Below are 72,089 nucleotides of genomic sequence, written 5' to 3' on the forward strand. Positions count from 1 at the left end.
GGCTGTTGTTGACAGAGGCTGTCTGACAACTAAAACAACAGGGTCAGGGTTCAGTCTGATAAGAGCCGTGTGAAGGCCTCTCTCTCTTTTATCATGTATAATAATATTTGTAGCTCAGCCTAGTTTTTGTCATCCTGCCAAGTCCACAGTGCCATGAAGTGCGTGTCTTGGAGAAGATAGATATGCGGGGATGGGGAAGGAAAGGGGAGGACCTTCATGGCAGGTCTGTTCTGTCCAACCTTCACAGTTCCCAACCTTTCCCTGACGGAACAAAGTCAGCAGGCATGTCTCCCAGAGGTCCTCTGCTCTCCTGGCAGCATCCCAAATGGCATCCTATCCCCTACACACAGTAGTGCACTACAGGGCCCTGGTCAAATGTAGGGGACAATATAGGGAATAGGGTGCCATTTGGGACTCATACTTTGTCCAAGCGGCAGTGCGGTGGGTGGGACACACCCATCCCAGTGTTAATGGTCAACCCAATCAAGCTGGCCGGCGGGAGGGAAGAAGGAAGGGCGCAGCCAGTCTGGAGGTCTAGGTATAGAACAAGGGAACAGCAGAGGGGAGAGACAGAGACCCTTTCACACCAAGCTGCCTGACAGAAACAACAATAAAGTTCACAGAGTGATTCATACGAGGACTCCGCCAGGGCGCCACTGCGTTCCGCGCTGCCCCGTCAGGAAGAGGTAATACCCTCCATCCTCTCCACCCTCTGTCCGAGTATGACGTCCTCTTCCACCTTGCCGGCTTCCTCTCTGGACCGTCCGGAAGAAAGATTCCTTCCTGCTGCCCTTTTCTAGCGTTCCTCCATCTGGACTGATGGATGCTGGGGCTTTGAGGGGATAATGGACATACTCATTTACTATGGAAGTATCTGACAGTGTGTATGTGGGTGTCTGCATGCGTCCATCTGTGCTTGTGTGCGTGGGTCCGCGTGCGTGTCCGGTACGTGCGTGTCCGGTGTGTGCATGTCCGGTACGTGTGTGTCCGGTGTGTGCGTGTGTGGACCCGAGCCAATTCCGAAATTTGGAGGCATTCTTCCAGTCTCGGGCTCCTTAATCTGGAGCTGGAAGCTAAATCTGCTATGACATCATCTCTGCATCACAATACATTCCTGCAGGTCTGCCCAGTCACATGGATTATTTAATCCTGACACAGAGGGACAAATAATGCTTCTTTTTTTTTTACAGTCACTTTATTTGCACGTTAGAAATAAATCCTTTTTCATTTGCGCTTTAGAAATCCTTTTTCATTTGCACCTTTAAAATACATAATTTTTCATTTGCGCCTTAGAAATAAAACCTTTTTCATTTTCACGGTAGAAATAAATCATTTTTCATTTGCGCCTTAGAAGTATAAACACTTCTGTAAAGATGCACTTGTTAAAACATGTTACTCTCTTAACCTTGCCAGACAATTATCAGACCCATTGTAACAGAGAGTTGTGTGACCAAGAGCTCAGGGAAACGGAGACCTCTGCTTATGTGTTGATTTGCGATATCGGGATCGACGGACAACATCTGTACCCAATGTCATTAAATTCACCATTTATTCATATTGAATATCACATGGAAGAGATCCAGAATATTTTATCTGGAGATTTTCCTTTGAAAGAATTTGAAGTAACTGTAAACTTTGACAACTGTCTGTGCTGTGCCAATGTATCTTCTTTCAGCTCACCAACCATCCACCCATTCTGATGACTAAATTAGACTAGATGATTTCAGACCCCGTACCGTCCACCCATTCTGATGACTAATTAGACTAGATGATTTCAGACCCCGTACCGTCCACAGCCATTCGTGACTTAATTAGACTAGATGATTTCAGACCCCGTACCGCCACCCATTCCGATGACTAATTAGACTAGATGATTTCAGACCCCGTACCGTCCACCCATTCCGATGACTAATTAGACTAGATGATTTCAGACCCCGTACCGTCCACCCATTCGATGACTAATTAGACTAGATGATTTAGACCCGTACCGTCCACCCATTCTGATGACTAATTAGACTAGATGATTTCAGACCCCGTACCGTCCATCCATTCTGATGACTAATTAGACTAGATGATTTCAGACCCGTACCGTCCACCCATTCTGATGACTAATTAGACTAGATGATTTCAGACCCCGTACCGTCCACCCATTCTGATGACTAATTAGACTAGATGATTTCAGACCCCGTACCGTCCACCATTCTGATGACTAATTAGACTAGATGATTTCAGACCCGTACCGTCCACCCATTCTGATGACTAATTAGACTAGATGATTTCAGACCCCGTACCGTCCACCCATTCTGATGATAATTAGACTAGATGATTTCAGACCCCGTACCGTCCACCCATTCGATGACTAATTAGAAGATGATATCAGACCCGTACCGTCCACCATTCTGATGACTAATTAGACTAGATGATTTCAGACCCGTACCGTCCACCCATTCTGATGACTAATTAGACTAGATGATTTCAGACCCGTACCGTCACCCATTCTGATGACTAATTAGACTAGATGATTTCAGACCCCGTACCGTCCACCTTCTGATGACTAATTAGACTAGATAATTTCAGACCCCGTACCGTCCACCCATTCTGATGACTAATTAGACTAGATGATTTCAGACCCGTACCGTCACCCATTCTGATGACTAATTAACTAGATGATTTCAGACCCGTACCGTCCACCCATTCTGATGACTAATTAGACTAGATGATTTCAGACTTGATTGAATTCCATATCATATACAGATCCAGACAGACTCAGGTTGCCTCCAAATGGCACCCTATTCCCGAGACAGCGCACTACTACCCATAGGGCTCTGATCAAACGTAGTGCACTACTACCCAAAGGGCTCTGATCAAACGTAGTGCACTACTACCCATAGGGCTCTGATCAAACGTAGTGCACTACTACCCATAGGACTCTGATCAAACGTAGTGCACTACTACGCAAAGGGCTCTGATCAAACGTAGTGCACTACTACCCATAGGACTCTGATCAAACTAGTGCACTACTACCCATGGACTCTGATCAAACGTAGTGCACTACTACCCAAAGGCTTCTGATCAAACGTAGTGCACTACTACCCATAGGGCTCTGATCAACGTAGTGCACTCCTACCCATAGGATCTGATAAACGTAGTGCACTACTACCCATAGGACTCTGATCAAACGTAGTGCACTACTACCCATAGGACTCTGATCAAACGTAGTGCACTACTACCCATAGGATCTGATCAAACGTAGTGCACTACTCCCCATAGGACTCTGATCAAACGTAGTGCCTACTAACATAGGGCTTGATCAAACGTGTGGACTACTACCCAAATAAGGACTTCTGATCAAACGTAGTGCACTATGATGTGAATAGGGTGCCGTTTTTTGATGAAGCAACCTCAGTCCATCATCATAGAGTATGAAGGCCTAAATGAGGCCAATGACAGAATTAAGGCTAAGACTCTTACTAGTATCCATCTCAGAGACTCCCTTCAAGTCCACGTTACCGCCACATACCATACCACCTGCTGCTGTAGATAGCAGACAGTCCTATCAGGCTGCCGTGCCTACGTCGGCATTGCATACTGATATGCTAGGTGTGTTTGTGGACATACCACCCCAGACACCCTGGTATACCAGAAGAGAATAATCCTCAACATGTAGAGGATAAAAGGCCACTCAAAGAGATACTGGTCACCTCAGGTGTGACAAACTCTAAACCCAGATTGTCCCTYAACAACCCTACGGAGGCTTGGGTTTGTTTCATCAACTGTCATTTTCACTAAACCACTTAGTACTGTCGTAAACGGTAAATGTGTCGGATGTGTGTTTTTGCATTTAGTTGCACTATTTCCCCTCATGCTATTTAATCATTTTATTGATATGCCACACCTGTCAGGTGGATGGATTATCTTGGGAAAGGAGAAATGCTCACTAACAGGGATGTAAACATATTTGTGCACAAAATTWGAGAAATAAGCTTTTTGTGCTTATGAAACATTTCTGGGATCTTTTATTTCAGCTCAAGAAACATGGTACCAACACTTTACATGTTGCGTTTATATTTTTGTTCAGTGTACATATTATCCATGGCATTTTGAATGCACAGTGATACCGTGACGAGATCCTGAGGCCCATTGTCATACCATTCATCCACCGTTATCACCTCATGTTTCAGCATGATAATACACAGCCCCATGTCACAAGGATCTGTACACAATTCCTGGATGCTGAAAATGTCCCAGTTCTTCCATGGCCTGCATACTCACCAGACATGTCACCCATTGAGCATGTTTGGGATGCTCTGGATCAATGTTTACGACAGCGTGTTCTAGTTCCCGCCAATATCCAACAACTTCGCACAGCCATTGAAGAGGAGTGGGACAACATTCGACAATCAACAGCCTGATCAACTCTATGTGAAGGAGATGTGTCGCGCTGCATAAGGCAAATGGTGGTCACACCAGATACTGACTGGTTTTCTGATCCACGCCCCTACTTTTTTTTTTAATGGTACTGTATATCTGTGACCAACAGATGCATACCTGTATTCCCAGTCATGTGAAATCCATAAATTAGGACCTAATTTATTTATTACAATTGACTGATTTCTTTATATGAACTATAACAGTGAAATCATTGAAATTTTTGCATGTTGTGTTTGTATTTTTATTCAGTATAGTAAGACAAAAATAATGGGGTTCCAAAAAATGTTCAGTTGCCAGGACAACAATTTCTATCTAGACACCGTTGCCTTAGAGCACACAAAGAGCTATACCCACGTTGGTCTTAACATCAGCACCACAGAAACCTTACAATCTGAGAGGCAAGACGTTTCTTCTACACTATCAAAAGGAACATAACATTTGACATCCCAATTAGGATCTGGCTAAAAAAATACTTCAAATCAGTTATATAACCAATTGCCGCTATGGTTGTGAGGTCTGGGGTCCACTCACCAACCAATAATTCACAAAATGGGACAAACACCAAATTGAGACTAATTTATGCAGAACTCTGCAAAAACATCCCCTGTGTACAATGTAAAACTMAAAATAATGCATGCAAAGTAGAATTAGGGTGAAACACGCTAATGATCAAAATCCAGAAAAGAGACGTTAAATTCTACTGCCACCTAAAAGGAAGCGACTCCCAATCATTCCATAATAAAGCCATCACCTACAGACAGATGAACCTGGAGAGGAGTCCCCCTTCGCCAGCTGGTACTGAGGCTCTGTTTACAAACACAAACAGACCCCACAGAGCCCCAGGACAGTAATACAATTAGACCCAGCCAAATCATGAGAAAACAAGAAAATAGTTGAGATTTGAGCACTAAATGCATCAGGGCATCACATGCATAGGCTTAGGCATCCACTGTGTGATATTAATATATATATATACATACACACACATACAGTTCACGTCGGAAGTTTACATACACTTAGGTTGGAATCATTAAAACTCGTTTTTCAACCACTCCACAAATTTCTTGTTAACAAACTAAAGTTTTGGCAAGACAGTTAGGACATCTACTTTGTGCATGACACAGATTATTTCACTTATGTTTCACTGTATCACAATTCCAGTGGATCAGACGTTTACATACACTAAGTTGACTGTGCCTTTAAACGGCTTGGAAAATTCCAGAAAATGATGTCATGGCTTTAGAAGCTTCTGATAGGCTAATTGACATCATTTAAGTCAATTGGAGGTGTACCTGTGGATGTATTTCAAGGCCTACCTTCAAACTCAGTGCCTCTTTCCTTGACATCATGGGAAAATCAAAAGAAATCAGCCAAGAAATTCTGGTTCATCCTGGGGCCTTTCAAATGCTTGAAGGTACACGTTCATCTGTACAAAAATAGTAGCAAGTATAAACACTAAGGACCGCAGCCGCAGCTTCACACCACTCAGGAAGACGCGCTCTGTTCCTAGAGATGAACGTACTTTGGTGCGAAAAGTGCAAATCAATCCAGAACACATCAAAGGACCTTGTGAAATGCTGGAGGAAACAGGTTAAAAGTATCTATACCACAATAAAACGAGTCCCATATCTACATAACCTGAAAGGCGCTCAGGAAGGAAAGCCACTGCTCCAAAACCTCCATTAAAAAGCCAGACTACGGTTAGCAACTGTAAATACTTTTTGAGATATGTCCTCTGGTTTGATGAAAACAAAATAGAACTGTTTGGGCCAAAGTGACCATCGTTATGTTTGGAGGAAAAAGGGGGATGCTTGCAAGCCGAAGACACACTCCCAACGTGAAGCACGGGGGTGGCAGCATCATGTTGTGGGGGTGTTTTGCTGCAGGAGGGACTGGTGACATCACAAAATAGATGGCATCATGACGGAGGAAAAGTATGTGGATATCTTGGAAACATCTCAAGACACCAGTCAGGAAGTTAAAGCTTGGCCGCAAATGGGTCTTCCAAATGGAACCTGACCCCAAGCATACTTCCAAAGTTGGGGCAAAATGGCTTAAGGACAACAACGTCAGGTATTGGAGTGGCATCACAAAGCCCTGACCTCAATCCCATAGAAAATTTGTGGGCAGAACTGAAAGCGTGTGCGAGCTGGAGGCATACAAACCTGACTCAGTTACACCAGTTCTGTCAGGAGGAATGGGCCAAAATTCACCCAACTTATTGTGGGAAGCTTGTGGAGGGCTACCCGAAATGTTTGACCCAAGTTAACAATTTAAAAGGCAATGTCACAAATACTAATTGAGTGTATGTAAACTTCTGACCCTGGGAATGTGATGAAATAAATAAAGCTCAATAAATAATTATCTTTATTCTGACATTTCACATTCTTAAAATAAAGTGGTGATCCTAACTGACCTAAAACAGGGAATGTTTACTAGGATTAAATGTCAGGAATTGTGAAAAACTGAGTTTAAATGTATTTGGCTAATGTGTATGTAAACTTCGACTTCAACTGTGTATACACACACACACACAACACACACACACACACACACACACACACACACACACACACAGTACAGTCAAAAGTTTGGACACACCTATCCATTCAAGTTTTGTTTTTCTTTTTACCATTTTCTACATTGTAGAATAGTGAAGACATCAAAACTATAATAACACATTTGAAATCATGTAGTAACCATAAAAAAGTGTTAAAATCAAAATATATTATATATTTGAGATTCTTCAAAGTAGCCACCTTTGCCTTGATGACAAACTTGAAAATGTTCGCTGCTCTGGCACCCCAATGGTGGAACAAACCTCTCACGACGCAGGTCAGCGGAGTCAATACCACCTTCGGAGACCCTGAAACCCCACCTCTTAAGGAATACCTAGGATAGGATAAAGTAATCCTTCTAACCCCTTAAAAGAGTTAGATGCACTATTGTAAAGTGGTTGTTCCACTGGATATCATAAGGTGAATGCACCAATGTTGTAAGTCGCTCTGGATAAGAGCGCCTGCTAAATGATAAATGTAATGTATATGACAGCTTTAACCAGCTTGGCATTCTCTCAACGCTTCACGAGGTAGTCACTGGAATAATTTCAATTTAACAGCATGCCTTCTTAAAAAGTTCATTTGTGGAATTTCTTTCCTTCTTAATGCGTTTGAGCCAATCAGTTGCGTTGTGACGTACATATACGGTTCCTTCGGAAAGTATTCACTTTTACCACATATTGTTTGTTACAGCCTTATTCTAAAATGTATCAAATAGTTGTTTCCCTCAATCTACACACAAAGCAAAACTGAAATATCACATTTACTTTAGTATTCAGACCTTTTACTCAGTTGTTGTTAAAGACCCTTTGGTAGCGATTACAGCAGAGTCTTCTTGGGTATGACGCTACAAGCTCAGCACACCTGTATTTGTGGAGTTTCTCCCATTCTTCTCTGCAGATTCTCTCAAGCTGTTAGGTTGGATGGGGAGCATTGCTGCACAGTTATTTTCAGGTCTTTCCAGAGATGTTTGATCGGGTTCAAGTCAGGGCTCTGGCTGGGCCACTTAAGAACATTTAGAGACTTATCCCGAAGCCATTCCTGCGTTGTCTTGGCTGTGTGCTTAGGGTCATTGTCCTGAAGGAAGGTGAACCTTAGGACCTCAGACTGGGGCTGAGCGCTCTGGAGCAGGTTTTCATCAAGGATCTCTCTCTGTACTTTGCTACGATAATCTTTGCCTCGATCCTGACTAGTCTCCCAGTCCCTGCCGCTGAAAAACATCCCCAGAGCATGATGCTGCCATCACCATGCTTCACCGTAGGGATGGTGCCAGGTTTCCTCCAGAGGTGACGCTTGGTATTCAGGCCAAAGAGTTCAATCTTGGTTTCATCAGAYGAGAGAATCTTGTTTTTCATGGTCTGAGAATCTTCAGGTGTCATTTGGCAAACTCCAAGCGGGCTGTCATGTGCATTTTACTGAGGAGTGGCTTCTATCTGGCCACTCTACCATAAAGGCCTGATTGGTGGAGTGCTGCAGAGATGGTTGTCCTTCTGGAAGGTTCTCCCATCTCCACAGAGGAACTCTCAAGCTCGGTCAGAGTGACCATTGGGTTCTTGGTCACCTCCCTGACCAAGGCTCTTCTCCCCCAGTTGATCAGTTTGGCCGGGCAGCCAGCTCTAGGAAGAGTCTTGGTGGTTCCAAACTTCTTCCATTGAAGAATGATGGAGGTCACTGTGTTCTTGGAGACCTGCAATGCTGCAGAAATGTTTTGGTACCCTTCCCCAGATCTGAGCTCTACGGACAATTCCTTTGACCTCATGGCTTGGTTTTTGCTCTGACATGCACTGTCAACTGTGGGACCTTATATAGACAGGTGTGTGCCTTTCCTGTCCAATCAATTGAATTTCCCACAGATGGACTCCAATCAAGTTGTAGAATCATCTCAAGGATGATCAATGGAAACAGGATGCACCTGAGCTCAATTTCAAGTCTCATAGCAAAGGTTCTGAATACATATGTAAATAAAGTATTTCTGTTTTTATTTTTAATACATTTGCAAATTGCTTTGTCATTATGGGGTATTGTGTGTAGATTGCTGATTATATTTTTTGAATCAATTTTCTTGAATAAGGCTGTAACGCAACAAAATGTGGAAAAAGTCAAAGGGGTCTGAATACTTTCTGAATGCACAGTTTATGTGTATGTATGTATATACACAAAGAGAAGTTTAGGCCTAGCGAGAGAGAGAGAAACACGGAGACATGCGGGCGGCATGCTACCACTCTGACATGCATTTCTTTATCCTTCCCCGATAGGCTACTGAGTACAGATATAGGYGTCTGGGATGCTAACTCATACATTTTTCTATCGTAATATTTTGTATTATATTGTCAGATTATAGGAGTAACTCTGGTAGGCCTAAAACATGCTTCCTCACCTCAAGTTACACCCCCCCCCCCCATCTTCCCACGGTTACGCCTGACCACTGTGACTGACCCCAAATTAAGAAAAGCTTCGACTATGTACAGACTCAGTGACCATAGTCTTGCTTTTGAGCGAGGCCACCATAGGCTGTCGAGGGAAGACAGGCTGTGCGCCCACTGCCCACAAAATGAGGTAGAAACTGAGCTGTACTTCCTAAGCTCCTGCCAAATGTGACCCCATTACAGACACATRTTTCTGTTAATTTATTTTCCCTTTCATACTTAAACTATTTGTACATTGTTACAACACTAGACAATATTATAACAATAGAAATGCCTATTCTTTTGAAACTGTTAATTTCTTGTTATTTMATTTGGTTTTTTTTCCCTCTCCCTCTCATAGACTCAATGAGAGAATGTTAGAGGTTAGTTTCTCCACCTCGCACTGCTGCCACCTTGTGGCTTAACTTGTTTATTACTAATACAGGACAGTGCGTGAAAGGATAGGGCAGGACAATTCTGATTCATGTTATGGCTCGGACCATGCAGCTACAAAATGTATTTAAAATGAGGACTGGTGAACTGCATGGCACACAGTTTGTTCTTCCAATGTTCAGCCGTCGTCTAGAGACTGGGTGAGCGTGCACACTCCCAAATTCTCTCTGGTCAGGTCACATGACCCTAATGACACCGATTGTCAACGTCCACATTTTGACAGACCGTCATGAAATGTTGCTTTAAGTAGATAGTATGTGATGCATAGGATGTGATGGTCTTGGAGGGCTGCTACATTATCTCTACGTAAACGTTTAGAATTGCACGAAATTAAGTAAAACGGGAAAGGGGGGGGGGGGCAGACCCGTTTATCAACTGCAGCCCCTCATGACGAGTTCAGATTTTTTGTGGCTCTTACCGGCATCAAAATTGCCCATCCCTGATGTAGGCTATACCCTCACTCTATCTGCGAGCTGCTAGAGCTCACATACGTACCAGTACCAGAGTGGGCACACTTACTATATAACGCAACATTTGTGGTGACATTACCAGCAGTCGAGTAGGAAACCCATTTAACTTGTAGTTTTTAATTCGGCACACTGGAATTAAATCACAAAAGTAATTTTTATACGCACCGTTTCATCACACATAGCCTTTAATCCGCAATAAATCAATTTGTTGGAAACATCCTCTGGTGGGAAAACCTGCAGATTGTTTTTATGCAGATTTTTGAATATTCGCATGAAAATCTGTGGCCAATTGGAAGGAAAGCTACAGACTAAACATTCCTACTAACCGTTTAGATTAAAAAGGGCTCCATCAGTGGTTTCTGAATAATCTCGTAGTGGGAGGGAGGAGGTGCTTTGAAAACAAGAACATCCTCACATTACTACCATAGTAAAATAATTTAACACAAATGAAGAACAGAACGTTCTGTGTTTGTTCTGTCCGCTGAAGCCTGGGTGGTGTTCAGTGGGCATAACATGTAATAAAGCCTGAAACGGAATACAGAGAGGTACAATCTTAGTCCAATAATATATATTTTTTCCCATTGCAAAAACGTTTTGCTACGATGTGCACTAATAAACACGACCACGTTTCCAGGTCATGTTTTTACATGTAGCCTACTGTATGTGGCAAAAGACAAAAAGTCAAAACTCAATGTACAATAAATCTTTAATAAATACTTTGCCATTAGATTCCCATGTTTACATGCTATTATTATGATGATCATCCTCCACCGGTCCAGTCACAGAGGGGAGGCTCAGCTCAGGCCACATCGGACTACAAAACAGGAGCGGCCCACAGAACCAAGGTCAGTATGAGAAATATATACTGAACAAAAATGTATAACGCAACATGTAAAGTGTTGGTCCCATGTTCCATGAGCTGAAATAAAAGATCCCAGAAATATTCCATACGCACAAAAAACKAATTTCTCTCAAATGTGTTTCCATCCCTGTTAGTGAGCATTTCTCCTTTGCCAAGTTATCCATCCAACTGAGGGGTCAACATTGTGAACAGAGTGCCCCATGGTGGCGGTGGGGTTATGGTATGAGCGGGCATAAACTACAGACAACGAACACAATTGCATTTTTTCGATGGCAATTTTAATGCACAGAGATACCGCGACGAGATCCTGAGGGCCATTGTTCTGCCATTCATCCACCACCATCACCTCCATGTTTCAGCATGATAAGGTATCTGTGACAAACAGATGCATATATCTGTATTCCCAGTCATTTGAAATCCATAAATTAGGGCATCATTTATTTATTTCAATTGACTGATTTCCTTAAATGATCTGTAACTCAGTAAAATCTTTGAAACTGTTGCGTTTATATTTTTGTTCAGTATAGTTGCTCCACACTACTGTAGCAAATCAGACCGGTAGGATCCCATCTCCTTTTAAGTTAACATASGCACTGAGTTTACAAAACATTAGGAACACCTCTTTCCTTGACAGAAGGACCAGGTGAAAACTATGATCCCTTATTGATGTCACTTGTTAAATCCACTTCAATCAGTGTAGATGAAGGGGAGGAGACAGGTTAAAGAAGGATTTTTAAGCCTCGAGATCATTGAGACATGGATCGTGTCTGTGTGCCATTCAGAGGGTGAATGGGCAAGACAAAAGATTTAAGCGTCTTAGAACAGGGTATGGTAGTAGGTGCCAGGCGCACCGGTTTGTGTCAAGAACTGCAACACTGCTGTTTTTTTTTAATACTCAGTCTCCCGTGTGTATCAGAATGGTCCAACACCCAAGGACATCCAGCCAACTTGACAACTGTAGGAAGCATTGGAGTCAATATGGGTCAGTATCCCTGTGAAACGCTCTCAACACCTTGTAGAGTCCACGCCCTGATCAAATGAGGCTGTTCTAAGGGCAAAAAGGGGACCAACTCAATATTAGGAAGGTTTTCCTAATGTTTTGCGCACACACACGTCAAGTAAACAAATGTTTGTACATTTACTGAAATACATGTTTGAACTGTAAATGTGTTGTGGCTGGTGAAGAATCAATTGTAATAATTCATGTAGGATCTTAGTCATTGGCTTTACTGTCCTTAAGTGTGTTGTTGGTCCAATTCAATATTTTCTGAGCATTGGCATATCTATTCCCTATGTGGTGTACTACTTTTGACCAGGGCCCATAGTGTGTCAGTTAGGACACACAGGTAGAACAGAAAATCAGAGTTAATGGCCTCACTGCTAACCCAGTTGAAATTACAAATAGTATGTTTGGTTGGCATAACAACATGTATTGCTTAGAACATTAAATTATGCTAGTGATGTCATCTATTGATAACATTTAAACAAAATTAACAGCTTATTGTTAAATTGAACTGACCATTGAGAAATTCGTTTTTTAAATGCAAAGCTGAACATTCAATAAATCCCCAAAATGTTGAAGAAATCCACAACTAAAAACATTGGAACATCTAAGTGTTAAAAGCTTTAAAAAAAAATTAAGTAGTCAAACAAATTAACAAAAACAAACAAGATTGTGATCATGAAAAAAAAGGAAACTATGACATATATATTATATTACTATCATGCACACGCACCCTCACACATAAGGAGGGCTCTGTTGCGGAAAGACTGATACATGTTTGATAGTGTCTTGATGCTGTATTGTTTGTCCTTCATGTTCTAATACTTTAATGTTACCCCTTCCTTGTGTTTTTTGTCATAAATAATAATAACATTTTTTTTTAAATGGCACAAAAAAAGTTAATTTGACTAAAAAGAAATTCTGAAAATGTCCAACATTTTGACACCAATCAGTTCTATTTGGTTATTTCAATGCACTTGAGGCTCATTTACAAAACAAAAAAATATTGTTTCAAAAGTACAACAGCAAAGATTTACAGTAGTATCTGCAACACCTTTGCAGTCAGACATGGGAGCTAAAACCACATTTGCAGTCTTGTCTAATGCCACACAACATTTAACCTTTACTATCCTACCGCAGAACAACAAATGATATGAATTTTTACTGAACCTAATAATATTACCACAGACCGTTTTATTAACAATATCAGTGCTCACATTGATACCAACATTACAGATAAGGAAACTTATTCACTAAGTATCTTAGAGTAGGAGTGGCTGATCTTGGATCAGGTTGTCCCCCGACCATATAATCATATTCACTATGATCGAACAGGCAACACTGATCCTAGATCAGCACTCAAGACACTTTGTTAATAAAGAACCAGAAACCGTCTATGGTAAAGTTGTTAACAGAACTACAGTCATGCCAGTCTGTGTGTTAACTACGGTTGTTAACAGAACTAAAGTCATGCCAGTCTGTGTGTTAACTACGGTTGTTAACAGAACTAAAGTCATGCCAGTCTGTGTTTACTTATGTTAACAACTGTAGTTAAGTCATGCCAGTCTGTGTTAACTACAGTTGTTAACAGAACTAAAGTCATGCCAGTCTGTGTTAACTACGGTTGTTAACAGAACTACAGTCATGCCAGTCTGTGTGTTAACTACGGTTGTGCCTAGATTCACATGGAAGAGGGTTGTGAGGAGTAGAATTAGAAAACAAGACTAAAATGACTTAAGGCTCCAATAGCAGCGAAAGCAACAATTACAGACCCACCTCAGACAACAGTCTTCATACAGGTTGTTGTAATATATTAAATATGAAGACAACATCACTTCCAAGGCAACCCTAGCCTTAAGTGATGAACACAGGAAACATACCCAAACCAAAAGGTCCTGTACTGTCTGTCTGCTAGTCTAATGGAACAAGACGACAGGAAGGTAAACATCGGAAAACTAAAGTGGTTTACACACAACTCAGCTAAATGTGATATTCAAATGGAATGGAGGTTGGTCAGTCAAATGCTAGGTTCAACTCCCTCTGGAAAAATCGTTAAAGGTTGATGTCTATTGTGCTGTCCCCATCTGGATGGGTAGTGGTTCTTAGATGGATCTTCAGAGGCTCTGAAGTTCTACAGTGTTTGCCTCCCAAATGGCACCCCCTTCCCTTTATAGTGCACCAGAGGCTGGTCAAAAGTAGTGCACTATAAAGGGAATGGGGGCCATTTTGGAGGCATACAGTAACTTCTCTCCCAGCGTTGGACACACACACACAGAGGAAGACCTGCTTTCTCGTCTGCCACATTAAGACAATAAAATCAGTCACAACAGAAGTTTGGTAGCTTGTAAACTGGCCAGCGGAACTGACTCTCTAAGGGAAAGAACAGTTGTTGTCAGAGTGGGTTGCTTGGCTACATTGGTTGCATCACAAACGGTACCCTATTCCCTAGTGGTCCCTGGTCAAAAGAAGTGCACTATATAGGGACTAGGGTGCCATTTTGGACGAATAATTCACACAGAGCTTAGTAACAGTTCAGATAACCTTGGACCTTCACGCCAACCAGATCCCGCCCATGTGGGACGGATGGGTGTGCTGCATAGCTCTCTGGGCAGGAACTCTACATCCACCTCCTTTATCCTCTTCCTGCTTCTCAAGACTCTCAGGGCAGAGATCAGCTCAACCAAGAGAGTCTCTCTCACTCGCACACACAACTCAGCTGCTTCAGATAAACCACAGCMCACGAGGTGTTCAGACAGACACACATCTTCCCTGCCCGAAGAAGAGGCCACTCATCTGGGTACATGTGTGAAAGTAATGGTTCACTTGTTTGGGCTCAGGGGGAGCAAGTGTGGAGTTTGTGCCCCCAGGCTGGCGTTATACACAGCTGCCACCCAGTAGCAGCTCCTTGCCCTCAGCCCCACTACTGGGAGGGCTGTGTGAGTGGCTCTGGGCCCCGTTGTTGTGTTTCTTGTAGCCTCCCGGCCGGACCCCCGGGCCACTGTGCTCTGGGATGAACAGGGCTACTAACAGAGAGAGCAGTACGGAGCACGCCCCGAACAGGAAGGGAGGGCCGGGGATGATGGAACTCTGGAGGAAGAGAGAGGGGGGGGCAGAGAAACTGATGATTAAATGGGGAGGGTCTTTGTGAAAAGGGGGATGTGTGTGTTTCAGCAAAGTGCCCACCAGCAGTTCCTTCAGTCAGATGTACAGTAGGTAGGAGATTATGAATGGAGAGTCTGAAGGCGGAGACCTCCATGTTCTTATAGGCGAGTGACGCCATGATATCAAAACGGTTGGATCTAAACAGTGTCTGAATATATACTCCTATACCGTTGTCTCTCAGTCCTGTCCCATACACTCCACCACGGTCTCACCTCGTCAGTGGGGTTGGCCGTGTGTGTGTGTGTGTGTGTGTGTGTGTCCTCTATCCTCAATGGTCTCACCTCATCAGCAGGGTTGGCCATGTTAGGTTTGGGTTCTTTCCCAGGGCTGTCTACAGCATCCAGATCAGTCAGCTCCACATGGAACAGGTAGAATATAAAGCCATAGAAGGCCGGGCCGAGTCCGTTACACAGACCACGGATACCTGTTATCACCCCCTGGACAACACCTAGGAGACGGATACAAAGCCATTCAATCAAGATGCACTTTCAGTTAGGGCTGGGTGGTCGACCCCATTTTACTAAATACCAGTATTGATGCATGGATCAGTTTGGGTTTTTACTTTGCATACCGCTATTTCAATGTTTGGTTGTTACATGTAAAATAAATGTAATAACTGAGTAAACAAACTCAAATGGTAATCGTCTGTTCCTACCAGCAGTAAGAGGGCGCTGACAGTCGTCTGTTCCTACCAGCAGTAAGAGGGCGCTGACAGTCGTCTGTTCCTACCAGCAGTAAGAGGGGCGCTGACAGTCGTTCTGTTCCACCAGAGTTAAGAGGGCGCTGACAGTCGTCTGTTCCTACCAGCAGTAAGAGGGCGCTGACAGTCGTCTGTTCCTACCAGCAGTAAGAGGGCGCTGACAGTAGACAACCGCTAATCAGCTAGCAAGAGCTTTGGGTGCACATTAACCTTTTCCATTAACAATGCCTGTGAACAGAACATCCCTGGTCATCCCTACTGCCTCTGATCTGGTAGACTCACTAAACGCACATGCTTCGTTTGTAAATGATGTCTCAACGTTGGAGTGCCATCTGGTTTGCTTAATATAAGGAATTTGAAATTAATTTCTAAATTTACTTTTGATACTTCAGTATATTTTAAACCAAATACTTTTACTCATGTAGAATTTTACTGGGTGACTTTTACTTGAGTCATTTTCCATTAAGGTATCTTTACTTTTACGCAAGTATGATTGTTGGGTACTTTTTCCACCACTGCCTGTGAGTTGTAACTAGTGGCATAGCACCCCAAAACATATACAGACATTAATTTGTGTTACGGTATTGAAAATCATACCATTGGTATTTCGAAATACCCTCGTATACGGTATAAACGGTACATCTTCCAAGCCGAGGAAGGACCACACAACATAGTGTCCCTCCAAGTTGACTTCGATATAATGGTTATCAACATGTGTGCGTAAAGGTGTTTCCACCTCTCATAATACCTTTTACACACACAAAAAAAGATACCATTTTGTCTAGCGTGTTTTGTTTTGTCAGCATTTGGAAAGTTAACAGACAAATTTGCTGTTTCCATCAGGCCTGTCGTGACATTTCTTTATCCGACATGTACTTTACCCGCATAAAAAAAAGTTGGATAGAAACATGTTTAGAGGAAAATAATAATTATGATAATGGAAAATTTGGTTGAAGTTTTATATTGAACAGTATAAAACAAAATCAGAAGAGAGCAAGCCTCATTGAAATCACTTATAATTTATGTGTTTCCACGAACTACTCAGAAAACATAGAACTTTTATTATTAGAAAAGAGAAAAAAAAAATATATATATATATATATATATATATATATATATATATATATATAGTCAAATACTGTCAAAAATGTTGCAATATGATATTTGGGGCATATCGCCCAGCCCAACTTTCCGCTACTGCGTTTCCCTATATAACTTTGACATTCACTACAATGGTCTTGAATATGTAATGTTGCAATCTTGAGAGCAAGTTTGAGACTAAACATTGTACATGATCTGGAATAAAACTTCAGATCTGAGAAAGAGGGGGTCAATTTATGATTGGGCAGTCTCATATTGAGGCTAATACCGTTTTTGGTAGCATTAGCTTACCCTGCTGGTCGGGGTCTGCGTTGCGGGACACGATGGCACTGACGGCTGGGAACGTGATGCTAGACATGGCTGCTACCGCTCCTGCTGCCCACATCATCCTGATGGGAGAGAGACAACACACACACACATCGTTACACACACACACACCTCGTCACACACTAGAGCCCTGCATAAGAGTTGAATTTTAAAGGCTGAGCCCTACCCATGCCCCGTGACATTCAGGCTCTACCATACCCAGGCCTGATTGTTTCTGCTAAATTTAAAGCCCGGCCCGAAACCACTTCCTCTGTTAGTAAATCCAGTAGGTGCCCTCTAGGTCTGTCACTCGCTCCCTGTGCGCAGGCAGCTCGCCCTGCATGCACTCTGCTAATGGCGGCTCTGGGTCTGTGAGTAGCCATAGCAACGGCTCCACTTGGCCTGCTCAATGAAGAGACATTGTTAGCTATTTTTAAAATCACTCATAACTGACAAAACTCAAGGAGCATTATTTTCTGCGAAATAATTTCTGCTGTTTTATATCTGACGAGGTTGAAGGACTTCTGACACCATGTTGTGATCTTAGTCAGATATGACTGTACTGTGCAGCAGAGCACGAGCAAATGGCTCCGCTTCAAAATGTTAGTGATCAATTTAGTGATAGAGTCCTGCCCGTAACCTAGATATTGATGAAAAACAGGCCCTACCCGTAACCCAGTTATTGATGAAAAACAGGCCCTACCCGTAACCCAGTTATTGATGAAAAACAGGCCCTACCCAGCCCTAATCACGATGTATAATGTTGGCGTCCGTCGGGCTTGGGTCAGGTAGCAGTCATCACACACACACGGTGGGAAATTAACTTTAGTCCACCAGGTACATTTAAAAGAAATCGTCCAGCCACTGATTGTTTTTAAATCAGCCAAAATATTTTCTGCCATTATTACACCCCAAAAAATATAGCGAATGAGCATGTATTACTAGTGTGAAGTAAATGGGGTATATTGCTTAATTTAAGGACCTGCTTAATTTAGGGACCTGGGTCTTTTAACCAATGCATGTTAAAATAAATAATTTAGATACAATAGTAAAACCAGATGAACAGTTCTACAACTGAACATCACTAATCAACAAAGTCCCTTCCCTGCCACAAAATGAGTGATAGGGCTAATGTATTACCCTAGTTCAGAGCTCTAAGCTGACAACGAGAAGATTTATCTTCTACCCCTTTTTCGCATTTTTTTTAACCAATTTTACCAATTGGTAGTTACAGTCTTCTCTCATCCCTGCAACTCCCGTACGGACTCGGGAGAGGCGAAAGTCGAGAGCCGTGCGTCCTCCGAAACACAACCCAACCAGCCACACTGCGTCTTTACACAATGCCCACTTAACCCGGAAGCCAGCCGCTCCAATGTGTCGGAGGAAACACTGTGCTCCTGGCGACCGTGTCAGGGAGCACTGCGCCCGGCCCGCCACAGGAGTTGCTAGTGTGCGATGGGACAAGGACGTCCCTGCCGGCCAAACCCTGGACGACGCTGGGACAATTGTGGGCCGCCCCATGGGTCTCCTGCTCGCGGCCAGCTGCGACAGAGCCTGGACTCAAACCCAGAAACTCGTGTGATGCAGTGCCTTAGACCACTGCGCCACTCAGGAGGCCCCTAGATGATGTGTTCTTAAGTAGAAATCTAGAAGCATTAAAGTATGAGTGTTTTAATGATAAGAAATTACTAAAGGTTAATGAATAAAAGTTATGCGCGATCCATGCTCAATCATTAGGTGAGACAAAAATGTTCAGATGCCCATTTAAAAGGAAAAATACTAAATCGTATCATTTACAGTGTATATTTTTCGTGAATACATTTTTAAATTTGTCGTTATCACAAGGTTGGTAGCAACATATGGATATCGTTTGTGGATATCTGTTGCAGCTCAAGTCTACTACAAAACCCCCAATGCAATGCTCTCTATGTGCTGGGTAGCTAGTTAGCAAACGTAGCTACACACTAGGGATGTGAAACATTTTGCTTGACATTTAAAAAAAACAGCCATTTATCAGTTCACAATGCAGAATAATGGTCCTATTACATATGTATGACCGCTAGGGCTGGGCAATTAAGTTGTATACAACTAGTGGGTCTAATCCTGGATGGTGATTGGTTAAAACCGCATTCCAGCCGGTGTCTATTCCACAAGTTACCACCGGCTAAAGATATGACTTCGAAATGCCTATTTACTCTGTTCTATCTCACTGCGCAATCCACTGTCATCAGCCCAGCCAGGCAATGTATAAACTTGATCTCCACTATAAAAAGCATCTAGACATTATCTCCCATTGCTTTTAGAGTAGCATTTGGTTTTCAACAGCGGAGATTTGTAGAAACCTTGCGGTCTGCCTCTGACATTTGCAACATCGTTTTAATATTCAAATTCAATCTCCAGCTGTCCAATAGTAATGAAAGTGTCAGGAGTTGGGAAGAAAGACAGGCAGGCAGCGTTTCTTAGCCAGTCGAAATCATGAATCAGCCGGCATAATTTTTTTGGATATATACAAAGAAATGTCAATAGAAAACAGGTCAAATTAAACTAAAACGTCATTGCAGCTTCAGTTTGAAATTACTGTGTTAGCTGTGTTGTTGCCTAGTTCCTCAGAACAACAGAGTCATAAGAGAGTACATTTTCTATGCCAAGTAAAATCGCGCTTCATTAGCTCATTGTTATGAATGTATCCAAATGAATGTCACTAGAAACTGCTTAAAAAAACACAAATGTAGCTACTTTGTTGTTATTCTGGCTGCACTGGCTGACGTGAATAAGTTAGCCGTAGTTGGCTAGCTAGCAAGCAAGGAATTAGAACTTAAGGCAATGTGAGCCAGTATGACAATGGAACATTTAGAATGAAMGCCTGGGTTGTGTCCATAAATACAGAACAAAAAAAACTGAACGACTGCGTCACGTCTGGCAACCGAACCAATAGAACGAACGACCAGCCGGCTTGGATAGCAACCTAAAATGTGCGTCGGGACAATATCTCGCTGAAGGATGAAATCGTATAAATAAATCCATCAAAATAATGTTTATGAAAATATTATGTCAATGTAATGTCAAACATTATTTGAATACGTTGGTAACCTGTTATAGAAGTGATAATGCCCTCGAAACCGATGTTTGGAGGATATATTGGCATGGTTTTGCGGCCCGAGACGAATCCTCCAAACACCGGCTTCGAGGGCATTTTAACTTAAACTTCTACCGCAACCCTTTACAGACATAGAACACAGCTACAGTAACATGTCCAGAGAGACAATTGAGAACTTTACAATTTAAAAAAAGTGCTGCATCAGTTCTGTACCTTTTCAGACAGTAGAACAAATGACCGTCATCAGCACCATCCCTCCTGTGTTCCAATGGCACGTTGTGTTAGCGAATCCAAGTTGATCATTTTAAAAAGGCTAATTGATCAGTAGAAACCCTTTTGCAATTAAGTTAGCGCAGCTGAAAACTGTTGTGCTGATTAAAGAAGCAATACAACTGGCCTTCTTTAGACTAGTTGAGTATCTGGAGCATGAGTATCTGTAGGTTCGATTACAGGCTCAAAATGGCCAGAAACAAACTACTTTCTTCTGAAACTCATCAGTCTATTCTTGATCTGAGAAATGAAGGCTATTCCATGCAAGAAATTGCCAAGAAACTTAAGATCTGATAAAACGCTGTGTACTACTCCGTTCACAGAACAGCGCAAACTGGCTCTAACCAGAATAGAAAGAGTGGGAAGCACCGGTGCACAACTGAGCAAGAGGACATGTACATTAAAGTGTCTAGTTTGAGAAACAGACGCCTCACAAGTCCTCAACTGGCAGCTTCATTAAATAGTACCCGCAAAACACCAGTCTCAACGTCAACAGTGAAGAGGCGACTCCAGGACGCTGGCCTTCTAGGCAGAGTTGCAAAGAAAAAGCCATATCTCAGACTGGCCAATAAAAATTAAACATTAAGATGGGCAAAAGAACACAGACACTGGACAGAAGATCTCTGCCTAGAAGGCCAGCATCCTGGAGTCGCCTCTTCACTGTTGACGTTGAGACTGGTGTTTTGCGGGTTCTATTTAATGAAGCTTGAGGACTTGTGAGGCATCCGTTTCTCAAACTAGACACTAATGTACTTGTTCAACCTGCAGATCGATGTGCCTCACAGAGTGGGGTCTGACATTTACAACGGTTACCATGCAATGCACCCTGGACTGAAGAGGCAGACAAATAGGAGAAATGTGTTAAGACCCTCTGTTAAATAAAAACACTTCGAGGTAGAAATATACAAAAAAAATATGATCAATGTCTCATTGGAGAGAAGACAACCTCTAGCATTATGACTTGGCCAGTATTGAAATCTGACATGTATGATCCTTCTTCTGCGTTCTTAAAGTCGTATTCCTATTAACTTCCAGTGTAGTGAGAGCGGCGTTATCGCAATGCTACGTCATACCAGACACATTTCTTCCTGCTGGAACAGCAATAGCTCAGATACACATAAAAACATGAAATGACCCCAGGAAGAAGAAAAAATAAATAAAATGTATTTTTATTTATTTATATTACAGTATGTTAGGGTCAGGGTGGAGGTCAGGGTTAGTTGTGACCAGTATGTTAGGGTCAGGGTGAAGGTCAGGGTTAGTTGTGACCAGTATGTCAGGGTTAGTGATAGTATATTAAAGGTAGTTAGTAATGACCATGGTTGTGATCTGAAGCCGTACCAGGGTTAGTATATTCGATAGTAGGTAGTTGGTACTGACCATGGTTGTGATCCGAAGCCATACCAGGGTTAGTATATTCGATAGTAGGTAGTTGTACTGACACTGGTTGTGATCCGAAGCCGTACCAGGGTTATATATTTCGATAGTAAGGTAGTTGGTACTGCCATGAGTTGTGATCCGAAGCCGTACCAGGGTTAGTATATTCGATGTAAGGTAGTTGGTACTGACCATGTGTTGTGATCGAAGCCGTACCAGGGTTAGTATATTCGATAGTAGGTAGTTGGTACTGACCATGGTTGTGATCTGAGCCATACCAGGGTTGTATATTCAATAGTAGGTAGTTGGTACTGACCATGGTTTGTGATCCGAAGCCATACCAGGGTTAGTATATTCAGATAGTAGGTAGTTGGTACTGACCATGGTTGTGATCGAAGCCATACCAGGGTTAGTATATTCGATAGTAGGTAGTTTGGTACTGACCATGGTTTGTGATCCGAAGCCATACCAGGGTTAGTATATTCGATAGTAGGTAGTTGGTACTGACCATGGTTTTGTGATCCGAAGCCGTACCACAGGCCAGCTGTAGAATCTGGAAGCCGGCCCAGTAGGATAGTGTTTCTTATTCCCTATGGAGCGCATCAGAATCCCCAGAACCATCGTCTGACAAAGGAACATAGCAGGTAGTCCAACAAAAATCAGCCAATCAGTACAGATATGTCACTCTGTCTTCTGGGACCTATTGCGAGGCAGAAATATCGATACTAAAAGTATTTTTAAAAAACACACGAGTGTCAAAAGTCACCAACCTGAGCAACAATGGAGAGGAAATGCCCACCACAGCTATGAAGGCAGCTACTGTCTCTGAACTGAACCTTTGTACCTGGGGGTGGGGAGATACAGGTTAGAGAGACCATGGGGGGGGTATTCATACAACCTGTTTGAAATAGGTCCACAGGGTTATTTTTACAGCTGGAAATTCACACAATACCATAAATGACAAAGTGAAAAACATGCTTTAGGGCATTTATTGAAAATCGAAATACAAAAAATTCAAATCGGACAATTAATTTCAACAACCTGAGTCAACATTGTTAGAATCACCTGTTGGCAGCAGTTACACTGAGTCTATCCTGCGGAACGTCTAAAGGGTTTTTTAATTGCGTCTTTTAAACACCTCTAGTACCTCTTTAAAAAAGAACGCCGATCTCAGTCCTCTTTAAAGCATACTCTGGGGTAAAAGCAAAATAACTTAGAGAACTCTGTTCTCTTTGTATTCACACTGCCCTTTCAAATGAGGACTATACTCTTTTGCCAGTTCMCTTCACCTATTTTGTGGCCTCAGTCCACTTTGCAATCACATTGCTACTTTTGGAACATTCACTCAATGCACTCTGGGTTTTAATAAAGTGAAGACAAACAATTCCATCAGAACGTGTTATCGTACAGCTAGATACAGTGTACTTACATTTCGGAAGCTAATAGATTGCATTTAGTTAAATCTGCAATGCGTAACGTTTTGGGTGACCTGACCAAATACACAGAAATGTGAGTTACAGATCAGTCACTCACTGAAAGCARGTCTAAGAAGCAGTAGATCTGTTCTATGTGCGCCATTTCTATGCTTCCGTTTCTGCATCTTTTACATTTGGTTTTGTACACCAGCTTCAAAACAGCTGAAAACACAATATTTTTGGTTATGGAAAATATATTTCACAGCGGTTTAAATGGTACAATGATTCTCTACACTATATTGCCTTGAAACTATGCGAAACATTAGATGTTTTGCAACCAGGAAATGACGGAGCGATTTCTGCAKAATGCACCTTGGAAAGATGACAATTAAAATCAGAATATAATATTAACATGTAAATATTAATTGGTAATAGAATAAATAGCAGAAGAATACTGAAGATTAAATAATGCTGTAATCCCCCCCCCCCCAAACATTATAGGCTACTGCCCCTTTAAGAGCTGAYGTTGATTTTGTACCCTGTGTTGTGACTAAATCTACACTATACAAACCCCACAATCAATAAACAGCTTATGAAGCGCTTTGCCTATAGATCACATATGGCAAACAAATAAATCTGAACATTGTGTCAGTACAAAACTCTACACACATTTTGTAATGGCATCCTTTGACAAACGCTAATCAATGTTCAAAAACAACACGTTTCTCTGCAAACATGCACATCATCTCTGTTTTGTGGCACCAATGTGAGGGGTATTGGCAGGGGAAAACGGTGTTGCAGTAGTCTAGTGTGTGGTGAAGAAAAAAAATGACAAGCGAACACTGGGAGCTTTGTGTTCACATTGTCCTAAAAAARGGAACCGGGTCCCGGAATCAAGCGAACTGAACTCGGACCAGCTCTCGGCCTCAGTTCGGTTTGATTCAGGGGCTCTTTTGAGGGGTCCGAGTTCCTTTGGAGTGTTCACACTGCACAAAGACTTAAGCGAACCGCACTGGGTTCACAACATTGTCTGAAAGTGACCAAGTGTGAAAACACTAAGAGCCTTGCACACCTGGATTGTACAATATTTGCATATTATTCTTTTAAAAATTCTTCAAGCTGTCAAGTTGGTTGTTGATCATTGCTAGACAGCCATTTAAGTCTTGCCATAGATTTTTCAAGMCGATTTAAGTCAAAACTATAACTAGGCCACTCAAGAACATTCAATGTCGTCTTGGTAAGCAACATCAGTGTGTGATATATATATGGTCTTGTGTTTAGGGTTATTTTCCTTCTGAAAGGTGAATTAATCTCGCAGTGTCTGGTGGAAAGCAGACTGAACCAGGTTTTCCTCTAGGATTTTGCTTAATACGGCGGCCAGGAGCAAAAACTCCCTATTAGTCGGGCCCAATGGAGAAAACCTGGGAGGACCAGTCTCCTTGGAGTTGCCATTCCTCTGAGGCTGTACCGGGTCAAGATAAGATTTCACCAGCGGCACCCAACCCGCTGGCGGCACCTTTTTTCGGCTGTCAGGAAGTGCATCCTGTGTCCCTTAGCTTAACTCCATTCTGTTTCTTTTTTATCCTGAAACTCCCCAGTCCTTAAAGATTACAAGCATACTCATAACATGATGCAGCCACCACTAGCTTGAAAACACGAAGAGTGGTATTCAGTGATGTGTTGTATTGGATTGCCCCAAACATAACACTTCGTATTYAAGACAACGTTTATTTCTTTCCCACAATTTTTTGCAGTTTTACTTTATTGCCTTGTTGCAAACAGGATACATATTTTAGCAATATTTKTACTCTGTACAGGCTTCCTTCTTTTCACTCTGTCATTTAGGTTAGTATTGTGGAGTAACTACAATGTTGTTGATGCATCCTCAGGTTTCTCCTATCACAGCCATTAAACACTTAACTGTTTTAAAGTCACCATTGGCCTCATGGTGAAATCCCTGAACAGTTTCCTTCCTTCTTCTCCGGCAACGGAGTTAGGAAGGACGCCTGTATCTTTGTAGTGACTGGGTGTATTGATACACCATCCAAGGTGTAATTAAGAACTTCACCATGCTCAAAGTGATATTATTAAATTTTTACCCATCTACCAATAGGTTCCCTTCCTTGTGAGACATTTGAAAACCTCCCTGGTCTTTGTGGTTGAATCTGTTTGAAATTCACTGTTCGAATGAGGGACCTTACAGATAATTGTATATGTACAGAGATGAGGTAGTCTTTCAAAGAAATCATGTTCAACACTACTGCACACAGTGAGTCCATGCAACCTGTAACTTGTTAAGCACATTGTTTTCCTCCTGAACTTATTYATTTAGACTTGCCATAAGGAATGGGTTGGATACTTATTGAATACTGGACCTATTGACTCCATATGTTTCAGCTTTTCATTTTTGGAAATCTTTCTAAAAACATAATTCCGCCATTTGACATTATTGGGTAGTTTGTAAGCCAGTGACACAAACATCTCAATTTAAACGCTTCTAAATTCAGGCTGTAACACAACATAGGAATAAGAGAAGGGGTGTGAATACTTTCTGAACGTAGTGTACATGTTAGCGTAGACGGACAAAAGGCTCACATACACAGACCCTGAATCCCTACCTCCTAGGCACTGTTGATTTTAGATTCAGGGAAAGGGCTAAAACTCCCCCCTCACTGGGAGATGCTTCCAGTTTTCACAAAAATAAATATTTCTATGTGGGCAGTGATACTAGTTTGCAAACAACGACTCGAATTGAGTTCCAACTGTCATAACACATTCAGCAGACAAACAACAACAGATAATTATATGACAAGTCTCTCCAGAAGAATTCTCTCCACATTCTTCACACTCCTCCTCACAACCTTGAACACACCAGAGAGAGGCTGTGACTGGTGTTTTGTTAACTACTGTAGTCCTTCAATAAAACACAAAGGGCCTTTTCAGTGTTTACTGGTAGTGGATCTGATTTGTCAGTCAGTCAGTGGTTTATGTCCCACATAGCACCCTAATTCCCTACATAGGGTTCTGGTCAAAAGTAGTGCACTATGGGCCCTGGTCAAAAGTAGTGCACTATGGGCCCTGGTCAAAAGTAGTGCACTATGGGCCCTGGTCAAAAGTAGTGCCACTATGTAGGGAATTAGGGTGCCATTCAGGACAGTGTGAGAGAATCAGACTGACCCAGGGGTCTAGACTAACTTTTTCCACTGGTGGCACTGGTGCTACCAACTATTTCAGTTGATTGCAGCAGCACATTTGGCTGCACACATTTTTTATGATATTGACCTGTCCCATAATGTACCTGTATTCCATACAGAACCAGGCTAACAAATGACTAGCCATCTTTAAAATATGTAGGCCCTTGCAGGGCTTGACACTCAGGTAAATTTGCCCGGAGCGGGGCCTCCCGAGTGGAGCAGTGGTCTAAGGCACTGCATAGCAATGCTGGCTGTGCCACTAGAGATTCTGGGTTCGAGTCCAAGCTCTGTCGCAGCCTGGACGCGACCCGGGAGACCCATGGGGCGGCGCACAATTGGTAAAGCGTTGTCCGGGTTAGGGGAGGGTTTGGCCAGCAGGGATGTCCTTGTCCCATCGCGTACTAGCGACTCCTGTGGCGGGCCGGGCGCAGTGCACACTGACACGGTCGCCAGGCGTACACTGGGCCAGCGCCAACTGAAAAGCTACTGGCCAGAATGAAAATCATCCAGGAAAGTGGCTGATGTGCGCATCATTTAAATGTCCTCTTTAAATTTATGGACTGAGCAATAGGACAGGTGGCTGGTGGACCCTTAATTGGGGAGGACAGGGATCATAGTCATGGTTGGAATGGAATTAACGGGATGGTATCAAACAAGTCAAATGTATTTATATAGCCCTTCTTACATCAGCTGATATATCAAAGTGCTGTACAGAAACCCAGCCTAAAAACCCCAAACAGCATGCAATGCAGGTGTTTCAATACCATTCCATTGCAGCCATTATTATGAGCAGTCCTCCCCTTAGCAGCCWCCTGTACTCCATACACAAATAACATTTTAACTTGACGATATCATATTTACAAATCAAATCTTATTGGTCACATACACATTTAGTAGATGTTATTGCTGGTGTAGTGAAATGCTTGTGTTCCTAGCTCCAACAATGCAGTAGTATCTAACAATTCACAACAATTAACAAATCTAAAAGTAAAAGAAAGGAATATATAAATATTATGAGTGGCTTTGACTAAAATACAGTAGAATTGAATACAGTATATACATATGAAATTAGTAAAACAGTATGTAAACGTTATTAAAGTGACCAGTGATTCCATGTCTATGTACAAAAGGGTAGCAGCCTCGAAGGTGCAGTCTTGAGTAACCAGGTGGTAGCCAGCTAGTGAGCTCTATATAACAGTCTAATGGCCTTGAGATAGAAGCTGTTTTTCAGGTGCACCATTCACATGGTGGTTGTCACTTGGTTGCCCCAAGTGAACAGACATTGGTTGGAGAGGGATGAAACACGCCCTTCTCTTCCCCAGTATAAAAGCCCCCGTGACCCAATTCACGTTAGACTAAGCAAACCCCAGCGTGCGCTGTGGTTGTGTATGGTTGAACAACTACTCTAACAAAATTTACATGAGACCAGATCACGTGGAGGTGACGATGAATTCCGACTAGACCAGCCAGAATACAGCATGAGCTGATTATGGCAACTTGGTATGAACTTCGAACTATTATTCACTAAAGAAGAAGTGATACATCCGAGACGTCGAGTTATCAGCTGCAGCTGTAAACGTACGTGGCCTAGGAAAGGACAGACAATCTCCGAAGATCGWCAGGGTACTTTAACGTATCCGCTCTACGATCAGAAAGATTCTTCAAAAGCGATCTCTGCTGGGCAAACCAGTCTTCCATATTCAACCCATTTATCGAAGAGCAGCTCAGAGTAAATATACATCTTTCCTTTTCTGAATGGGCAGTTATTGGAATGCATAAGATTGTCTTTACGGTAGCATAGCTTCAAGGTCCGATAGAGACCCAATCCCTTTGTCCCTCAGTCTTCCCGCACTTTCATTCAAACCCAACCCTCTTCCTTTGTGTAACCAGCCATCATATCAGACTTTTCATGACATGATTAGTAATCGATGTGTGTGTGTGTGTGTATATATATATATATATACATACACTGCTCCAAAAAATAAAGGGAACACTTAAACAACACAATGTAACTCCAAGTCAATCACACTTCTGTGAAATCAAACTGTCCACTTAGGAAGCAACACTGATTGACAATAAATTTCACATGCTGTTGTGCAAATGGAATAGACAACAGGTGGAAATTATAGGCAATTAGCAAGACACCCCCAATAAAGAAGTGATTCTGCAGGTGGTGACCACAGACCACTTCTCAGTTCCTATGCTTCCTGGCTGATGTTTTGGTCACTTTTGAATGCTGGCGGTGCTCTCACTCTAGTGGTAGCATGAGACGGAGTCTACAACCCACACAAGTGGCTCAGGTAGTGCAGCTCATCCAGGATGGCACATCAATGCGAGCTGTGGCAAGAAGGTTTGCTGTGTCTGTCAGCGTAGTGTCCAGAGCATGGAGGCGCTACCAGGAGACAGGCCAGTACATCAGGAGACGTGGAGGAGGCCGTAGGAGGGCAACAACCCAGCAGCAGGACCGCTACCTCCGCCTTTGAGCAGGAGGAGCACTGCCAGAGCCCTGCAAAATGACCTCCAGCAGGCCACAAATGTGCATGTGTCTGCTCAAACGGTCAGAAACAGACTCCATGAGGGTGGTATGAGGGCCCGACGTCCACAGGTGGGGGTTGTGCTTACAGCCCAACACCGTGCAGGACGTTTGGCATTTGCCAGAGAACACCAAGATTGGCAAATTCGCCACTGGCGCCCTGTGCTCTTCACAGATGAAAGCAGGTTCACATCTGACAGACGTGACAGTCTGGAGACGCCGTGGAGAACGTTCTGCTGCCTGCAACATCCTCCAGCATGACTGGTTTAGCGGTGGGTCAGTCATGGTGTGGGGTGGCATTTTTTTGTGGGGCCGCACAGCCCTCCATGTGCTCGCCAGAGGTAGCCTGACTGCCATTAGGTACCGAGATGAGATCCTCAGAGCCCTTGTGAGACCATATGCTGACACATGCACCGCCAGCATTCAAAAGTGACCAAAACATCAGTTTGATTTCACAGAAGTGTGATTGACTTGGAGTTACATTGTGTTGTTTAAGTGTTCCCTTTATTTTTTTGAGCAGTATATATATATATATATATATATATAATAATTGTGTGATTATTTAGGTATTTAGTAAATAAATAATTAAGCCAATTTGTGTGTTGCTGATTCAACTTGTTAGCCAGGGTTCGTGCAGAAAACCAAGTACTTTACGACCATCAGAATGAGACTGAATAATAAGGTGATGATTAATAATTAACTTATTGATAAAGATCTTCAGATCTTTAAGAGTGTGGATTCGGGAGATAACCGCTCTATATAAATGAATGCTTCCGTGGTGCCCCAGGTTATTAATGGTTTAATTTTTGCATGGTTTCAATCACGTAATCAATTAAACATTAGGTAAAGCGATTTGATAAAATAGCAACTCATAATTGAATCACAGTCAGACGCGACACTCTGGAGAGCCCTGCGTTGCGAGCGGTGCAGTTGCCGTACCAGACGTTGATACAGCCCGACAGAATGATCTGTAATGCATCTGTAAGTTTGTCTGAGTTTGTGAGGGTCTTAGGGGCCAAGCCGAATTTCTTCAGCCTCCTGAGGTTGAAGAGGCGCTGTTGCACCTTCTTCGCCACACTGTCTGTGTGGGTGAACCATTTCAGATTGTCAGGGATGTGTACGCCGAGGAACTTGAAGCTTTCCACCTTCTCCACTGCGGTCCCGTCGATGTGGATGTAATCCTTCTGCTGTTTCCTGTAGTCCAGCTCCTTCATTTTGTTGACATTGAGGGAGAGGTTATTTTCCTGGCACCACTCCACCAGGACCCTCCCCTCCTCCCTGTAAGCCGTCTCATCATGGTTGGTAATCAGGCCTACTACTGTTGTGTCGTCTGCAAACTTGATGATTGAGTTGGAGACGTGCGTGGCCACGCAGTCGTGGGTGAACTGGAAATGGAAGTGGGTCTAGGGTGTCAGGTAAGGTAGAGGTGATATGATCCTTAACTAGCCTCTCAAAGCACTTCATGATGACAGAAGTGAGTGCTACGGGGCGATAGTCATTTAGTTCAGTTACCTTTGCTTTCTTGGGTACAGGAACAATGGTGGACATCTTGAAGCAAGTGGGGTCAGCAGACTGCGATAGGGAGAGATTGAATATGTCTGTAAACACTCCAGCCAGCTGGTCTGAGGACGCGACTAGGAGTGCCATCTGGGCCGGCAGTCTTGCGGGGGTTAACGCATTTAAATGTCTTACTCACGTTGGCCACGGAAAACGAGAGCCCACAGTCCTTGGGAGCGGGCCGCGTCGGTGGCACTGTGTTATCCTCAAAGCGGGCGAAGTGGTTTAGCTTGTCTGGGAGCAAGACTGTGTCCGCGACATAGATCGTTTTCCATTTGTAATCTGTGATGGTCTGTAGACCCCGCCACATACGTCTCGGAGCCGTTATTTTGCGACTCCACTTTGTCTCTGTACGGACATTTTGCCTGTTTGATTGCCTTACGGAATGAATAACTACACTGTTTGTATTCTGCCATATTCCCAGTCACCTTGCCATGGTTAAATGCTTTCAGTTTGGCACGAATGCTGCCATCTAGCCACGGTTTCTGGTTTGGGAAGGTTTTAATAGTCACAGTGGGAACAACATCCCCTAAATACTTCCTGATGAACTCAGTCACCATGTCCGTGTATTCATCAATGTTATTCTCAGAGACTACCTGGAACATATCCCAGTCAGCGTGATCAAAACAATCTTGAGGCGTGGATTCTGATTGGTCAGACCAGTGTTGAATAGTCCTTAGCACAGGTACTTCCTGTTCGAGTTTCTGCCTATAGGAAGGGCGGAGCAAGTCGTGATCTGACTTGCCAAAGGGAGGGCGGGGGAGGCCTTGTAGGCATCTCGAAAAAGGTGAGTAGCAGTGGTTTAGTGTTTTTCCTAAGAAAGTACTACAGTCAATGTGTTGATAAAGCAAATATGGGGAAAAGGCTATGGAAGTTTTATTAAAATCGTCAGCTACAATAAATGTGGCCTCAGGAGAAGTGGTTTCCAGTTTGCATGAAGTCCAGTGTAGTTCATTGAGGGCCGTCGGAGTATCGGGAGAATTCCTCGTTGTAATGCTGGTGAGTTACCACCACTGATATCCAAAAGTTATTTCCAGCTGTATGTATTAACACATTACTAGCCCAGAATGTTTTTTGTAAGAAATAACACAACAAAATACTGCAAAGTTGCTTAGGCGCTAGAAGCAGAGCTGTCATGTCTGTCGGCAYCATCTTACACATTGATTGTTTGGAGGGATTAAAATAAAACCTTTGCTCAATCTCGAAGAGGGTTTTATTGTTAGTGATTTAAACAGTCACTACAGTTGTAGGGCCCTATAAAATCAGTTATCTTTTGGTAAACTCCTTTTTCACAGTTTTATTTTTCCAGGTTTCCGAGTCATCCTATTTTTTTACCCATGTATTCACACACACAAAAATAATTACAAAAAATGTAAGTTCACAACAATGCTTCAGGAGACTACTTTCAGGTCTGGGAACAATACAACACAGATGGTGTGGTTGCCCTTTAACTCAATTTTGCGCCTAGCAAATGACCGTTGTGTTTGGCTAGCACTGTACAATTTAGRCTACATGTGATAGCAGAGTTTGCAAAACAAATGCCATCCGATTAATACAAATGATCACGATATAATTCTGCCAGGTTGGCCTACTTTGCAGTCAACATTTATTTGGGAAAGCCTTGAGATGTTCATTCAAAACAGCACGACTGGATTGGGAATATCAAAGAYTCAACCAACACTTTGGACCGAACTTTTTGAATACCTGGCTTGCGTACCCATTGCTGTTTGAATAAAAAACAAAAAGTAAAATTGTGAACAAAAMCGAATGCAACCAGCTACATATATTTCACTGGCAACCTACGAGCAATAAATAAATAAACTGGTGTCACACTGCCATGTCAAACGGCAGTGTGACATATGCGAGAGTTTGGGGTCGCAGTGTTGAGCCCTGCTGGCTGACTAGTTCGCTAATGGAGACATACCAGACCATGTTGTTGACACTATAAAAACAGTAGCCCTACTTGGCCACATTCTAAGGAGTTTGTTCAGAGGCCTGCCATTGGAACTCCCCACAGCCAGTGAATTCACAGATATGAAGCAGACCACATTGTATTATTTTTGTACTCTGAACTTTCCTGCGTGGGAAGAATGGACTTCTCTCCACTATAAAATGTGCTGATGCATCACTGAATCTACCCACCAAAATAGGGGTTGAGGCTAGATGTTAAGGGTCGAGGCTAGATGTTGGTTTGATGCGGATCTTACCATGATTACAGTTAATCCTAAAAGAATCGTGAATAATGATGAGTGAGAAAGTTAGACTCACAAACATTATACCCCCGCAAAAATGATAACCTCCTCTGTTATTGTAATGGTGAGAGGATTTGCATGTTTTGGGGTTATGATCTTCTACTCTCTCACTCATCACGATTCAGGATKATCTGTAATCATGGTAGCGTCCACATTAGTTTACAAGTGTTTAGAAACTTATTCTATTTCTTATTGACAATAAAGGTCAGTCCAAAATGACAATACATTATTTACCATTAATTTCTATTGGGCACAATATAATCTGAAACCACCAAAACAAACAGCAACTGCATCCAACAAATGTGTAGAGTCACAAGCTTGACGTAGTCATTGTGTGCTATGAATATGGGATCAAATACTAAACTTTTGACTACTTTAATACACAAATGAATTTGTCCCAATACTTTTGGTCCCCTAAAATGGGGTGGGACTAAAGTACAAAATGTTCTGAAATGTCTAAATGGTTCACCCAATATGGATGAAAATACCCTCAAATCTTCCCAGAAGTGTTTATTTTATTTTTTAAAGTCCAGTATCTCTAAATATATCTGGAATAAATAAGAAACCTAGAATCAAATTAACCAAACTAATTAAGCCTAAGGACTTGAGAGGGCTCTACTATATCATTGGCCTGCTCACATCAATCACTTGTTGGTGCCTAGACAGACGTGACTCACTTCGGATTGGGATGGAATCTATAGCATGTCATCCATGGGCGTTATGTTCTTTACCATTTATCAATAATTGTGAAAAAAATGCAGGCCTTATCTGACCATTTTATAGTATGTAATACACTCAGTTTGGAAAAATGCAAGGAGATACTTAGAGAATCCAGAMCATTTATCACTCTGGTCACCGATTGCCCTTAAAATCGGGCAGGGCGGCAGGTAGCCTAGTGTTTAGAGCGTAACTTGTAACCGAAAGGTTGCAAGATCGAATCCCCGAGCTGACAAGGTAAAAAAAAAACTGTCGCTCTGCCCCTGAACAAGGCAGTTAACCCACTGTACCTAGGCTGTCATAAATAAGAATTTGTTCTTAACCGACTTGCCTAATTAAAGTGGGTAAACTATGTTTTCAAATTACTGTGGTTGAAAAAAACATTTCAAATTCTACTGCTCGGAGGGATTTAATCTGACACATTGAGACATTTTGGAAGAGAAACATTGAGTGCATTTGGTGATGAGGACTGGACTGCTATCTGTGAAAGGGTCTTGCCCCAAAACCACCTCTATAAGCTAAATTATTTAATAGAACCTAGTTTACACCGGTTTGCCTTCATTTGTTTCAAAATRTCAACCAGATACTGGCACCTTTGCGCATGTATTTTGGGACTGTAACAGAATCCAGTCTTAATGGGAGGAGGTTCATTTACAGATTCAGAAGATCTTAGACAATATGCTCTTTCACCAAACCTATAACTTCTTTATTTTGACTAACATTGGATTTGATCCTGACTCTTCTGAACATCTGTTTAATACTCTTGTCTATTTTGTTAAAATATTTATTTTGCTGTTGATGTCCACACCTGAAATACTGTCGGCGAGGATGTGGCTTTCAGGCTCCTGCTATTATAGCCCCAGAAAAAAAGCTCACTTTTAACCTGCATGAGAATACTGAGAAGTTCTGGAAAATATGTAGAAAACATCCCATAAATGCCATATAAATCGAACTGCYGTCTTTTTATTTTACAACTGCTAATTTTTCTATAATTTTTTGTGTATTTTTACTTAACTCCCAGGACTCCGTCTGTGTGGTACAGTTTGTTTTGTTGTCTGTGTAAAACCAGATTTTCATCTAGGTTGTTATTTATTATTTGTGTAAACCCTGATCAAGTAAAAAAAAAAAAAAAAATCAATTTTTTTTATTGCTCAGAAAACTCTAGGGGCCAAATAAAAATCACACGCGGGCCACCAGTTGGAGAACCCTGGAGGAGGTGAGTCTAGGTGTTGTCAGTACCTGTCTGAGATAGAGGAAGAAGCTGGAGTATTGTCCGGCCTCAGGTAGGTAAGACAGGAACACTGTGATGCAGATGAGAAGCACCGTGGAATCCTGGCCCACCTTCCGCAGAGACTGGAGAGGAAACATAAAATAAAATAAATTACATTCAGATACATTTTGTTGTCAAACACAGATCGGTTGTCCTGTTCCTTAGAGTTGGAGGCTCCCCTCAGGCAGAACGGTATTCAGCAAAATTACATAATTCATAGTCGCACCAATATTGTCTTGAATGGTCGTTTTATTACTGATGCCCAACTGAGCAGTCTACTCAATGCATCCTCATTAGGCGTTGATGACGATTCCGTCCAAAGAGCATTACCATGGCTTGAAAACACAATGACAATTCTAAAGAATGCAAATAATTAGTAGGAAAACCATGTYATCATTTTGATGTCGCGAGATTGACTTTAGATGCAGTTGGCTATCTAGCTTATATTGAGGAGAGATTTGAGATAGCATTGCTAGCTATTTTAGACTAACTTTGCTAGCTAATGACAACATTGCAGTGGTGTACAGTACCAAAGTAAAAGTATTACTTAAGTAGTTTTTGGGGGTATTTGACAACTTTTACTGTACTACATTCCTAATGAAAATTATGTGAAGGGGAAGGGGTCAGCCTGCTCCTAGGAGGTAGTATACTATATAGTACTCACAGCGAAGGGGTCAGCCTGCTCCCAGGAGGTAAGTATACTATATAGTACTCACAGCGAAGGGGTCAGCCTGCTCCTAGGAGGTAGTATACTATATAGTACTCACAGCGAAGGGGTCAGCCTGCTCCCAGGAGATGGGTGCTCCCCAGGAGGCTGGTCTCATCTTCTCAGGCAACGACTCGGGGACGACCACCAGGATGAAAATGATGTCCAGCAGGGCGATGGCCGTAGCCAGGATCACTACCAGGGTGTCACCGTACGTCTCCGACAGGTAAGCTCCAATGGCCGGGCTCGTCACTAGGCTGGCTGCAAAGGTAGCGGACACCTGAAGGGGTGGGGGTAGATAAAGGAGAGAGGGGAGAGAGAATGGTAGAGGGGAGGACAGGAGAAGAGGGAGAACTGGTGTCATTCTAAAATCAGGAGTATATATTGTACAAAAGTTTGGGGTGACCTAGAAACTTCCTTGTTTTTGAAAGTAAAGCAAAAAAAATTGTCCATTAAAATAACATCAATTGATCAGAAATACAGTGCAGACATTGCTAATGTTGTAAATGGCTATTGTAGCTGGAAACAGCAGATTTTTTTAATGGATTATCTAAATAGGCGTACAGAGGCTCATTATCAGCAACCATCACTCCTGTGTTCCAATGGCACATCGTGTTAGCTAATCCAAGTTTAACATTTTGAAAAGGCCAAATGATCATTAGAAAACCCTTTTGCAATTAAGTTAGCACAGCTGAAAACTGTTGTCCTGATTAAAGAAGCAATACAAAACTGGCCTTCTACAGTGAGGGAAAAAAGTATTTGATCCCCTGCTGATTTTGTACGTTTGCCCACTGACAAAGAAATGATCAGTCTATAATTTTAATGGTAGGTTTATTTGAACAGTGAGAGACAGAAAAACAAAACAAAAATCCAGAAAACGCATGTCAAAAATGTTATAAATTGATTTGCATTTTAATGAGGGAAATAAGTCTTTGACCCCTCTGCAAAACATGACTTAGTACTTGGTGGCAAAACCCTTGTTGGCAATCACAGAGGTCAGACGTTTCTTGTAGTTGGCCACCAGGTTTGCACACATCTCAGGAGGGATTTTGACCCACTCCTCTTTGCAGATCTTCTCCAAGTCATTAAGGTTTCGAGGCTGACATTTGGCAACTCGAACCTTCAGCCCCCTCCACAGATTTTCTATGGGATTAAGGTCTGGAGACTGGCTAGGCCACTCCAGGACCTTAATGTGCTTCTTCTTGAGCCACTCCTTTGTTGCCTTGGCCGTGTGTTTTGGGTCATTGTCATGCTGGAATACCCATCCACGACCCATTTTCAATGCCCTGGCTGAGGGAAGGAGGTTCTCACCCAAGATTTGACGGTACATGGCCCCGTCCATCGTCCCTTTGATGTGGTGAAGTTGTCCTGTTCCCTTAGCAGAAAAACACCCCCAAAGCATAATGTTTCCACCTCCATGTTTGACGGTGGGGATGGTGTTCTTGGGGTCATAGGCAGCATTCCTCCTCCTCCAAACATGGCGAGTTGAGGCCAAAGAGTTCCATTTTGGTCTCATCTGACCACAACACTTTCACCTAGTTGTCCTCTGAATCATTCAGATGTTCATTGGCAAACTTCAGACGGGCATGTATATGTGCTTTCTTGAGCAGGATTTCAGTCCTTCACGGCGTAGTGTGTTATCAATTGTTTTCTTGGTGACTATGGTCCCAGGTGCCTTGAGATCATTCACAAGATCCTCCCGTGTAGTTCTGGGCTGATTCCTCACCGTTCTCATGGTCATTGCAACTCCACGAGGTGAGATCTTGCATGGAGCACCAGGCCAAGGGAGATTGACAGTTCTTTTGTGYTTCTTCCATTTGCGAATAACCGCACCAACTGTTGTCACCTTCTCACCAAGCTGCTTGGCAATGGTCTTGTAGCCCATTCCAGCCTTGTGTAGGTCTACAATCTTGTCCCTGACATCCTTGGAGAGSTCTTTGGTCTTGGCCATGGTGGAGAGTTTGGAAATCTTATTGATTGATTGCTTCTGTGGACAGGTTTCTTTTATACAGGTAACAAACTGAGATTAGTAGCACTCCCTTTAAGAGTGTGCTCCTAATCTCAGCTCGTTACCTGTATRAAAGACACCTGGGAGCCAGAAATCTTTCTGATTGAGAGGGGGTCAAATACTTATTTCCCTCATTAAAATGCAAATCAATTTATAACATGCGTTTTTCTGGATTTTTTTGCTGTTATTCTGTCCCTCACTGTTCAAATAAACCTACCATTAAAATTATAGACTGATCATTTCTTTGTCAGTGTACAAACGTACAAAATCAGCAGGGGAATCAAATACTTTCCCCCCCTCATTGTATATACTAGTTGAGTATCTGGATCATCAGCATTTGTGGATTCGATTACAGGCTCAAAATGGCWAAAAAAARAAAAGAAAAAAAAKAATACTTTCTGAAACTCGTCAGTCTATTCTTGTTCTGAGAAATGAAGGCTATTCCATGYGAGAAATTACCAAGAAACTGAACATCTCGTACAACSCTGTGTACTACTMCCTTCACAGAACAGCGCAAACTGKCTCTAACCAGAATAGAAAGAGTGGGAGGCCCCGGTGCACAACTGAGCAAGAGGACAAGTACATTAGTGTCCAGTTTGAGAAACAGACGGCTTACAAGTCCTCAACTGTCAGCTTCATTAAATAGACCCCACAAAACACCAGCCTCAACGCCAACAGTGAAGAGGCGACTCCGGGATGCTGGCCTTCTAGGCAGAGTTCCTCTGTCCAGTGTCGGTGTTCTTTTGCCCGTCTTAATCTTTTMTTTTTATTGGCCAGTCTGAGAKATKRCTTTTTCTTTGCAACTCTGTCTAGAAGGTCAGCATCCCAGAGTCGCATATATATAAAACAGCAAAAATAACACTGATAGGATGTCCATCTAGGTTGTTATTAGGTTTCCCTCCTCACCAAACCGTAGGCTGTGCTCCTCTCGTGTTCTGCCGTGATGTCCGCCACATACGCAAAGATCACAGAGAAGGTGACGGCAAACACACCAGACATGGAAATGACTGCAAAGTACCACCTGAAGAGAGGACGGGAAGGAGGTGAATGGAGGGAGGAGAAGAGATGAGTCAGGTGATATGTTAGCAAGTCTGTATAGCTCTATTGTGACTGTGGATACCACTACAGTGGAGGTCCTGTTGAACCACAGGGAAGCGCCCGATACGGGGGCAGCGATACGGGGCCAGCGATACGGGGGCAGTTGCTTAATCTACTCTTGAACTTAAAGCTGCAATATGTAACTTCTTGGATGACCCGACCCAATGCACATAGAAGTGTGTGTTATAGATCTGTCAGTCACATTGAAAGCAAGTCTAAGAAGTGGTAGATCTGGTCTATGTGCGCTGTTTCTATGCTTCCCGTTCACGCGTCTTTTACTTTCGGTTTTGTACACCAGCTTCAAACGGGTGAAAATACAATTGTTTTGGTTATGAAAATGTATTTCGCAGCGGTTCTGGATGGTACAATGATTCTCTACACCAGGGGTAGTCAACTCTTACCCTACGAGGTCCGGAGGCTGCTGGTTCTGTTCTACCTGATAATTAACTGCACACACCTGGTGTCCCAGGTCTAAATCAGTCCCTAATTWGAGGGAAACAATGAACAAAAAATACAGTGGAACTGGCTTCGATGTCCAGAGTTGAGTTTGAAGGCCCTATACTATAATGTAAACTCACTGACTTTTGTACATCCCCTTGGTCCGTACAATTGACGTTATTTTAGCGCCCCAAAAACGTAATACTTCCAGATCAACTGTAATGTCAATGCCATTGTAAAGCATAATTTCTCCCCTTTCCAACAGAATCAATTACATGACCCCTACGCTGCCCATTTCTGCATGATTCAAGAAGGCAATGAGCCCCGCCGGGTCTTTGTACAAATGGCGGGTGGGAAAGCGAAACTAATGCGTGATAGTGAGAAGGAGAGATGTGGGAAAATTGCTTTTTTTCACTCGATCTGTCCAACTTCTCACCTTAACGCCTCTAAAATGTAAATAAAACACTATAAAGAGTTTATATAATGTGTCATTACATACCTATTTGAAAGTTTGTGTCGAATTTGAATCTGGTTTTTAGGGCGGTGCTAAAGTGATCTTAGAAGTAAACAGCGGTTTTGAGAATGATGATCGCATGCAAGGATAACGCAAAAAATGACTAGGTATCCCCCCCTACCCGAGTCACTGTCCATTTCTTGTTTTTAAAGGATGAGACAAGTGCTACACCTGGTGGAGAGAGATTGTAAGACAGAAATAGTTGCTTTATGCGTGCTGTACGTTACGACATGACACGCCACGATGTAACGGCGGGTCAGTTCTCTACCTTTCTCCAATACTATAGAGACATTACCATGTCGATCAACGCTTGAATAGAAACGTAGTTCACACCCCCGATTTTGAAGTCAACACAGTCACTACAGTCCCATTAGTTTTCTTTGTAGCCTCGTTTGAATGTTGCGGTTGCGCACATTTGTACGGAATGGGGTGAGTTTACGTTACTTGCTTGTTTTTTGTCACAAACTGAAATTAGAACTATTAGAATTGTAGCAACCAGGAAATGGCGGCGCGATTTCTGCATAGTGCATCTTTAAAAACACCTTTATGTCTCTACACACTTGAAGTTAAYCATGTTTAAAAATATATATTCATCTGGCTCTGCACAATCACAGCCCATAGTGATTAGTGATGTAGTGTATGTGCACGTGTTCTCACCATGGGCTGATCTTCATGAGGGGGATGGGGGCGCAGGTGAAGAAGACCGTTAGCAGCAGGAAGGACTTCCTACCCCATACATCTGATAGCGCACCAATCAGAGGAGCACTCAGGAACGACAGAATACCCTAGGGGAGAGAGGGAGAGGAATGAGGAGACCTTGGTGATCTGGGCACTGAAATAATGAGTAACTAACAGTTAACTAACATGGACAATCCTTCACACGTACTGTTTGTGGCTCTAGTCCAGTAGTCCATGCTTTCCCATGATACAACCTACTATACTAGGCATACACACTCCCACCTTCCAACATCTCCACAGACAACCTGAGGTTAACATAATTGAAACACTCCACTACACAGTCAACAAGAGATTACCAGCATCTACACACCCAACTACATAAACAACCGGAGATTAAAATGGAACATGGTGAGTTTACCTAACGAGTGTCCTAGCTACAGGCTAGACTGCAACAGGCTAGGCCGCTGTAAACTGTCGTTATCTTACCTTGACGCCGTGAATAAGCCCATTCATCAGGAATGTGTGTTGAGGGAATGTTTGATGTAAGACCTGGGAAACAAACACAGATAACACCTCAACTGTTGTGTCTATACAGTAGCCTACAGTAAGATAACCCACACAGTACCGTGTTACCGCTTCAGTGTTAGTCAAACTAAAGCAGAGGAAAGTACTCATGCATTCACTTTCACAATATCGACTTCAATATAAAAAAAAGAGACAAAACAAAAATAACTGTTGTGTCTGTATTAGTACAGGGTAACAGACTTATGACCTAAGGTGACTGGTCTTCACATCAGTAACTCTCCCCCCCCAAAACAGAATGCCCTTTGACACTGCTGATGGTTACTTTGAAGATAAATGTACTTTACTACGACATGTGGCCATCTTAAGATGAATGGACAAACTGTAAATCGCTACGGATAAAGAGTCTGCTAAATGACAACTATTTAAAAATGTTCACTTAGGTCAACAGTTAGTCAAACTACAGCACAGGAAAATACCCATTACACAATATCCACTTCATTATTTGATCGTRACCTTTCTGCATCGGAGATAACAAATACAATTAGTTAGGTCACTGAAACTAAAAACAGAGGTAGAAAGGTCGAATGGGACTCCAGCACACTGTGTAAAGTTAGGTATCTTTTAAAGTACAACGTTTTGTTTCATTGTTAACTGAAGGGAGGTCACCGAAACACACTGAGGCAAGCAGGCACATTGTGCATGAGGGAAATGATACAGAGGTCAGAAGTAAGGCATGGCAGTCCAAATACATGGACTAAATCAATGCCATGCAGTTAAAAAAAAGTATATAGTATTTGAGATGGGGGGGGGGGGGGGGTCACAGCTTGAGAACAAGTGAGGGAGGGGTCATTGACACCAGTAGGAACATGACCCTGTGCATATTCAGAGTCAGACAGGACGGATTGCATCCTAAATGGTACCACCCTATTCCCTACGAGCCCTGGTCAAAAAGCAGTGTGCTATATAGGGAATAATGTTCCCTTTCTGACACAGCCAGGGTCTGAGTATTGGTTAGGAGGACATGGACTCAATACAAACCTTGAGAAGAAAGATTAAGGCCGTGACTTCGGTGAGTCCCTTCAAAATAAAAGTCCCGCAATGAAGATGGTAAAAAATTTAATTAGGAGGAAATCCTAGCAGACTTAGAAAATGGGTTTAACAATATATTTTTAAAAAGTAAAAAAAGTTTAGCCTTCATATAATATCATAGAAGTGTTTACAACATTAAGAGTAATGATTACTAGATTGTTATTTGCATTTACCATAACAATAATCGTATTATAATAATCAACTTGAGAAAACATTTAACTCCCATTGTTATTTTGTGGCCCATCAGCTTAAAATGCAGAAATTGCTGATCAACAGTAAAACAGAAGTTTCAAATAATACGCAGGATCCTCTTCATCGCATTGGTAGAGAGTCGACGCACTGGGCACAAACAGGTTGAATCATTGATTATTTGTAATAAAAAAAAWATATGACTTTGAAATGTGATAATGCGATGATACTAACCTACAGCAACATGATCTCACTAGGACCCTGCCTCAATATTACAATTTTATTAGACGAACCAAAATGCTTGACCTGATGCATATTGTGGTACGCAAGGTTGGCCTTGGGCTCATTTAAAATGTGTAAAGTCTGCAGCCTGCTCATCATCATTAACGTAATGTAGCCATTAACAGGTGGCAGATCTACTGATCACATTGATTCGCTTAATAAGGCGATGTCCGCACCCCTGCCAAAATCGAATTAGCATAATACAAAAATCCCTGTTAAWAAAAAATCCGAAAGGTGACAGAGTTACAGCGGTGTTTATCAGTCCTTGAGACATCCCGAAAACCGGTCTTCTCACAAAATAGTCTGTAGCGGCCGAACGGTTTGGCCCAAAAACTATTTTGACCCCTCTATGAAAAGATGACTCACATACACGATGGTGTTCTCCATTCCACAAGCGTCTTGGGACTCGTCTGAAGTCGGTACAGCCGATCTGCCAACTTCTGTCTGTAGCGTCCGAACAGTTCGGGTTACACACTGATATGACCTGTGTGACTCTCCCGAACATGTCGGATGTTTTGCTCTGATGACAACATGCCTCACCTGAAGGTCCCTCGGTACCAGTTTAAAACATTTATGGAACTTTACAGTGCATTCGGAAAGTATTCAGACCCCTTAACCTTTTCCACATTGAGGGGGAAAAAGGCTGTACTGTAACAATCTACACACCATACCCCATAATGACGAAGCGAAAACAGGTGATTTTTTGTTTCTCATGGTCTGCGAGTCTTCAGGTGCCTTTTGGCAAACCAAGCGGGCTGTCATGTGCCTTTTACTGAGGAGTGGCTTCCGTCTGGTCACTCTACCATAAAGACCTGATTGGTGGAGTGCTGCAGAGATGGTTGTCCTTCTGGAACTTTCTCCCATCTCCACAGGGGAACTCTAGAGCTCCATCAGAGTGACCATCGGATTCATGGTCACCTACCTGACCAAGGCCCTTCTCCCCTGATTGCTCAGTTTGGCCGGGCGGCCAGCTCCAGAAAGTGTCTTGGTGGTTCTCAACTTCTTCCATGTAAGAATGATGGAGGCCACTGTGTTCTTGGGGACCTTCAATGCTGCAGAAATGTTTTGGTACCCTTCCCCAGATCTGTGCCTCGACACAATCCTGTCTCGGAACTCTACAGACAATTCCTTCGACCTCATGGCTTGGTTTTTGCTCTGAGAGTACCAGTCAAAAGTTTGGACACACCTACTCATTCAATGGTTTTGCTTTATTTTTTACAATCTAGAATAATAGTGAAGACATCAAAACTATGAAACACATATGGAATTATGTAAGCCAAAAAAAGTGTTAAATCAAAATATATCTTATATTTGAGATTCTTCAAAGCAGGCACCCTTTGCCTTGACAGTTTTGCACATTTGGCATTCTCTCAACCAGGTTCTTGAGTCACCTGGAATGYATTTCAATTAACAGGTGTGCCTTGTTAAAAGTTAATTTGTGGAATTTCTTTCCTTAATGTGTTTGAGTCAATCAGTTGTGCTGTAACAAGTTAGGGGTGGTATACAGAATGTTTTTTTTTACCAAATAAGGGCTAAGTCCATATTATTGCAAGAACTGCTCAAATAAGCAAAAAGAAACGACAGTCCATCATTAAGACCAAGGTCAGTCAATCGGGAAAATTAATAACTTTGAAAGTTTCTTCGAGTTCAGTCGCAAAAATCATCAAGCTCTATGATGAAACTGGCTCTCATGAGGACCGCTACAGGAAAGGAAGACCCAGAGGTCCCTCGCTCTACTGCAGAGGATAAGTTCATTAGAGTTAATTGCGCCTCAGACTGCAGCCCAAATAAATGCTTCAGAGTTCAAGTAACAGACACATCAACTGTTCAGAGGAGACTGCGTGAATCAGGCATTCATGGTTGAATTGCTGCAAAGAAACCACTACTAAAGGACACCAATAAGAAGAGACTTGCTTGGGCCATGAAACATGAGTAATGGACACTACACCAGTGGAAATCGGTCCTTTGGTCTGATGAGTCCAAATTGGACATTTTTTGTTCCAACCGCCATGTCTTCGTGAGATGCAGAGTAGGTGAACGAATGATCTCCGCATGTATGGTTTCCACCGTGAAGCATGGAGGTGATGGTGCTTTGCCGGCGACACTGTCAGTGATTTATTTAAAATTCAAGACGCACACTTAACCAGCATGGCTACCACAGCATTCTGCAACGATATAACATCCCAACTGGTTTGCGCTTAGTTCGACTATCATTTTGTTTTTCAACAGGACAATGACCCAACACACCTCCAGGGTGTGTAAGGGATATTTGACCAAGAAGGAGAGTGATGGAATGCTGCATCAGATCATCTGGCCTCCACAATCACCCGACCTCAACCCAATTTGGGGCAGCAGGTAGCCTAGTGGTTAGAGCCTTGGGCCAGTAACCAAAAGGTTACTGGATCTAATCCCCGAGCTGACAAGGTAAAAATCGGCCATTCTGCCCCTGAACAAGACTGTCATTGTAAATAGGAATTTGTTCTTAACTTGCCTAGCTAAACAAAGGTTACATTTTTTTTTTTAAATGTAGATGGTTTGGGATGAGTTGGACTGCGGAGTGAAGGAAAAGCAGCCAACAAGTTCTCAGCATATGTTGGGATCTCCTTCAAGACTGTTGGAAAAGCATTCCAGGTGAAGCTGGTTGAGAGAATGCCAAGAGTGTGCAAAGCTGTCATCAAGGCAAAGGGTGTCTACTTTGAAGAATACATTTGATTTGTTTAACACTTGTCCAATAACAAAAAGTTAAACACTTGTTTTCCTATTACGTTGCAAAACGTTTTGCTACCGTAATGAACATCTGTGACTGTCAATATTGTAGCTCAAAGATTGTTTGTGGTTATCATTTGTTTGGTTGGGGAGAAAAGTAACTAGAGCCATAGTAAACGTGTATATAGTTTGTCTGATATGATTACTTCTTTCATTAGTTCTTCCATTGAGGGGAGTCGTGTTAATATCTGCCTGAATCTAGGCCCCGTCCCAAATGGCACCCTATTCCCTATTGTGAGAGAAAAATTACATCTTCACCTGATTTGATATTAAATATTTAACAATTAATACTTAACTAATAGTAAGACATTTCTGTCCTACTAGTGTCTGTTTTTATGGTCTCCACTCTAGTTCCCTGCAGCCAATCTGGGCGTATGGTCACCAGAGATGACTTGAGCTGACAAATGAGTTAAAGACTGCATTACATAGCTATCCCTAGTAAAACACATTATTGTCTATGTTAACTCGAAGTGACACAACGACAAGGTTCCAGTTTAAAGTTTTCTATACCGTATGAACACACTACAAGGTAGCCATCGCACACCAGGCTAGGTCCATTAACAGCAAGACTTCCCGCGAAGGCGCACTCTTGCCTGGGTGATAGCCCCGTAATAACAGAAATATAGGGATACTTAAAACATTTACTTAATAGCTAAGGAGTAGAACAATCCCTGCTTGTGTCAAAATCATCCTTGCATCTGGGAGACTAATCCAGGGTGGGGTTAAGGCAACAACCCACGTGCAGATATTGACAGGATGAACCCAGAGTGGCTTATGATGCTCCTTGGTGTGCATGGGAGGGGTTGAACCAACCACGAGTGAGTATTGTTAGTGTCAGCTATATAAAGTACTCTGCATTTGTGTAAAGGTAAAGTTACTCGGTCCAACACTCAAGGGTGAGGGGGTCGACCAGCCTCATTATTGCAATAATTAAATAAAGATGATTGTTTGAAGAAATGACAGTCTCTCACTTGATTAGAATATTCCACGACACTATATAGTGCACTACTTTTGACCAGAGCCCTATTGGCCCTTCTCAAAAGTAGTGCACTATATAGGGAATAGGGTGCCATTTGGGACTCAGGCATATAACAACCTTGCACTGAACTTCTCCCCCCCCCTCGCTTTCTGATAAGCCCTTTCAAAAGTGAAAGGGACCTAGTTCAAATAATACACTGTTTGATGTCCCTTTACATATTCAGTCCATTAGTTCCTACCGACACAGAGCCTCTCATCCACACAACAGGCTGCGTCATCAGGCTCACTCAACATTTCATTATCAATTCAATTATTCATAGCCGTTAGTGCAGCTGTTTGTGGGGAAATGTCACTCCCTGGTTGGGCTTAGGAAAGAATTAGGAATGGGTGGGAGGTATGAATGCAACATAAAACAGTCATTATGAATGCTATATACAATCCGGTCCTTTTGGGGGACGAGGGCTCTTATCATTTTGGTCATTCAGCAGACACTCTTATCCAGAGCGACTTATGAGCTTGTTGTGCTCAGTGGTGGTGTGCAACGGGGCTGGCTCAGTGGTGGTGTGCAACGGGGCTGGCTCAGTGGTCAGTGGAACATGGCTGGCTCAGACACCTATAGAGATCTGAGACATTGATGAGAAACATCATAATGTCAGGGTTTTTCCTGGATCAAAATGGGGCTTAGGTGGTGGGCGTGGCGGGGGTATGGCCAACGGTGCGATCGCCGACTTGACATTTTAGAGGCCCTCGTTGGCCACAGTGACAATTTAGCTGTTTTAAAGCAAATTTCCAGCAATTCTACACATCTTTCCATCGCTTATGCTATTTGTGACACAAACGTTAAAACAAAATCAAATGGGGCCATGACCAAAACACTTTTGGAATGAATAATTTGGGGAATTTTAGATTCTCTGACTGTCAAGCTTATATTTTGGTAAATTGTTAGTTCTTAAAGAATATCTTATTGAAATATATATTTATATCCATCATCTCTTCTACATACTTTATATCTGGTTAGAGTTGTGTAAGTTGGGGGGGGGGGGGGGGGCATAGGCGGCCCGAAACACTTAGGCGGCAGGCCAAATGGTTTTCTGCATAGAAAAGTCCCTGAATGTAATGCTTTGCATCAGGTGGTTCATCATGATCAATCACCCCTTATAGTTACGCTTTAACAAGGACCTTGAGTTAGATTTTTCTTCTTCTCCCAGACAGGTAATGTGGTCAGGACAAACTCAGGGCGTGAGGCGTACTGCATGCTTTGGCCTGCGGTGCGATGGCCATTTGGGCTAGCGTGGGCATGTGTTGTTGAAGCTTGTTTTGCATACAGTAGCAAGGTGGGTTGTAGATTACTGTGATCATGGGCAGGGTAGCCAATGAGCATGCATTGTATATCCCAGCTGTATGTATCCCTAAGTAACCACTAACCGTGGGTTTAATAGTTGAGAGGAGCAGTTGGGCTCAGGTGTGAGTCACACCTGAGACCAGGTGGTGGTTTACTCATGTGATAATGACCGAGAAGCCGGTGTTTAGAGGATATATTGGCATGAGTGTCGTTAGGCCCAAGACGTCATAGCTTTAGCCGGTGGTAAATTTGTGGAACAGACACAGGCGTTGCGTTCCCTACTGTACGTAGACCAATATAAGCTAGAGAACAGCTGGTGGTGGTGGTTACCGTGGAAATGGGTTGTATCACGACTGTATGTAATGTAGTCCTAGGTAGGCTCCATAGTTGAGGGGAGCAGGTGGGCACAGGTGTGTGGTGGTTTACCTACTTACAGTTTCTACTGTGGGGATGGGCGTGGTGAGCTCAGCTGTGAGCAGTCCTATGTGACCTACTCCTATGCTCTACAGTACGCATCACTGCATAAGCCCTATGGGTCCTGGGAAACAGTAGTGCACTCTAGGGACGTGACCGTAGGCTCAGGGGGTTAACCTACCGTTAGCATGGGCGTGGTGAGCGCGTGGTCTCAGGGGTTTGATGGGGGGTTACCGTTAGCATGGGTGTGGTGTGCTCAGGGGTTTGATGGGGGGGTTAACCTACCGTTAGCATGGGCATGGTAAGCAGGTGGTCTCAGGGGTTTGATGGGGGGGGTTAACCTACCGTTAGCATGGGCGTGGTGAGCGCGTGGTCTCAGGGGTTTGATGGGGGGGGTTAACCTACCGTTAGCATGGGTGTGGTAAGAAGCCCCCAGGCAAAGAACTCCAGGAAGATCACCACCACAGCATGATAGACGCTGGGCTCACCCATCCCCTGGGGCTACAGCATGGAGAGATAGAGAGGAGAAACAGAAAAAAGAGAGATAAGAGAAAAGGAGGGAGGGGGGGGAGAGAGGAGAAAATAAGAAGAAAAAAAAGCAGATTAGCTGACAGGCATACAATTCCAAAATGCTGACTGCACAACCACAAAACTTTAATTTAAAATAGCCAATGGACAACAATCGTTTCAAAAGTAGTGTGAGCAGTGTGAGTGAACATCCACCAAACTGCAACAGGTGCTGAGTATAGTGAGTGGGACTGCCCTTCTAACCCCAAGTGTCCACGAACATGTTCACTTCTGTTCATGAATTTAAAAGGAAAAGAGTGGTGAAATATGATGGAACTCCCTACCCATGCTAACACCAATCCAAATCCTTTTACATGCATGGGGAGGAACGCAGAAGCGTATACTTCCCCAGAGATGGAAGATGGAACATGGGAGTCTTGACAGAGGTGGGAAAGCCGCATTTGCTGTAAAAGTAGGGCTGAGTGTGTTCGTTCTAGACCACAAATCATGCAATGCAATGTCAAGGATGGCTAGTTTCATTCTGACTGCCATCGCCTAGATCAAGCTAGTCTGCAGGTAACCAAGACCGTGTCAAAGGCTATTTGAAATCCAAACTATTATTGTTGAGAACATATGGTTCTCGTGAGATCTCATTGGCTCAAGACTATAGCCAACATAAACAAGTGGTCTCAAAGTCTCAATTCTAGTACCTACCCAAACCATGTTCCAAAGGACCACATTACTCAATCAAGATCATTGACCTTTTGGTTATTATTGAAGCCTGAATTGAAGGGACAAAACTCAAGCAAACTCATACTCGTATTTCAGCCAGCTAGGTAACGTTTTGTTTGGAGTAGTGTGAACTGACAAAGTCATTAACCTTTTAGGGATAGGGGGCAGCATTTTCACTTTGGATGAATAGCGTGCCCAGAGTGAACTGCCTCGTACTCTGTCCCAGATGCTAATATATGGATATTATTATTACGATTGGATAGAAAACACTGAAGTTTCTAAAACTGTTTGAATGATGTCTGTGAGTATAACAGAACTCATATGGCAGGCAAAACCTGAGAAAAAATCCAAACAGGAAGTGGGAATTCTGAGGCTGGTCGATTTTCAACTCATCGCCTATTGAAATCCCAGTGGGATATGGATCTGTTTGCACTTCCTACGGCTTCCACTAGACGTCAACAGTCTGTAGAACGTTGAATGAAGCTTCTACTGTGATGTTGAGCCGGATGGGAGCTGTTTGAGTCAGTGGTCTGGCAGAGCGCCAGGTCTTGGTCATGCACATTCCACATGATATCGACTTGCGTTCCATTACTTCTATAGACACAAAGGAATTCTCCGGTTGGAACGTTATTGAATATTTATGGCTAACAACATCTTAAAGATTGATTCCATACTTAGTTTGACACGTTTATTCGACCTGTAATATAAGTTTTTGAAGTTTTCGTCCGAAGTTCGCCTGGACCTGCACGAGCGTTTGGATATGTGTACTACTTGGACATAAATAATGGACATTATCGAACAAAACAACAATTTATTGTGGAACTAGGATTCCTGGGAGTGCATTCTGATGAAGATCAAAGGTAAGGGAATATTTATAATGTAATTTCGTATTTCTGTTGACTCCAACATGGCGGAGATATGTTGTTTCTATCTGAGCGCCGTCTCAGATTATTGCATGGTTTGCTTTTTCCGTAAAGTTTTTTTGAAATCTGACACACTTGTTCTTAATGCAACCGCTATCTTTAATTCTATGTAAAACATGTATCTTTCATCAAAGTTTATGATGAGTATTTCTGTTATTTGATGTGACTCTGAACATTTCTGAACATGGCGCCAATGTAAACTGAGATTTTTGGATATAAATATGCACATTATCTAACAAAACATACATGTATTGTGTAACATGATGTCCTATGAGTGTCATCTGATGAAGATCATCAAAGGTTAGTGATTAATTTTATCTCTATTTCTGATTTTTGTGACTCCTATCTTTGGCTGGGAAAATAGCTGTGTGTTTTTTGGACTTGGCGGTGATCTAACATAATCATGTGTTGTGTTTTCGCCGTAAAGCATTTTATTTATTTTAAATCGGACACGATGGGTAGATTAACAAGATGTTTATCTTTCATTTGCTGTATTGGACTTGTTAATGTGTGAAAGTTACATGTTTCTAAAAATATATTTTTGAATTTCCCGCGCTGCCTTTTCAGCGGAATGTTGTCGAGGGGTTCTGCTAGCGGAACGTGTGTCCTAGAAAGGTTAACTGACAACAATTCATGAAGTTTGATACAGTCCTTTCAGATGACATTTACAAATCATGCATTTTATAGCCATCACATCCCTACAGACACTGTATCAACCTCATGCTTCAGCTAGCTACCTAGGAAAGCAACACATCCAACCAGTGAGTGAGTATGCATGTAGGGATGCACGATATATAAAAAGAATTCGGTAAACATATCGGAATCGGACGAATATAGCTAAAAATGCAAACATTGGTATCGGCCCGATGTCTAGTTTAACCTTTTCTCAATAGGGGGGCGCTGTTTTCACTTTGTAAAAAATCGTGCCCAAATTAAACTGCCTCGTACTCTATTCTAGCTCGTACAATATGCATATTATTATTACTATTGGATAGAAAACACACTCAAGTTTCTAAAACCGTTTGAATTATATCTGTGAGTAAAACAGAACTCATTTTGCAGCAAACTTCCTGACAGGAAGTGAAAAATCTGAAATCGAGGCTCTGTTCCAGGGCCTTCCTATTAATTTGCCTGAAATCTATGGATATACATGCACTTCATACGCCTTGCACTAGATGTCAACAGGCAGTGGGAGGTGGAATGGGGTGTCTAGCTTGATCTGAGGCCGAACAAGAGCTTTTGGAATGACGTGTCTGGAAATTTCATTGTCTTCGAAGGCGCGAGAAGGAACCCCAGATTGCCTTCTGAAAAGCTTTCGGTATACACGTTAGATATCTCCGGCTCTGATTTTATTTGATAGATGTGATAAAAACATCATAGAGTAGTTTTTTTCAACCGAGTTGTATCAGCTTATTGAACGTTTATTGCGAGTTTTGGAATTTTATTTTCTTTGCGTCAGGTGAAGTTGGGCACGTTTGCGCCACATGGCTAGCTATGGTTGCTAATTCGACAGGAGAAGAGGACATTCTAAAACCAAACAACGATTATTCTGGACCAAGGACTCCTTGTACAAGATTCTGATGGAAGCTCAGCAAAAGTAGGAACCATTTATGATGTTATTTCGTATTTCTGTGGAAAATGTTTAGTCCTATTTGCCGCCCTTATTGCGGGCGCTGTCTCGCTATAACGTAAGCTGTATGTCGTACTAAAGTTATTTTAAAAAATCTAACACAGCGGTTGCATTAAGAACTAGTGTATCTTTCATTTGCTGTACAACATGTATTTTTTAGTAAAGTTTATGATGAGTTATTTGATTAGATGACTGTCCAAAATATCTCCGGAGAATTTTGTGCATTTTGGCTACGTATTCACATTGTAAAACCACGATTTGTACCGCTAAATATGCACATTTTCGAACAAAACATATATGTATTGTGTAACATGTTATAGGACTGTCATCTGATGAAGTTTGTCAAGGTTAGTGGATAATTTAATATCTTTTGCTGGTTTTTGCGATGCGTACCTTTGCTGCTGATAAATGCGTTTGTGTGTTTGGCTATTGTGGTAACCTAATATAATGCTATATTGTGTTTTCGCTGTAAAACACTTTAAAAAAAATTGAAATATGGCTGGATTCACAAGATGTTTATCTTCATTTGCTGTACACCATGTATTTTTCATAAATGTTTTATGATGAGTATTTAGGTTTTCAGTTGCTCTCTGTAATTATTCTGGCTGCTTTGGTGAATTTTTTATGGTAGCTGCAATGTAAAACTATGATTTATACCTCAAATATGCACATTTTGAACAAAACATAGATTTATTGTATAACATGTTATAAGACTGTCATCTGATGAAGTTGTTCTTGGTTAGTGACTAATTATATCTCTATTTGGTCAGTTTTGTGATAGCTATATGCGGTAATTTTTTTTGAAAATATGCGGTTGAGTCTTTTGCTATTGTGGTTAGCTAATAGAAATACATTGTGTTTTCGCTGTAAAACATTTTAAAAATGGAAATGATGGTGGATTCACAAGATGTGTATCTTTCATTTGGTGTCTTGGACTTGTGATTTCATGATATTTATATGCTATATTTACTTGTGGCGCTATGCTAGCTATGCTAGTCAGCTTTTTACTGATGAGGATGCTCCGGATGGGGATGAAGTAGAAGTTAACGCCGATGTGCAAACCGATGTCAAAGCTGACGTGCATTAGCCTACACTACCATTCAAAAGTTGTGTCACTTAGAAATGTCCTTGTTTCTGAAAGTAAAGCAAAAAAATKTTGTCCATTAAAATATCAAATTGATCAGAAATACAGTGTAGACATGGTTAATGTTGTAAATGACTATTGTAGCTGGAAACGGCTGATTGTTTATGGAATATCTACATAGGTGTACAGATGCCCATTATCAGCAACCATCACTCCTGTGTTCCAAAGGCACGTTGTGTTAGCTAATCCAAGTTTATCATTTTAAAAGGCTAATTGATCATTAGAAAACCCTTTTGCAATTATGTTAGCACAGCTGAAAACTGTTGTTCTAATTAAGAAGCAATAAAACTGGCCTTCTTTAGACTAGTTGAGTATCTTTGTGGAGCATCAGCATTTGATTACAGGCTCAAAATGGCCAGAAGCAAAGGACTTTTCTGAAACTCATCAGTCTATTCTTGTTCTGAGAAATGAAGGCTATTCCATGCGAGAAATTGCCAAGAAACTGAAGATCTCGTACAAAGCTGTGTACTACTCCTTTCACACAACAGTGCAAACTGCCTCTAACCAGAATAGAAAGAGGAGTGGGAGGCCCCGGTGAACAACTGAACAAGAGGACAAGTACATTAGAATGTCTCAAATAGCAGCTTCATTAAATAGTACCCGCAAAACACTAGTCTCAACGTCAACAGTGAAGAGGCGACTCAGGGATGCTGGTCTTCTAGGCAGAGTTTCAAAGAAAAAGACATCTCAGACTGGCCAATAAAAAGGAAAGATTAAGATGGGCAAAAAAGAACACAGACACTGGACAGAGGAGCATCCCGGAGTCGCCTCTTCACTGTTGACGTTGAGACTGTCATCAAGGCAAAGGGTGGCTACTTTTGAAGAATCTAAAAAATATATTTTGATTTGTTTAACAGTTTTTTGGTTGCTACGTGATTCCATATGTGTTATTTCATAGTTGAGGTCTTCACTATTATTCTAGAATGTAGAAAATAGTAAACAAAGAAAAATCCTGGAATGAGCAGGTGTCCAAACTTTTGACTGGTAACACACACACAAACTAGATGACTGACAGGGCTCATTGTTTTGAAGCCACCGTGCCTCCATCTTGGCTCTCCCCCACCACTGTAAAAACTATTTTGGAAGCTATAGAATTGCATTGATTGATTGATTGATTTTTTTTGTGGTTGCTGCCATGTTTATTMTTTTACAGACACCTTAATGCATAGTTTTCAATTATATTATGTGAGCTAAACATAAAAAAAGGAATGGAAAATTCAATACCCTACAACATTGCACAGTTTGGTCTTGATCGGATTTAGCTTCAGAGAAACTGCGCAATGAGTGCAGAGAAAAAAATAATACCTCATGCAATTCAAATAACTGAACCGATGGTGAAGTAGTTTAAAAAAACAACGAATTGAAATACAATAGAATTCCATTCATTCCAATGGAGGACTACTCCTTCTAGGGAGTGCCAACACGGCCGACCTATTGCTTCAAAGCCTCTCATTGGCCTATACACAGCATTAGCGATCTTATGTTTATCTACACAGAGTGTACAAACATTAGGAACACCTGCTCCTTCAACGACAGACAGACCAGGTGAAAGCTATGATCCCTTATTAAATCCACTTCAATCAGTATAGATGAAGGGGGAGACCGGTTAAATAATGATTTTAAGCCATGAGACATGGATTGTGTATCATTCAGAGGGTGAATGGGCAACACAAAATATTTAAGTGCCTTAGAACGGGGAGTAGCAGGTGCCAGGCACACCGGTCTGTGTGTCAAGAACAGCAACGCTGCTGGTTTTTTTCCACGCTCAACAGGTTCCTGTGTGCATCAATAATGGTCCACCACCCAAAGGACATCCGGCAAACTTGTCAACTTGGGAAGCATTCGAGTCAACATGGGCAGCATCCCTGTGGAACGCTTTCGACACCTTGTAGTCCATGCCCCGACTAATTGAGACTGTTCTGAGGGCAAAAGGGTGTGCAACTCAATATTATTAAGGTGTTCCTAATGTTTTCTACACCATTGCAAACAACTGACACCGAGTTAAACGTGTTCGATTTGCTTTGTTTGAATACTACAGTAGCTTGACTAGCCATCACATACACTTGAGGCACAATTTTAATCTAAAAGCTAAAAAACATCTTACGTCAAACAACACCAAACAAACTCGGATGACGCGTGGCTCAAAGCTAACAGCTGACTTAACTCGCTGTGTCTTGTTTCCTTTAACAGTAACGTTACAACTTGTACCACCTAGCAAACATTAGCTCACGTTAGCTAGTCAACAGCTGCTAGTTTGACATGACACTAGTGAGCTGACATGTTAAACTGCCCAGCCCGAAAACAACTGGTAGCTAAACTTGATAAAACAAGCAAAATAAAATATCATGCAAAACATGTCAATGTACATAGCTACCAGGCTAACGAAGAAAAATAGCAAAATATGTTAGCTAACGTTACTCACACTGCCTCCATCTTTTATAATAATTTTCTTAGCCAGAAGAACGCTGCGGTTCAGCCGCTTTTTCTTCTTCTTTTCTCCCGTCATTGTTAACTTATGTCCATTCTTGATGTCAGAGGGGTAACTTCAGTAATAAGCTCTGGAAAATGATCAATATTTCACTTCGCCTTCTCTGGCTACATAGCAAGTGATTACCCAATGCACATATCCCCACCTCATTTTGATCCATCTTCCTGTGTAAAAAACAAACCGCCCCTCCGGCACGAGACTTAGCCCTGATTGGCAGGCACTAAGGAGGCGGAAAAGGAACCTCTGGATTTGATAGGTTCAGTAAAAAGTTTGTACTATCGATCACAAAATGTATTTTGTCGACATCATCTGTAAGTTTTGCCAGAACAGAGGAACATCCTTTCCGGCAGTACAGTAACACATGGTCTGATATAATTAATTGGAGGCGGCATGTGTTCATCTGTCCCTTTTCACCATACAAAAAAAAAAAAAAGTAGTCCACAGTTACCTTTTCACCTCGTCTTCGTGTATTGGTTGTTTGGCACATTGACATGTCCATCAAATATGTAAGTGAAAACCCAACATGCAACAATTGCATTGAGTTTACGGGGTTACAGTTCGAGGAAATCAGTCAGTTGAAATACATTCATTAGGCCCTAATCTATGGATTTCAAATGACTGGGAATACAGATGTGCATCTGTTGGTCACAGATACCTTAACAAAAGTGGGCCTCAGGATCTCAAGATGGTATTTTTGTGCATTCAAATTGCCATCATTGTTGTCTGTAGCTTATGCCTGCCCAAACCATAACCCCACCGCCACCGTGGGGCACTTTGTTCACAACGTTGACATCAGCAAACCGCTCACCCACAGACACCATACACGAGACCGGTTGGACGTACTGCCAAATTCTCTAAAATGACGTATGCGGTTTATGGTAGAGAAATGAACATGGCAATAGCTCTGGCGGACATTCCTGCAGTCAGTATGCCAATTGCACACTCCCTCAAAACTTGAGACATTGTGGCATTGTGTCGTGTTACAAAACCGCACATTTCAGGGGCCTTTTATTGTCCCCAGCACAAGGTGCACCTGTGTAATAAGCATGCTGTTTAAATCAGCTTCTGGATATGCCACACCTGCCAGGTGGATGGATTATCTTGGCAAAGGAAAAATGCTCACTAACAGGGATGTAAACAAATTGTGCACAAAATTAGAGAGAAATAAGCTTTTTGTGCGTATGGAAAATTTCTGGGATCTTTAAGTTTCAGCTCAGGAAACATGGCACCAACACTTTACATGTTGCGTTTATATTTTTTGTTGTGCCGAGGAGTATTTCTGTCTGTAATAAAGCCCTTTTGTGTGGAAAAACTCATACTGATTGGCTGGGTCTGGCTCTACAGTGGGTGGGCCTATGGCTTCCCATGCCCACCAATGGCTGCACCCCTGCCCAGTCATGGGAAATCCACACATTAGGGCCTAATGTATTTATTTCAATTGACTGATTTTCTTATAACTCAGTAAAATCTTAGAAATTGTTGCGTTTACATTTTTGTTCAGTATAATTCGGAATTACCCCATTCATAATACACAGACATGATAAACTGGATGAATTTGTGATACTTGATAAAGTAATGTACAAAATTACTGATGTGAGCAGGCAGTCAGTCAATCTATGATGAGGGAGAGAGAAGGTGCATTATCTTAAAGGTAGACTCAGCGATATGAAGTAGATGCTCAAAGTAAATAGCATTGTCGGTCAATTTACGCAACAACTAAGAGTGTTGAAGTAAGGCTAAACTTCTCCGCTGTTTTGGTCCCGTATGCTTCACATTGTAACTCTGTGAAGCAAACTCATGCAGATTCTGTCTTAGAGCAAAGTCTTGCATCTCGCTCATTGCAATCTCTTCAGTGCTGCTCGTGTCTACATCATTTAGCTGAGTCAACATTTAACTGTCATGTTTTTTGTGGGGGATGCTTGTGAAAATGTAAAAATATGTCAATATATATAAAAATATAAAAAAGAAGGAGGACCAAGGTGAAAATATCCATTTCCATTTCAATGCTGATAACCTTAAAACAGTCTTGACTGTATTGTTTTCATTTTAGGTTAATTATCAATAAAATAGAACATTTATTTCACAAAGTACCAAACTAGGTGGCATAGAAGTAGTCCATTGCAAACAAGGAGCCTGTATTATGGATTTAAATTATTTGGTCCTCGTTATACAGGTGCGACACAGGTGAGACATCCAAAATACTCTGATTTACAATAACATGAGATTGTACATGGTTGAAATCAAAGGTGCATTGGTACAACAGACTGCACTGTGTCTTGTGTAATTCCATTATGACAGTATTAGAGAACCACAGATGCCTTCTTAAGAGGCTCTCAACGTCAACAGCAGCATCGTGGACTACAGGAGGAGGAGGGCCAAGCACCCCCCCCCCCCTTCACATAGACTGGGATGTAGTGGAGCAGATCGAGAGATTCATGTTCCCTAGTGTTCATGTCACTAAGGACCTATCATGGTTCAAACACACCAAGACAGCTGTGAAGAGGGCACGACAACACCTATTCCCTCCTCAGGAGGCTGAAAAGATTTGGCATGGGTGCTTAGATTCTCAAAAGGTTCTATAGCTGCACCATCGAGAGCATTCTGACTGGTTGCATAACCGCTTGGTATGGCATCAGAGGGTAGTGTGTACGGGCCAGTACATCACTGGGACCGAGCTTCCTGCCATCCAGGACCTCTATACCAGGCAGTGTCAAAAGGAAGATCAGTTGGTAGAGCATGGCACTTGCCAGGGTTGTGCGTGCGATTCCCACAGTGGACCAGTACGAACAAATATAAAAATGTATGCACTCACTACTGTAAGTCGCTCTGAATAAGAGCATCTGCTAAATGACTAAAATGTAAAAATGTAAGTTACAGACTGTTCTCTCTGCTACCGCATGGCAAGCGGTACCGTAGCGCCAAGTCTAGGACCAAAAGGCTCCTTGAGAGCTTCTACCCCCAAGCCATAAGACTGCTGAACAGTTAATAAAATGGCCACCCGGACTGCCATCTCTTATTTATTCAAATCTTTTTGCACCGACTCTCTTGCACAGGCTCGATGTACCCTCACTGGACTCTAGCCAGACACACTACACAACAAGTCCAACACACACACACATACATACATTCACACGCTTCACATACGGTGCTGCTACTTTGTTTATTATATATGCATAGTCACTTTACCCCTACCTACATGTACAGTACCAGTCAAACGTTTGGACACACCTACTCATTCAAGGGGTTTTTCTTACTATTTTCTAAATTGTAGAATAATAGTGAAGACATCAAAAATATGAAATAACACATGGCATCATGTAGTAATCCCCCAAAAAGTGTTAAACAAATCAAAATATATTTTATATTTGACATTCTTCAAAGTAGCCACCCTTTGCCTTTGACAGCTTTGCACGCTCTTGGCATTCTCTCAACCAGCTTCATGAGGTAGTCACCTGGAATGCATTTCAATTAAAAGGTGTGCCTTTGTCACGAATCCCGCTTCCTGAGTCTGTTTTTGCCTGTGTTCTGTCCTGGAGTGTTTTTTCCGGTGTCCTGGAACGCACCCTGTCTGGTTGCCGGGCGACGTAGCTAGTTGGAGGATCTCTGAGTACCCGCACCTGTATCCCATCAGCTATCTTCACACCTGGTCCTGATCATCACCCCTCCACTTCATAAGCGCTGACCTGACATCCATTCCCTGCCGGATCGTTAGCCATGAACAGTATGTTGTGCCAGCGTATCAGCCTCCAGTTGGATAGTTTGTTTTGTACGTCTTGCTTGCCTTGAACTCACCTCCGTTTTTTATGTCTACAGTCATTCACCCGGAACACTCATCCCTACCTGGTCGTCGGTGACTTCAGTTACTTCCTTGGATCTGCTTACTCAATTCCATCAACTCACCTCCGCTGCCCGCTCCGCTACTTGGATTTTTCTATCACTACATTTAAACTTGTAAATAAATACTCACCTTCGTCTTACTCTCCTTGTCCTGGTCTGCTTCTGGGTTCTACTTTAGAGAACCGTGACAGCCTTGTTAAAAGTTAAATTGCGGAATTTCTTTCCTTCTTAATGCATTTGAGCCAATCAGTTGTGTTGTGACAAGATAGGGGTGGTATACAGAAGATAGCCCTATTTGGTAAAAGACCAAGTCCGTATTATGGCATGAACAGCTCAAATAAGCAAAGAGAAACGACAGTCCATCATTACTGTAAGACAAGGTCAGTCAGTCAATGTGGAAAATGTCAATAACTTTAAAAGTTTCTTCAAGTGCAGTCGCAAAAACCATCAAGCGCTATGATGAAACTGGCTCACATGAGGACCACCACAGGACAGGAAGACCCAGAGTTACCTCTGCTGCAGAGGATAAGTTCATTAGAGTTACCAGCCTCAGAAATTGCAGCCCAAATAAATGCTTAGTTCAAGTTAGACACATCTCAAATTGCTTCAAAGAAACCACTACTAAAGGACACTAAGAGGAAGAGACTTGCTTGGCCAAGAATCACGAGTAATGTACATTAGACCGGTGGAAATCTGTCCTTTTAGTCGGAGTCCAAATTGGAGATTTTTGGTTCCAACCGCCCTGTCTTTGTGAGATGCAGAGTAGGTGAATGGATGATCTCTATATGTGTGGTTCCCACTGTGACGCATGGAGGTGTGGGGGTGCTTTGCTGGTGACACTGTCAGTGATTTAGAATTCAAAACGCACCCTTAACCAGCATTCTGCAGCAATACGCCATCCCATCTGGTTTGCGCTTAGTGGGACTATCATTTGTTTTTCAACAGGACAATGACCCAAAACACACTATTTGACTAAGGAGAGGGATTGAGTGCTGCATCAGATGACCTTGCGTCCACAATCACCTGACCTCAAACCAATTGAGATGGTTTGGGATGAGTTGGACCACAGTGTGAAGGAAAGCAGCCAACAAGTGTTCAGCATATTTTATTTTTATTTTATTTCACCTTTATTTAACCAGGTAGGCAAGTTGAGAACAAGTTCTCATTTACAATTGTGGGAACTCCTTCAAGACTGTTGGTAAAACATTCCTCATGAAGCTGGTTGAGAAAATGCCAAGAGCGTGCAACGCTGTCCATCAAGGCAAAGGGTGGCTACTTTGAAGAATCTAAAATATATTTAGATTTGTTTAACACTTTTTGGGTTACTACATACATGATTTCATATGTGTTATTTCATACTTTTGATGTCTTCACTATTATTTTACAATGTAGAAAATAGTACAAATAAAGAAAAACTCTTGAATGAGTAGGTGTGTCCAAACTTTTGACTGGTCCTGTAAATATTACCTCAGTTACCTAGACTAACCCGTACCCCTGCACATTGACTTGGTATAGGTACCCCTTGTATACAGCCCCGTTATTGTGTTACTATTTTCCCTAGAGTAGCACATTTTTCTTACCTTTTAAAAACTAAGCATTTAGCATCTGTTGTTTTCGGCGCATGTGACAAACAAAATTAGATTTGATTTGAGCTTTGATCATTACACACACACACACACATTAATGGATGTAGGAAAATATACATCATGTGCTTGGTTCTTGTTGCCATAACACAGCTCCAACGCTATCAGTCGAAGGACTAGCATCGTGTATTAGAGACGCCACCTGTCGGAGGACAATATGGCCCAGTCCTAGATGTCCTCTAGCCTGGTCCCAGATCTGTTTAGTGCTCTTTCCAACTACATTGCTGTCATTGTACAGCCATGTTTGGCATGACAATTCCATTTGGAGCAAAAACAGACTGGCACCCAGGCTAGTCCTCTTCCTCATCTATGAAAGGGATGTCCAGTTCTGAGAAGTTCCTGCTCCTGGTCTTGTTGTAGGCTGGGGGTTCTATCCATCTAGCCTGGTCATGGCCTGTGGCTGTAGTAGTTCTCTGGGCCAGGTCAGGTGGCTTAGGAGGGCACTCCTTCCTCTGGCTCCTCCACAACAGGTTCACTCTGCCTGGTGGAGAAAGTCTGGATTATTAAGAGGCGTTGGCTAAACCACATACTGATCTGGGACCAGCAGGCTAGTTAAAACAGGGCCTGGTAGAGACACTCTGAATAAATCTAATAGCAGCTGGTCCCAGATCTGTAGGTGCTGGGAATGACAATGAGAATCAGAGGAGTTAATATAATATTAGACATTTAGGTGGTCCCGGGAATCAAATCCACTATACTGGCTCTTGCAAGCACCATGCTCTACCAACTGAGCTACACGAAGCGCATACAGATCGGGTACCAGGCTCGTACAACAGGCTGATACAGTCGGCCTGCTCCTGATAATAATGAAAAAAGGTTCTTCAGTCAGAAATGAACAAAGACACCAAGAAATACCATAGTTACTGTTACCTGGTTACACAAAACCCAGAAATACCATAGTTACTGTTACCTGGTTACGCAAAACCCAGAAATAACATAGTTACTGTTACCTGGTTACACAAAACCCAGAAATACCATAGTTACTGTTACCTGGTTACACAAAACCCAGAAATACCATAGTTACTGTTACCTGGTTACACAAAACCCAGAAATAACATAGTTACTGTTACCTGGTTACGCAAAAAACACAGAAATACCAAAGTTACTGGTAAGGCTGTCAGTAAATCATTCGCCTGGTTACACAAAACCCGCACTAAATGTATGCAGACTGCATGCATGACCCACTTTAACAGGGAATACACCACTTGTTTCTTCCCATCTCTCCCGTAATATAGCCAGGAGTTGGCTAGGAGGAGATCGGTAAAAATACCTCAAATGCTGTATGTCAACCAATGTCCCAGTAAAAGAAAAACAATACTTTATTATACAAGAATCTAGAATCTCATAGTAGCACCATCACAACATACTTATTAGGTTATTGTTTTCATAAGTCATTTCTAAGTTTCTACCTGGGCTGTAAAATAAAGTGTAGGCTGTAACAGTGGGCTGTAAAATAAAGCGTAGGCTGTAAAATAAAGAGTGGGCTGTTACAGTGGGCTGTTACAGTGGGCTGTAAAATAAAGTGTAGGCTGTTACAGTGGGCTGTAAAATAAGTGTAGGCTGTAACAGTGGGCTGTAAAATAAAACGTAGGCTGTTACAGTGGGCTGTAAAATAAAACGTAGGCTGTTACAGTGGGCTGTAAATAAAACGTAGGCTGTTACAGTGGGCTGTAAAATAAAGTGTAGGCTGTAACAGTGGGCTGTAAAATAAAGCATAGGCTGTTACAGTGGGCTGTAAAATAAAGCGTAGGCTGTAGAATAAAGTGTAGGGTGTAAAATAAAGTGTAGTCTGTTACAGTGGGCTGTAAATAAAGCGTAGGCTGTTACAGTGGGCTGTAAAATAAAGTGTAGGCTGTAAAATAAAGTGTAGGCTGTAAAATAAATGGTAGGCTGTAAAATAAAGCATAGGCTGTAAAATAAAGTGTAGGCTGTAAAATAAAGTGTAGGCTGTTACAGTGGGCTGTAAAATAAAGCATAGGCTGTAAAATAAAGCATAGGCTGTAAATAAAAGTGTAGGGTGTAAAATAAAGTGTAGTCTGTTACAGTGGGCTGTAAAATAAAGCGTAGGCTGTTACAGTGGGCTGTAAAATAAAGTGTAGGCTGTAAAATAAAGTGTAGGCTGTAAAATAAAGCATAGGCTGTAAAATAAAGTGTAGGCTGTAAAATAAAGTGTAGGCTGTTACAGTGGGCTGTAAAATAAAGCGTAGGCTGTTACAGTGGGCTGTAAAATAAAGTGTAGGCTGTAAAATAAAGTGTAGGCTGTAACAGTGGGCTGTAAAATAAAGTGTAGGCTGTTACAGTGGGCTGTAAAATAAAGTGTAGGCTGTTACAGTGGGCTGTAAAATAAAGAGTGGGCTGTTACAGTGGGCTGTTACAGTGGGCTGTAAAATAAAGTGTAGGCTGTAACAGTGGGCTGTAAAATAAAGTGTAGGCTGTAACAGTGGGCTGTAAAATAAAGTGTAGGCTGTTACAGTGGGCTGTAAAATAAAGTGTAGGCTGTAACAGTGGGCTGTAAAATAAAGTGTAGGCTGTAACAGTGGGCTGTAAAATAAAGCGTAGGCTGTAAAATAAAGTGTAGGCTGTAAAATAAAGTGTAGGCTGTTACAGTGGGCTGTAAAATAATGTAGGTGTTAAGTGGTGTAAATAAATGTGCTGTTACAGTGGGCTGTAAAATAAAGTGTAGGCTGTTACAGTGGGCTGTAAAATAAAGTGTAGGCTGTTACAGTGGGCTGTAAAATAAAGTGTAGGCTGTAACAGTGGGCTGTAAAATAAAGCATAGGCTGTTACATGGGCTGTAAATAAGTAGGCTGTAGAATAAAGTGTAGGGTGTAAAATAAAGTGTAGCTGTTACAGTGGGCTGTAAAATAAAGGTAGGCTGTTACAGTGGGCTGTAAAATAAAGTGTAGGCTGTAATAAAGTGTAGGCTGTAAAAATAAAGTGTAGGCTGTAAAATAAAGCATAGGCTGTAAAATAAGTTGTAGGCTGTAAAATAAAGTGTAGGCTGTTACAGTGGGCTGTAAAATAAAGCATAGGCTGTAAATAACATGGGCTGAAATAAAGTGTAGGGTGTAAAATAAAGTGTAGCTGTTACAGTGGGCTGTAAATAAAGCGTAGGCTGTTACAGTGGGCTGTAAAATAAGTGTAGGCGTAAATAAAGTGTAGGCTGTAAAATAAAGATAGGCTGTAAAATAAAGTGTAGCTGTAAAATAAAGTGTAGGCTGTTACAGTGGGCTGTAAAATAAAGCGTAGGCTGTTACAGTGGGCTGTAAAATAAAGTGTAGGCTGTAAAATAAATGTAGGCTGTAACAGTGGGCTGTAAAATAAAGTGTAGGCTGTTACAGTGGGCTGTAAAATAAAGTGTAGGCTGTTACAGTGGGCTGTAAAATAAAGAGTGGGCTGTTACAGTGGGCTGTTACAGTGGGCTGTAAAATAAAGTGTAGGCTGTAACAGTGGGCTGTAAAATAAAGTGTAGGCTGTAAGTGGGCTGTAAAATAAAGTGTAGGCGTTACAGTGGGCTGTAAAATAAAGTTAGGCTGTAACAGTGGCTGTAAAATAAAGTGTAGGCTGTAACAGTGGGCTGTAAATAAAAGGTAGGTGTAAAATAAAGTGGCTGTAAATAAGTGTAGGCTGTTACAGTGGGCTGTAAAATAAAGTGTAGGCTGTTACAGTGGGCTGTAAAATAAAGTGTAGGCTGTTACAGTGGGCTGTAAAATAAAGTGTAGGCTGTTACAGTGGGTGTAAAATAAAGTGTAGGCTGTTACAGTGGCTGTAAAATAAAGTGTAGGCTGTTACAGTGGGCTGTAAAATAAAATGTAGGCTGTTACAGTGGGCTGTAAAATAAAGTGTAGGCTGTAACAGTGGGCTGTAAAATAAAGTGTAGGCTGTAACAGTGGGCTGTAAAATAAAGTGTAGGCTGTTACAGTGGGCTGTAAAATAAGTGTAGGCTGTAGAATAAAGTGTAGGCTGTAACAGTGGGCTGTAAAATAAGTGTAGGCTGTTACAGTGGGCTGTAAAATAAGTGTAGGCTGTTACAGTGGGCTGTAAAATAAAGTGTAGGCTGTTACAGTGGGCTGTAAAATAAAGTGTAGGCTGTTACAGTGGGCTGTAAAATAAAGTGTAGGCTGTTACAGTGGGCTGTAAAATAAAGTGTAGGCTGTTAAGTGGGCTGTAAAATAAAGTGTAGGCTGAACAGTGGGCTGTAAAATAAAGTGTAGGCTGTACAGTGGGCTGTAAAATAAAGTGTAGGCTGTTACAGTGGGCTGTAAAATAAAGTGTAGGCTGTAACAGTGGGCTGTAAAATAAAGTGTAGGCTTGTAACAGTGGGCTGTAAAATAAAGTGTAGGCTGTTACAGTGGGCTGTAAAATAAAGTGTAGGCTGTTACAGTGGGCTGTAAAATAAAGTGTAGGCTGTTACAGTGGGCTGTAGAATAAAGTGTAGGCTGTAACAGTGGGCTGTAAAATAAAGTGTAGGCTGTTACAGTGGGCTGTAAAATAAAGTGTAGGCTGTTACAGTGGGCTGTAAAAATAAAGTGTAGGCTGTTACAGTGGGTTTGTAAAATAAAGCGTAGGCTGTAACAGTGGGTTGTAAAATAAAGTGTAGGCTGTTACAGTGGGCTGTAAAATAAAGTGTAGTCTGTAAAATAAAGCGTAGGCTGTAACAGTGGGCTGTAAAATAAAGTGTAGGCTGTAACAGTGGGCTGTAGAATAAAGTGTAGGCTGTAAAAGTGGGCTGTAGAATAAAGTGTAGGCTGTAACAGTGGGCTGTAAAATAAAGTGTAGGCTGTAACAGTGGGCTGTAAAATAAAGAATAGGCTGTAAAATAAAGCCTTACCGAAAACAAACAGTTGAAAAGAGTTGAATTGCAAGAAGGCAGAGGATGGTGTAGGCCTACCTGTCACGTTCCTGACCTGTTTTCTGTTGTTTTGTATGTGTGTGATGGTCAGGGCGTGAGTTTTGGGTGGGCATTCTATGTTGTGTGTTTCTATGTTGGTTTAGGGTTGCCTGGTATGGCTCTTAATTAGAGGCAGGTGTTTTGCGTTCCTCTAATTAAGAGTCATATTTAGGTAGGTTGTTTCACTGTGTTCGTTGTGGGTGGTTGTTACCTGTCTCTGTGTTTGTGTTCTGCACCAGATAGGTCTGTATCGGTTTTGCACGTTTGTTATTTTGTAAGTTGTTTGTAGTGTTCACTTGTTCTTATAATTAAACATGTTGAGCACTGGCTACGCTGCATTTTGGTCCTCCGATCCTTCTCTCCTCGTCCGAGGAGGAGGAAGAACTAGACAATCGTTACACTACCCAACCTCTCTACTGACCTTCTCAGTCTCTATGCTCCCTACTATCCTCTAACGGGGGTGGACAATTCCAGTCCTCGTGGGCCTGATTGGTGTCACAGTTTTGCCCCAGCTAACACACCTGACTCCAATAATCAACTAATCATGATCTTCAGTTTAGAATGCAATGTGATTAATCAGCTGTATTTTCTAGGGATGGAGAAGAAGTGGGACACCAATCAGGCCCCAGAGGACTGGAGTTGCCCACCCCKGCATCTAGCACGATGGTGTAGGCCTACCATACCCCTCTACTGACCTTCTGAGTCCAGGCTCTCTGAGCTGATTGATGACTCAGAGTCCAGATTGTCGTTGTCGGAGTTCTCCTGCTCCAGCTCTGGCAACCTGCATGCCAGCTCCTCCCTGAAAAACACATACACGCACCCTTCCAGGAATGGTTTGACAAACACTGAGCTGAGCTGTATGGTATCTGGTGCCAGCTATAACATACTTACTATAACAGTCATATATTTCACAGAGTCCAGCACGTTACAAACACATTAACACCATGAAATATACAGAACTAAACAGCTTCTACAGTACCAACTAAGACAGTGTTTCTCTTTAACAGTTATATGTGTTGTTCTAGGGTCGAGACGACATGTTGCCCCCGACAACAGAGAACGAGAGGAGTCTCCATCTCTTCACTCACTTCTCCTGCTTGATGGATTTGATCCTTTCGATGAGGGTCCTCTCTGATTCCATGTCTATATCCAACAGGTCAAGGTTGTCCATGTGAGGGGCGTCCGGCTCCGATGAAGGTTTCTCTGAGATCTGTAGATATACAGTAGAGATGAGTCAATACACCAGAGACAGGAAGACAAAACCGCTTTAGGGAACCTGGCATTCCCAAAGTGAAATTCTCAGTGGGAATGATGGAACTTCCCACAGTGATCCATATCCGTATTCACAGATATTCYCAGTATATCAAGTTTATATTCACAGTAGAGCATTAAAGGGTAATCAGAATAGATACACTRCATGKCCAAAAGTATRTGGACACCCTTTCAAATKAGTGGWTTTGGCTATTTCAGCCACACCCGTTGCTGACAGGCRTGTAAAATCGAACACACAGCCATAAAATCTCATTAGAAAAACATTGGCAATAGAATGGCCTTACTGAAGAGCTTAGTGACATTCAACGTGGCACCGTCATAGGATGCCACCTTTCCAACAAGTCAGTTCGTCAAATTTCTGCTCTGCTAGAGCTTCCCCGGTCAACTGTAAGTGATGTTATTGTGAAGTGAAAACGTTTAGAAGCAACAACGGCTCAGCTGCAAAGTGGTAGGCCACACAAGCTCACAGAACAGGACCACTGGGTGCTCACTACCGAGTTCCATTTGCCTCTGGAAGCAACGTCAACACAATAACTGTTCGTCGCAAGCTTCCCGAAATAGGCCTCCATGGCCGAGCAGCCGCACACAAGCCTAAGATCATCATGCGTAATGCCAAACATCGGCTGGAGGGGTGTAAAGCTTGCCGCCATTGGACTCTGGAGCAGTGGAAACGCGTTCTCTGGAGTGATGAATCACGCTTCACCATCTGGCAGTGCGACGGACGAATCTGGGTTTGRCGGATGCCAGGAGGACGCTACCTGCCCCAATGCATAGTGCCAACTGTAAAGTTTGGTGGAGGAGGAATAATGGTCTGGGGCTGTTTTTAATGGTTCGTACTAGTCCCCTTAGTTCTAGTGAAGGGAAATCTTAACGCTACAGCATACAATAACATTCTAGACGACTCTGTGCTTCCAACTTTGTGACAACAGTATGGAGTAGGGTGTGAGCACACTGTCCTTACAGTGTTCTGTCTCTTGAGTTTGAGCTGGTTGACGGCCAGGGCCTCAGCGTATTCCAGCTCGGTGATATCCTGCATCTTCTCAGTGTACCGTCTGAACTGTTCCGAGATCAGGATCTCCACACACCTGGGGGAGAGAGGAAACGTCAGGGGTTAGGGCTTCTTACAACCAAAATAAATCCCAGAATGCTTACTAAGGACTGACTCCATCCTACCTTGAGATATACTGTATGTACACACATGTAACCCTAAACTAGGAAGTAGCATATACTGTATTCCACTGTGCAAGTCTCTTTTTAAGGTTTGCTGAACATATGTTTTGTGATATCTAATACCTGCTCAAAGACATTGGATGTGCGTATGTAAACTTTTGCTATATAGACTCACGTGGTTGTCTTGGAGACGTCCTTCAAGACTAGGAAGGGGTCAGTGGTGTCTTGGGATCGCAGGATGCAGGGGGCAAACACTATGGCCAGGGAGTTTGCTGACATCCTGTTGTGTTCTTCCTCCTTTGCCACTCTGGAGGAAGTAAAAAAAAAACTCCATCAAGATCTGACACAGCACGTCTATTATCGTCCTAATACACAACATGGTTATAAATGACCTGTGGCATAACCAGGGCCCGGAGTTTTCCCTGGCCAGGTCACGTGCTTAGGGAAAACTCAGGGACCTAAGTTCAAGCCTAGCGGGAAAGCCTTTGTACGATAGATGGTGATTTACAAACTTCAGTCAACATGAATACACATATGTGTAAAAGAGTGAAAAACAGAACGGGGGGTATATAACCTACCTGACCAGATGAAAGGGGGGTATATAATAACCTACCTGACCAGGTGAAAGGGGGGTATATAATAACCTACCTGACCAGATGAAAGGGGGGTATATAATAACCTACCTGACCAGATGGAAAGGGGGTTTATAATGAACCTACCTGACCAGATGAAAGGGGGGTATATAATAATCTAATGGACCAGAGAAAGGGGGGTTATATAAACTAACTGACCAGAATGAAAGGGGGGGTATATAAACTACGGACCAGATGAAAGGGGGGTATATAATAATTCACGTACCTGACCATATTAAAGGGGGTATAATAACCTATTGACCAGATTAAAGGGGGGTATATAATAACCTACCTGACCAGATGAAAAGGGGGTATATAATACCTACCTGACCAGATGAAAGGGGGGGTATATAATAACCTACCTGACCAGATGAAAGGGGGTATATAATAACCTACCTGACCAGATGAAAGGGGGTATATTAATAACCTACCTGACCAGATGAAAGGGGGTTATATAAAACCACCTACCAGTGAAAGGGGAGTTAATAATAACCTACCTGACCAGATGAAAGGGGGTTATATAATAACCTACCTGACCAGATTGAAAGGGGTATAAAATAACATACCTGACCAGATGAAAGGGGGTTATATAATAACCTACCTGACCAGATGAAAGGGGGTATATAAATAACCTTACCTGACCAGATGAAAGGGGGGTATATAATAACCTACCTGACCAGATGAAAGGGGGTATATAATAACCTACCTGACCAGATGAAAGGGGGTTATTTAATAACCTTACCTGACCAGATGAAAGGGGGTTATATAATAACCTTACCTGACCAGATGAAAGGGGGGTATATAATAACCTACTGACCAGATGGAAAGGGGGGTATTAATAATCTACCTGACCAGATGAAAGGGGGTTATATTAATAACCTTACCTGACCAGATGAAAGGGGGGTATATAATAAACCTACCTGACCAGATGAAGGGGGGTATATAATAACCTACCTGACCAGATGAAAGGGGGTTATAATAATAACCTACCTTGACAGATGAAAGGGGGGTATATAATAACCTACCTGACCAGATTAAAGGGTTGGTACACCTACCTGACCAGATGAAAGGGGTTATATAATAACACTACCTGACCAGATGAAAGGGGGTTATATTAAAAGCCTACCTGACCAGATTAAAGGTGGTATATAATAACCTACCTGACCAGATGAAAGGGTGATAATAACCACCTGACCAGATGAAGGGGGTATATACTACCTGACCAGATGAAAGGGGTGGGTTATATAATAACCTACCTGACCAGTGAAAGGGGGTATAATAAACCCTACCTGACCAGATTGAAAGGGGGTATATAACCTACCTGACCAGATGAAAGGGGTTATATAAAACCTACCTGACCAGATGAAAGGGCTTATATAATAACCTACCTGACCAGATGAAAGGGGGTATATAATTAACCTTACCTTGACCAGATGAAAGGGGGTATATTAAAACCTACCTGACCAGATGAAAGGGGGTATATAATAACCTACCTGACCAGCATGAAAGGGGGTATATAATAACCTACCTGACCAATGAAAGGGGGGTATATAATAACCTACCTGACAGATGAAAGGGGGTATATAATAACCACCTGGACCAGATGAAAGGGGGGTATATAATACCTGACCAGATGAAAGGGGATAATAAACCTACCTGACCAGATGAAAGGTGTATATAATAACCTACTGACCATGAAAGGGGGTATATAAAACCTACCTGACCAGATGAAAGGGTGGTACAACCTACCCGACCAGATTAAGGGGTATTATAACCTACCTGACCAGATGAAAGTGGGGTATATAATAACCTACCTGAACCAGATAAAGGGGGGATATAATAACCTACCCTGACCAGATGAAAGGGGGTTATATAATAACCTACCTGACCAGATGAAAGGGGGGATATAATAACCTGGACCAGATGAAAGGGGGTATATAATAACCTACCTGACCAGATGAAAGGGGTTATATAATAACCTACCTGACCAGTGAAGGGGGGTATATAATAAACCTACCTGACCAGATGAAAGGGTGGTACAACCTACCTGACCAGATTAAAGGGGGGTATATAATAACCTACCTGACCAGATGAAAGTGGGGGTATATAAAACCTACCTGACCAGATGAAAGGGGGTATATAATAACCTACCTGACCAGATGAAAGTGGGGTATATAATAACCTACCTGACCAGATGAAAGGGGGGTATAAAACCCCTGACCAGATGAAAGGGGGTATATAATAACCCTACCTGACCAGATGAAAGGGGTTATATAATAACCTACCTGACCAGATGAAAGGGTGTACAACCTACCTGACCAGATGAAAGGGGTATATAATAACCTACCTGACCAGATGAAAGGGGGTATATAACCTACCTGACCAGATGAAAGGGGGTTATATATACCTACCTGACCAGATGAAAGGGGGGTATATAATAACCTACCTGACCAGATGAAAGGGGGGTATATAATAACCTACTACCAGATGAAAGGGGGTATTAAGCCCTGACCAGATGAAAGGGGGGTATATAACCTACCTGACCAGATGAAAGGGGTATATAATAACTACCTGACCAGATAAAGGGGGGTATATAATAACCTACCTGACCAGATGAAAGGGGTATATAATAACCTACCTGACCAGATGAAAGGGGTTATATAATAACCTACCTGACCAGATGAAAGTTTTTTTTAAATGTTTTATTTAACTAGGAAATCAATAAGAACAAATTCTTTACAATGACGGCCTATCGGGGAAAGTTGGTTAACTGCCTTGTTCAGTGGCAGAACGACATATTTTTACCTTGGTCAGCTCTGGACTTGATCCAGCAACCTTTCGGTTACTGACCCAACGCTCTAACCACTAGACTACCTGCCGCCCCAAACCTACCTGACCAGGTGAAAGTGGGTATAACCTACCTGACCAGGTGAAAGAGGTATAACCTACGGTAAACCTACCTGACCAGGTGAAAGAGGGTATAACCTACCTGATCAGGTGAAGGTGGATTAACCTACCTGACCAGGTGAAAGAGGTAAACCTACCTGACCAGGTGAAACG

General features: G+C 42.2%; 1 protein-coding gene and 1 pseudogene across 1 annotated transcript in view; both read right to left on the reverse strand.

Moving 5' to 3' along the window:
- Nucleotides 1-11,005: 11,005 nt before the first annotated feature.
- Nucleotides 11,006-55,747, reverse strand: LOC111956888 (hippocampus abundant transcript 1 protein-like; annotated as a pseudogene).
- A 4,763-nt stretch (nucleotides 55,748-60,510) lies between these two features.
- The window catches only part of LOC111956473 (unconventional myosin-IXb), a 36,102-nt gene continuing 24,523 nt past the window's right edge, over nucleotides 60,511-72,089 (reverse strand). The window contains exons 19-23 of the mRNA XM_070436596.1: nucleotides 68,573-68,704; nucleotides 68,189-68,312; nucleotides 67,044-67,165; nucleotides 66,651-66,754; nucleotides 60,511-61,545 (exon numbers count right to left, since the gene is read on the reverse strand). Coding sequence (XP_070292697.1) covers nucleotides 61,355-61,545; nucleotides 66,651-66,754; nucleotides 67,044-67,165; nucleotides 68,189-68,312; nucleotides 68,573-68,704 — 673 coding nt within the window. The 3' untranslated portion in view covers nucleotides 60,511-61,354. The remainder of the gene's footprint in view (nucleotides 61,546-66,650; nucleotides 66,755-67,043; nucleotides 67,166-68,188; nucleotides 68,313-68,572; nucleotides 68,705-72,089) is intronic.

The sequence above is a fragment of the Salvelinus sp. IW2-2015 genome, linkage group LG32 (genome assembly GCF_002910315.2).
Source record: "Salvelinus sp. IW2-2015 linkage group LG32, ASM291031v2, whole genome shotgun sequence".
NCBI lineage: Eukaryota > Metazoa > Chordata > Actinopteri > Salmoniformes > Salmonidae > Salvelinus > Salvelinus sp. IW2-2015.